The 71,427-nt window shown below is 42.0% G+C and overlaps 6 protein-coding genes across 6 annotated transcripts in view; 4 read left to right on the top strand and 2 right to left on the bottom strand.

Annotated features, from left to right (window-relative positions):
- LOC131880715 (uncharacterized) overlaps window positions 1-1,002 on the bottom strand; it is a 10,245-nt gene extending 9,243 nt beyond the window's left edge. The window contains exon 1 of the mRNA XM_059227398.1: window positions 826-1,002. The gene's annotated coding sequence lies outside the window, so the exon portion shown is untranslated. The remainder of the gene's footprint in view (window positions 1-825) is intronic.
- Window positions 1,003-8,703: 7,701 nt separating this feature from the next.
- On the top strand, window positions 8,704-15,249 carry LOC131880503 (calcium-activated chloride channel regulator 1-like). Its single transcript, XM_059227160.1, has 3 exons — window positions 8,704-9,296; window positions 11,048-11,500; window positions 11,631-15,249. Exons 1-3 carry the CDS (start codon window positions 9,129-9,131, stop codon window positions 14,700-14,702), a joined length of 3,693 nt encoding a protein of 1,230 aa, XP_059083143.1. The 5' UTR covers window positions 8,704-9,128; the 3' UTR covers window positions 14,703-15,249.
- A 27,606-nt stretch (window positions 15,250-42,855) lies between these two features.
- Window positions 42,856-45,822, top strand: LOC131880504 (putative inorganic phosphate cotransporter). The gene is made up of 3 exons (XM_059227161.1): window positions 42,856-43,360; window positions 43,432-44,486; window positions 45,392-45,822. The coding sequence occupies exons 1-3, from the start codon at window positions 43,069-43,071 to the stop codon at window positions 45,548-45,550; spliced, it is 1,506 nt and encodes a 501-aa protein (XP_059083144.1). The 5' UTR covers window positions 42,856-43,068; the 3' UTR covers window positions 45,551-45,822.
- A 6,314-nt stretch (window positions 45,823-52,136) lies between these two features.
- Window positions 52,137-54,890, top strand: LOC131881408 (protein ref(2)P-like). The gene is made up of 4 exons (XM_059228255.1): window positions 52,137-52,814; window positions 52,908-53,077; window positions 53,150-53,245; window positions 53,323-54,890. The coding sequence occupies exons 1-4, from the start codon at window positions 52,548-52,550 to the stop codon at window positions 54,794-54,796; spliced, it is 2,007 nt and encodes a 668-aa protein (XP_059084238.1). The 5' UTR covers window positions 52,137-52,547; the 3' UTR covers window positions 54,797-54,890.
- A 40-nt stretch (window positions 54,891-54,930) lies between these two features.
- LOC131881410 (ecdysone receptor-like) lies at window positions 54,931-57,420 on the bottom strand. Its single transcript, XM_059228256.1, has 2 exons — window positions 56,580-57,420; window positions 54,931-56,513 (listed from the first exon to the last, which is right to left on the bottom strand). Exons 1-2 carry the CDS (start codon window positions 56,992-56,994, stop codon window positions 55,225-55,227), a joined length of 1,704 nt encoding a protein of 567 aa, XP_059084239.1. The 5' UTR covers window positions 56,995-57,420; the 3' UTR covers window positions 54,931-55,224.
- A 12,101-nt stretch (window positions 57,421-69,521) lies between these two features.
- Window positions 69,522-71,427, top strand: part of LOC131881412 (neo-calmodulin-like) — a 20,185-nt gene continuing 18,279 nt past the window's right edge. The window contains exon 1 of the mRNA XM_059228258.1: window positions 69,522-70,476. Coding sequence (XP_059084241.1) covers window positions 70,207-70,476 — 270 coding nt within the window. The 5' untranslated portion in view covers window positions 69,522-70,206. The remainder of the gene's footprint in view (window positions 70,477-71,427) is intronic.

Genomic DNA, 71,427 nt, shown 5'->3' on the forward strand with positions numbered 1-71,427 from the left:
AAGAGACATGTCCATGAATGATAAACTAAAAGATCAAGTAAGACCACTGCATCAGTTCTTTACTGGTTTTTGTGCCTTTTCCTGACAGTGCTCGTACATGCCCCAAATTAGACGACGTTCAATGAATGCATGCTTGACCACAGAATGATTCATCATGTGCGTATCCCGTGTTCTCGGTCGCGACAAACGATCAGGTCAAAGCATTTCTGTACTGTAGTTGCTCTCTACTGTGGACGCATTTCTAATGGAAGAAGGCCGTTGCAAGTAATGATCTCAAAAAAGTAGCAACACGCCAAGCTAAGAAACATACCATATCTCACTCACATGCACGGTCTAGCAAAGCACGGGTAGACGTACATATCCATTGGGGAAATCTTTAGAATAGAAAGTCCCCATGGAGTTCGATTCTCGAAAGTCAGGGAATTGAGCCATGAACAGACGATAGATATGGTAGTGATGTTTTCGATTCATTTGTCAGAAATGAAATAACTGACATATTCTAACTGGGTGCACGGCATAGGCCAAGTTTCAAAAGCGTTCCTTTTTTTCCCCTTACAAAGAAATTCTCTTTGGAATCTGCACCAACACCATTTTTGAGTTGACAGAACATTCATTCATCTTCCTGATCAAAGTACATCAATCAAATTGATAAATTCATTTCTTTGTAACTGAAGGAAATGAACCGGTGAACTCTGGACAGAAAAGATGAATGAGTGAGCATAAGTTCATAAAAGCAAATTCTCAAATAAGTACAAAGACTCTCTTCACTATCAGTTTGTTCCCTTGTCTCTGTCTCTCTGAGATGGTAAAAGTCTGTAATGTTACCTGTGAGTTCCTCTTTTGTTCTTTCGTTGAGTGTGTGAAGTCACTGCTCAATCATGCGCATTCAGATGGAAAACCACGCGGAGCAATTATGATATGTCCAATGCCCATGATATCTCAAAATCTGAGCACACTAAACGTTCCTATTGATAGGGGTACTCTCGGTTCAATATTCTCAACTAAGGGTCCTGTCCTTCACCTTGTTAGTACGTCACGCCGCTTTCTGTCGAGTGAAACGCCGTTGAGGGAGCTCTGCGCAGGCTCGGACAGAGACACAGCGTTGTAAGAAGAGAGAGAGAGCGAAAGGCCGATCAGAGGAGAAAAAGGGATGAACCATGGTTTTGGAACACTCTTGGAAAGCGTTCCATGGCCTTCCTGCTCATCCATCCATCTTGATAAAGAAAGAGAGAGAAAGAAGGACGGGATGTTGGTATATGAATATAGGCGATCCCTTGAAGTTAGGAGTCTGGTCAACGGAAGTCACACTGTAAGTTCAAACGGAAAGGGAGTTGAAGAGAGAAAGACAGGATGAGAGGGAGAGGCCCCAGGGCAGACTTTTTCGCACTTTTGTGGAACTAGTTGTTCGCGATAATTAGCGATTATGATTTTAAAACTGCGCATGAAGTAAGTTCACACGAAACTATGACAAAGCAGCTGGATTTAAACTCATATATTTCAGCAATATTAATTGTTACTTGGTCATGTCTCTTGAATTACTCAACTGTATTTAGATAGAATAAGCTAACTAAGTGAAAATTCGTTTTTATGCATCAAAATGTGCCCTAGAACTCGCCTCAAATACTGCAGTATCTCAAGCAAATCAAAATAGCAAAAACATGTCCTGTCAAAGACACTCTGAATATCTTGGAATTATGTTTCATGTCAGAATCTTTAGTTTCCGTCCAATATCATCAGTGTCCTCAGCCACATTCAAAATCTGCGGAAGCATCCGTGGAATCAAAGGCAAGTTCAATTGGTTTTAGTTAAGGATGCGTCATTGAGTTTTCTGAGTCTTGACATTTAAAAATTGCTTCTTAGACTTGAGCCTAATTCAGAACATCGGTGGATATTTTCTAGGGTTTTGAAAGGAACAGCTGATGATATTTTTGCGTCTTATTTTCAAGGGAACAAGTATTATTTTTTACTGTAGATTTCCAAAGAGACTATTACCAAAAGATCGATAGATGGAATCAAAGAGAGGATGTTTTTTCAACTGCAGGTGTTTTTTGACGAGCCAAATACAAGGCAGCCCAATAAGAATGTGGCACACCAAGTATCAATTCAATCACAAATCGGAGCTTGCACCGTCAAATACATACAAAGAAACTTGTTCCCACTTCATAACTGTAGAAGTATGTTTAAATATTAGACCTAAGTACATGTTTCCTTAACGACCGAGTCAAGTGACTTTTGATCTCTTACAGACATTCTCTAGGCGAGTTTACCATTTTCTTTCGAAAGCAAACAGAATATTCAATGAGGCATTGAACCGTTCATCCAAACTATAAGATATCTATAAATTTCATTAGCCAAAGGCATGAAGATCAGGAGTAAGCAATCGTCAAGGTAACGAGGGAGGTTGGGGAAACATACCTTTCATGTAATGAAACGACCCTTGTAAGTCAAAATATCCCTGATTCGTTTTGGAAATTTACTTAAGCCGCTCTTGTTTGGCCGAAATTTATCCAAGTTAGCCATCGTGTTTTTGGCCAATGAAGAGATTTCAATTAAGTTAATGGTTCTAGCTTGTCCTTTATTGTTCCCCCTTCCATCCGGAACCTTCAAATAGGATTTGGACCGCAAGCTTGCCTTTGAAAAATCTTTTGGCTATGACACTCTGGGTAACAACATTGAATCAGGAGGAATTCTTTTGTCATCGACTCGTCGTTTATTTGATAAGCACTGGATGGAGCTATTGACCAACTTTATGTTAGAAGCTTGTCCGCTTTCGCTTAGGTAAAGCATTTTAATCATGTTTCATACCAAAAACTTACTTTCGAAAAGTCTTTTGGCCATGACTAGGCCTTGGACAAAATGGCGTGGAACATTGGTGAAAGGGTGATGGAAAAAAAAACTCCCTCTAAAATGACAATAGATATAGAAATGAGGTTCATGATTTTCCGAAATAGTCCAATCAGTATTATGATCCAATCTTGGAGGCGTTTGTTTTAACTGAATCCCTAATTGAAATAGTTTTGTCGACTTTAATGGCAGTGATGTGTCGAAGAGATTTTTTCCGATTTTGAAAAAAAAAATCCAATCCAAGAGTGTATCGAATAGCGGTTATAGAATGAAGCCAATTCTTATATCCGTTAGCGTATTGAAATTTTTCCCTTTCAAACGAAGTTGTATCGACCAAAACAGAAACTTACAGAAGTGTCTAATACTGATATTTGTCTTGGAAAATTTATGGGGATACCTTAATTTCAGCGTTCTATATTTTAGAGATTTCAGTTTTTTTTTTCTTAACCTGACTCTCGTTATATTTTCTGAACTTTGCCGCTCGCTAATTTAAAGCTCTTTTTGAAAGTTTTGGAACACCATGGCTGAACACTTGATGTTGACCTATCATGTTAGATTATTCCTTTCTGAACAAGCAGCCCATACTGCCATTGTCACAGAATTCACTCATAAGTTCACCAAGTGGAGAATCTTTTTCGTAAGGAACTATGTTGTTCAACCCCAATTTCGTTGTCTGTGGCCTCACACATCTATGCCTAAATGTAAAATATAACATATGTTTATAAATGTGTGGCAAATGACATGAACTCTTTTCATATCTCAAGTGGATCTCTCTTATGCCATGGTTCATGGTCAGCCTGGAGAGGTCCCCTTCAATTTTTTGTAGCCTTTAAAGGTAAAAATTCTTGCCACATTTGTGAGACAAATCTTGCAGCTTTTTGCATTGATTTTGATGATTCCATCAACATTTTGTGTGCCTTTCATTTGGATTCAGCAAGAAGAATAATTAACTTGACGACAACTAGGAACCATCAAAAAAATTCCTTAGTCAAAGACGTACGTACATGATGACGGGTAAGATTTCGACCAAGGAACTGAGACTAGATTGTGTTTTGACCAAATGGGAAATCGGGGATTTGATGACATTCAAGGCTCGTAATTTTTTTATTCTTTTGTTGTTAAGTTATCATTTAACCACAAGTTTGATAAGATTTATTTTGCACCACAACTCCCTTAATTTGCTTTAGATTGGAGTTTTCGGTACCATTCCTTCTTGGCTACCTTTAGGACCTGATTCGCTCTTGCTCTTTATTTTTCGACTTTTGTGGGAATCTTCCCTATATTTCAACTGCTTTTGGAAGCCGAGGTGAACCCTTCATATTGAAAAAGTAATTGAATTTGCAGGACGTGACCTGTCCAATTTTATTTGTGGTGTAGTTTCTAAAAATATATTACATCATTCTTCTGCTAGATGTTTTTGCCAATTCATGTTGTTGAATTGGATGAATGATGCAAGATTTGCTCAGTCAGGGAAACTGTTGGAACTTAAAACATTCGCAAAAATGAATTGCCTTTTCTTTCTCTTCATGAAACTATTGCTTAATTTGCTCCTCAAAGAATCCTGACAAACAACATAGGGTGTGTTTCACTATTAGACTTACAATGAAAGTTTCAGGTTAAAGAATGCCCCACATTAGTGAAGCGGATTTGATGAATTGGGCTTAACTAATCCTTTTTTATGAATGAAAAATAAAGCTTACTAATTAGCTTACCTGGAAATAAAGCCGGCGGTGCACCAACGCTTGCACACTACCCAATACATTGCCTCTTCAATTGAAAGCAAATGTTTTTCTCACAAAAAGCGAACTTTGCGCGAATTTAGAAATAAAGATCCAGCAGGTCTATCCTCTGCGTTTTGTTATTGTGCTTTGAAATCTTCAACGAATTTGCAACATCTTTTAGCACAATAGAGCATTAAGCCAACAACTCCGTCTCCTGAACCACTTCTGCACCTAGTACTCGTAAATAGAATTTCTTCCACATTGAGAGGTGGGGAAATAACCAATACCTTGGCAAGCAAGGTGACTATGCATGTCAGCTCTTCATTGAGTGCTGCTTCGTGGCAATCTGATCATAACTCGTTCATATTGATTCCAAAGTGAAATGAGGAATTTTGCCTACCTTCCATTCCGTTTCTCCAAGTCGGCATGCACAATTGTGATTTGCCTTTGGTCAACGTTCAAAGCCGTTTGACTTGAGAAATGCTGTGTAACGATTGCGTAAGTGGAAAATCTTAGATATTCGTGATGATAGGCTGAAAATAACGTAAGGGCTTGCTTTAGTTAAAGGTTGATAATATTTGATGAAAATGAACTTCAAGAGCCTTTGTCAGAGTAGAAATGAAATTTAGGATCCAAAAAAGTAATCCAAATAGCTCGAAATATTGGGTTCTTTAATGTCTCATTGGCATACTTTGAATGTTTTCACATCATGGTAGAGGTTTTCCCCGGGAATGAGGAGAATTTAGAAACGCATTTCGCACTCTCAACCTAGTCAAAGTTTAAATCCCAAATTGTAGTCAATTTTCTTGTTCCATCCTTTAACCACGAGGGGGGTTTTCTCCGTGGTTTAGTGCGAAGTTGTCAAGTGAAGGCTACATGAGGAGCCAAAGAGATTTTATAGGTATGGTAGCTGAGTGGGCTAATGCACCCGATAGAGGCACGACATTGTTCCCCAGAGAAACCCTTTATTGATGGGATTGAAATATAACATTGAGTAGAATAGAAATCAATGTCCTTGAATTTGGGCCAATGCTCCAAAGGGACAGTCAGGTTTTGAATCGGTTGTAGGCTCAAAAACTAATCCAAAGTCAGTCATGGCCAAACTGAGGCTCAAATTGCCTTCAGTCGATTCTCTCAGGAGTAGAATTTAACATTGTCTTTCTAAAGCCTGGGACGTGTTAAGGCAACCTGCATGAATAATTGATATTGGTTTTGAAGATGATAGGGAAGCTGAAAAGAATTTCATAGTGTATGACCTCTAAAAGCTTTTCTAACTGACACCTGATCAGGAAAGTTCTTCATACTGGATGTGATGTGAGTAGACACACATAGACCAATAAGGCATTCAGTACCTGTCCTGTCATGAGTGACTCCTCAGACGCTAAATGTGCCTACATATGTACATTACGTTCTTTTGTAAAGAAGCAAGGACTCAAATGTCTACTTCAAATTTTCCTTTCTTTCTAATTACGCAGTTGTACAGCTATACTTTCTGAGATGGAATCAACTTGGATCTAGTTCCTTACGAAAAGCGTCAACATCATTATCAAGAAACCATGGTTACAGATGAGTTTCATTGAAGTTGGTAGGGGTGATGTACTGGTTTCATTAACAAAGCTTCATGGAAAGGGAGTGATGGCCCCGGTTCGAACGTCAACCTCGATTTTTCTCCACGAAATGGTCTTAAACTTGTTAAACCGACAGGGATCGCCCAAATCCATTCATCCTGCCAATGGCGGGATAAACAATTGGGATTTCAACTTTTTGGCTTTTGTTATAGAAAGGAGAAGGTTAATTTTAATCCCAACCATGACCCTTAACCACATCCCTGCAAAGTGCTCTAAAACAGCATCACAGGAACTCAAGACGATCAAGAATAGAACTATTCTATGTAAAGTGATCTTGTGTAACGATGGCACTGATGGAGATATAAGTGAGATCAATTTGCAAATTGAACAGCAATGTGTCGATAGAGACAAAGAAGTGACGACCTGTTTAAGTAACTATTCCTATTCAGGTTAAAGGAGATTTGTACGTAATAGTACTTTCTGCATCAATTATCTTTTTTTTTGTCTTTCTTGATTTCTTACCTGACAAAGCAAAAACTCGCATAGTGTACCTAGATATCTTTTGCCAGCATTTGGGTACTAGGGTCGACGGCTTGAGTTTCATCAGCGCGGCTGGCCGAAACATGCAAATGCACTTTTTTCACCCTCCGAAATATCTTTTTTGTGGACTTCCTCAACGCTACTAAGGATGCGATTTCCGGCACTTCAAGACGAAAAAAGATATTTATTCTACTTGATCTTATATTGATACAACATTTGATCCACCAACGAATTAAAGTTGCCTAACGAACCTTTGAATGTAGGGTTGATCAGGTATTTTGATAAAAAATTAATTTCAAATATAATTGCAAAAAAAAAAAAAAATCTCAAAAAGTATGACTTTAAGGTTGCTACTAGATCAGTACCCACATATTCCCTACGAATATTTGAGGTCAGCATATTGAACTTATAATTTGCATTGTTTGCATTCGTTTGTGCTTTTGCATTATTTTAACCACTAGATTACGGACTTGACTTCTATGGTTTAAGTAAAGAAATGAAATGTTTGACTTTACTACAAAAATGCCATTCGTTAGGTAAACAATACTATCTGCTTTTCCCACCAAGAACAACTTTTAAAAAAAGTAATATTCGCAAAGTAGATGATCTAAGGACTCTTAAAGTCCTTGAAATCAAGAGAAGAGCATTTTTAAAGGAAGTTAAAATTGGAACTTAATTAATGGAACGATTTTGGTTTTATTGATTCCAATTCAACCACAAGAAGATCAAAAAGAGGTAAAAAAACGCGGCTGCAAAAAATATAACTCTGAATCCTGCAAACTTGCAAGCTTCCAGGCCTATGATTTAATTTTAGATTGTATCCTCTTCCATTATTTTCTCTCTACTGCTTTATGATTTTTTGCCCAGTTTTTTGGTGAACACAAGCCAGTGCTAATGCAGAACCTGAGAAATATATGCGCAAGAATATATATGTAAGAGGTGTATAAACTACTTGGCTTTTTGCTATTATTGCTTCAATGAAAAATATACCTGAAACAAAATCAATCAATCATATTAATTACGTTATTTGGACAGCCTTGCCCATCAGCCATAACAGCATCAGTTTACAATTTCAGTTGGTAATATCAAGTCAAGTATCAGAATGGTTCTCTGCTTTTGGAAGTTGGTGAGCATCTTGAAGTTTCCTAGAAGATCGCAAATCGAACTTGGGTCCTTATTCTTCCTTTAAAAAACCTACCATGTCTCCTTTCCACCCATCTTACGTAGGATTCTTAGATATTCCAAGGACTTCCAGAAATATTGACTGCGAACGAGCTTCCCAGCAAATCGGCCTGCTCTTGGTCATAGCCACTCTGAGCCACTTTTCGAAGTAGTAATGTAAAAAAATAAGAAACGTAGATCTCTTCAATTAACGGTAGGTCAATTTTTTATCATTTACATGCAAAGTCGATCGTTTCGAAGTTATGTTGTCAAAAGCTTATGTAGCTGACCAAGAGCAGGCCGAAAATTCAAATTTTATGTAGTGTTTACAACGAACATGTCTCCTAAGTTCCCTAAGCATAGGTTTGAGCGCAAACTTGGCTGAATTCATCTATTCAACAAGACCTTGTGGTCGAATGAAGTGCTTATTCGGAATAAGATGAGCGGTTTAGGAGATAGGATATTTTTGCTTCCGTTTGCAGTCCATATCTCTAGAAGTCCGTGGATATTCGTTCATCAAAATATGTTATTTTTGTATTCACCCTCAACATTATTGTCAAACGAAGTATTTGAATGTCATCCTCTGAGTACAAAGAGCTATCTTACAACTAACTTTGATGGAATAGGTCATGAGACATTTAACGATGTCTTAGGAGACGACAAAAATAGTCCAAACAAATGACACAGCTTTAGGTGTTGGCACACACCTCAACGAGAGTTTGCCATTCATGGCAATTAACCAGGTGCAAGAAAGGGTAAATAAAGCTCAAGCTGATCCCTCGTTGTTGCACCTTGAGTTTCTCCATTATTTACTGCACAAGGGAGATATCTTCCAAACAAGACCGCAAAACGATCGTCTCTCGCTTTCTTTCGCCCCTGGCCCCAAACATTTGCTCAGGTCATTGGGGTCAAGCACTCCGTGATTCATTCGCGTGCCACGCTCGAAAGACGGGTATGTACGCGTACTAGCAAAACCCTCGATTCGAGTTTTCCAATTCCTGGAGAAGACGAGCAAGAAGAGTTCTCCAAGGCAGCATACTCGCTCCCCCTTCTATTTGTCAAACAGAAGCCGTCTCGTTCTCGAGCCGTTTCCCGAATGACAGGATTTCAACGGAGTACGTGCTCACGACCGAGGAAAGATCGAGCGAGCGACGAACTAACCGAACGGCCGCCCGAATCAGAACGAATGAATTCAGTTTTCGTGAGACTGTCGATGAGCAAAGACGTGTACATTCTGCCGCTCATGGAAGATTCTCAAAAATATGAATCAAAATTGAATTAGCGTGGGATTATCATGGCTTTCGTTTGCAAAGTGATCTTGGCCCTAGTATTGGGAGCACTGTGTTCCCTTGGACAAAGCAGCATGATCCAAGTGCAAAATGGAATCTATAATCGAATCACAGTGAACGTCAACGACGTGGTTCCCAAACATTTGTGCAATAAGGTGCTCGATCAGTTAGAGGTAAGTGTTCCATTTTACGATTTATAGAGGCTTTTTTGATCTGATTTGTGAGCGTGTGAGTGCGAGATGATGATGATGATGATGATGATGATAAGCTGCAAAAATCGCTCGTATCATCGGGGCTTCGTTTGGAAAACCCAAGCAAGTCATATTGCTTCGAGTCACACTGATCACAATCTCGGCCAATCTGGAATTCTCATTAAGAGCTCAACTAGTCCTCCTTCAATGAAAAATCGAGCAAAAGGTGATGACGACTTGTATGGATGGTATAAGTACATTACTTCTTGCGCTTCGTCTTCATCCATTTCTAACTCATTCACTCGTTCTCAAGCACTTAGCTCCATTTCAAAGTCAAATGGGATCAAAAGGAGGTGAGAAATCGCCCATTCACTGCCAAGTAGCTTGGGCCTCTTTTGGCTGATGTTCAGGCTTCATTTAACTTCTTTCAACCGATCACCATCACTGCTCAGCCCATATCCCGAAGCTACCGACCCCCAGAAATCATGACCGAATAAGAAGGATCTTCATTGACGTGACGAGACTTAGAGAGAGAGAGAGAGACTTCAGCTTGGTGGGCATGAATCATGGCTAATGTTGGCTATTAATTCGAAGAATGCCTCTCAGGAGATTGAACTGGTCAAGTCCACAACTACTGGCACTTTATTTTCGAGAATAGAGATCGACAGAGGAACGAGAAGGAGGAAGGGGAGGAGGATCCTCTTTCCAATCACATCGTCATTGAACATTCAATTCTTCTTTTGGCTACTGACCGTACTTGTGGGGATGGAGAAAATCTGGCAATAAAAATGGATACACAGATGCTTAAGTTTCGAGCATTCGAGGAATTTGACCCAACCGTATTAGTTATCGCATAGATCTCAAGTACTCTCGCTCCTGAGTCGGGCAGACAATGGTCCCTCAGGTCCGGGGCCAATTTGTTTGACGCCTAATCTTGATATTGGAAAGGACTTGGCAATGAGACAGAATCATGATGAGTGTGTTGAGAAATTCACCTTGTTAAGTGAGCGCCGAATGGTAGGAGAGGAACTGGCTGGTTCTCTTTAAAAAAAGACAGTTGCTTGTTAGTTGCCACCACCAAAACGAGAAGAACGAAAGAAGGAATAGCAGATAGGAGCAGAGGAGGAGAAGCCCCGAGATGCTAATCTCGATTTGCGTCCTCCATCCACTGGTATACGTAAAGCAGAGGAGGAGTGAAAGTAAAAATTGGTTTTGGCTATCACGGTTTATCTTTCAAAACCGTGTGCATGTGTATATATATATATGTACGTATGTGTGTGAGTGTGTGTGTGTGTGCGTGTCTCTCTCTCCGTTTCTAGTTCTGGTTGGTAGTGAAGAAGTAGTAGAAATATTGGGTAGCGATAGAATTTTGAGGATTCCGGGGAAAATCACTAAACCACTTTTCGCCCTCCTCGCCCTTCTTGCCCGAGACAAAGTGCTTCTGGTGGTGATGGTGATTTCATTTAAGTGGGATGGATTGCCAAAATTGATTGGAAACGAGATGTTGAAACGGGCTTTTTCCTCTCCTCTGTACCATGTTGGCTGTTATCACGTAATTGAAAGCTCTCATTCATCCATCGCCGTCCATTTGGGATGGCATGGTGATCACGCCCAGTTTGATGGCCCATCTTAATGATATCTAATCGAGAGCCCAACGGCTCTCTGCACGTGTGTGGCAATGCAATTGTATTATAGTAGGCTTATCTTAATGAATGCATCTTCACCTCTTTCAGGCACTTTTGACCGAGACCTCCGCCAGCCTTCATGAGTTAACTGAAAGCAACTTGCTCTTCGGGTCCATCTCCGTGATTCTACCAAAGTCGTGGGAGTCCTTGGATTGCTTAGTGGGAAGAAACTCCCTTCACCACGACTTGGAATCTCACGTATCTCAACAAGCGGACATTCAGCTCGCCGAGCAACACCCTATTTTTGGAGCCAATCCATGGACCACCCAGTTCGGTCCATGCGGCGTGTCCGGTCGAGGCATCGATCTGCCGTACCCAAGCCTCACCCGAAACCATACTGTGGATGATGCTACATCAAGGGCCATGCTCAAAGCTTGGATCCAATATCGGTGGGGAGTGTTTGAAGAGCAGGGCTTTGAGGGCGATACACGCTATCCCTCGACCTACATGGAAGGTGAAATGGAGCTTGAAAACCGGGGATGCGACAACAAGGCTGATCAGGTAAATATTCTAGTCTGTTGAAAGATCCCCTGCTCGTTGCTCATAGGCATCAGAAAACAGGTTGGGGTGGTGGAACTTCTCCCGGGTTTTATATGAATGCGTGCTCATCATGGAGTCATATTTTTTCCAGTTGATTTGTCCGCTTGACAAGTATGACCACGACGTGACAACCAAGCAAAACATTCTTTGTAACGGCAAGAGCATTCGTGAAGTCATCCTTGCTTCCCAAGATCTGAATGAGCAAGCCAATGAACAGCCGCGGGAGACCGCCAAGACGATCTTTGTTGACAATACCGGAGAGAAGCGGCCAACCCTCGACAACGATCAAGTCACAACCATCGATATTCAAGACGACGTGAAGCCCCGACAACCAACCAAGGAAAACAATTCGACTCAAGAGGACAACAAGTATTTCCTGTCCCAAGATGATGGGGAGCGGGAGGAGCAGGAGGAGCATGAGGAAATGGTGAAGGGTGGAAAGCAACCATTCCGAGCCCCGATTTTCAACTACGTACTTCCACGACCTGAGTTGTTTGTTCTTGTGCTCGATCGCTCTTCGGCGGCTTCATCCGGCAAAATCCTGGTGGGTCAGAAGCAACAGGACGAAGAATTTGAAGAGACTCAGAGCAAGTGGGAGACTTTGCAACAGTCGCTTTTCCAGTTGATCTCCAGGCTTCCGGTTGGCGCCGAGTTGAGTATCATCACGTATGGGCAGGAGGCTCAGGTGAACCTTCCCCCAACTCTAATTACGGACACGAATAAAGAGGGATTACATGGTCGTATTCCTAGAAGACCCCTCAGCCATGACACCACCTCCTGTCTGGACTGCGCTCTCAAGACTGCCTTCAAAGTCATGCAATTGGGGAGCAAATATGAGGGTCGAATGATTGTGGCTTCCATGTCACTGTCTCAGATTTCCGCCGAAAACCTCGAGACCATCGAACAGTTTGCTGTCCCCGTGTACAGTGTGTCGCTCTCGGGTCTTCAGGGCAAGCTCGAAGTGGACCAACTGACCAAGTTCGGCGATAAGTTCGTGGTGACATCCCCCTTGTCAAATCAACCCGAATTCCTCACTCGTCTCTCTCGGACTTTTACCAGCGTGGTGAGAGCCGCCTCGGATGTGAGCATTGTCTCCTTTCACCAAGATCACCGAGTGCCCAACATCGATAACATCATCACCGGTAATTTTGTGGTCGAGGAACATTTGCGCAAGAATCTCAGGATTGTTGTCACGGCCGATGATGAGCGTGATATCGAAGTCTTTGAGGTGCTTAGTCCCACGGGCCGTAAGCATTCCTTTCCGACCTACGAGCACAGTATGGCTTACTTCAATTTGGCGGGCCTCAACGAGCCGGGCATTTGGAGCTTCAGCATTCGTTTGTACCAAACGTTGGTCAGCCACTACCCGGTTTACATTGAAGTCTTGGGAGAGCCCAACGATGACAACGCCATCACTTTGGAGACATGGGTTCACCAGAGGCAAGACGGAGCCAATCCCGAAGAGGTCTATGTCTACGCCCAAGTGAAACAAGGTGACTTGCCGGTTTTGGACGCGGAAGTTGTCGCCTCAATTCTTCGACCGGGTGACAAAGACTTTCAACCCGTTCTACTCCAACTGCGAGACATGGGCACTGGCTATCCCGATATCACCCAAGGCGATGGCATCTATTCGGCGTACTTCACCGACTTCTCCCCTCAATCCGGCTATTATCAGCTCTCTGTGAGTGCCAGTGATAACTCGGGCAATGCCCGAACGCCAAAACTAAGTGCATCCATCGATGCTGACACCAATATTTGCTGTGGCAGTGCACTTCCTTTCTCCTACACCGTGCCCACTGGCCCTTTTCAGCGTTTCGCTGTGGGATCCTCTTTCTTGATCGAGCAAACATCCAACTTCTACATCCGCCAGGGATCCCGTCTCGTCAACGATATCTTTCCACCGAATCGAATCACAGATTTTTGGGTCGACAACTACTTGGACGAGTCGCTCTTTGTGACCCTCAAGTGGACCGCCCCAGGGGGAGACTATGATCAGGGCAAGGCCTTTCGATACGAGATACGATGCTACACCAGTCGTGAGGCCTTGCGAGACTCTAATTTTGCGGATATGAGCATCCCCGTGCACGCCAGTCTCATTCCTCAACCCGAGGAGAATGGGTCGGAGCAGCGCTGCACAGTCGGGGTGCCATGGCCCAACGAGGTGTTCTACTATGCCATTGTTGCCTTCGACGAAGCCGGAAATCGGGGGAAAATCTCCAACACTATTTCTGTTTTCATCAAAGAAGACCCATCCACGCTTCCTCCTCTTCACAACCTGATTGAATCCAACGAGGTCGACCATCTCAGCCAGGAACCGTTACAATCGTTCACCGAAAATAACTCGACCCAAATCATCTACATTGTCGTCGGGAGCGTGTCGTTTGTGCTGCTCATCCTGATTATCCTATGCATTATTGCCATCAGGAAGCATTACCGCATCGTCAAGGGATTCGTGAGCAATTCCAACGAGAGTTCTAGGACGCGAAGTATCGAGGATGGCGATGAAGACTCAAGCTTGGCTGGAACTCTGAAGAAGATCATCGCCGAGCGCAGTGGCAAGCATTTCGTGGAGGCTAAACTTTGGTCAAGTGCAGCATCCTCCCCAACCAGTGACTACTCGAGTCAAAAGTCTCCACTTCCTTCCATCTCTGAGACGCTTTCGTGGAAGTATCGCAACGGCCTACAGAAAGCCACTTCACAAGAGCTCCCTGGAGTGCACAGAATTCATGATCAAAAGTTCAGCAGCATCCACACCAAGATCGAAGCCGGCGACCCCGGTGATAAGGAGATTAGTGCCAAGAGCGATTGTGGCTCTCGAAACGGCACGGATTGCTCGACATTGCTGTACGAATCTTCGGATAATGGCTCCTCATCTCTGGATATGAGTCCCAAGAAAGATGTCGACTCATTGGTTGTGTCTCAGCGGCATTCCTTTGGACAAAAAGCGTGTCAATTGCCCGGTCCACCGCCTCGAGTCTCGGTCATGGAGGATTACAGTGTGTACAGGGATCTGAGCAATCTGAGTAATAACCAAAACGATTATTTCAGTGTCAGCCAATTGCCCGCTGAGCTGCAGAATGGTGGCCATATCATTGCTGTGCCTCCCTACTACGATGTCAATGCTTTGGAGGCCCAGCGAAAGCGACACGAGTCCCTTGTTTGATATTCAAGGCTCACCCCGGAGTAGATTTGTCTTCGTCCATATTCATTCTGATGCGAGAAACCATATACACTTTATTGTTACCGACCAAGACCACGTGGATGCTGACTCCATCCCCCAGGACTGTTTTTCTTTACGACTATTTCGAATAGTATGGTCATTACGTTTGCCTTCTCCGTGCTTTAAACTCTTTTAACTCGAATGTAAAACACCGGTTGTCAATGGGATTTCCCTCTATCGAGAAATCCCCCCGTGACTTCCTCGTGATTCACTGATCCTTCACACGCACATTCACACTCACACTCACACACATACGCTCCCACCCAACCACCCTCTCTCCCTCCCTCCCTCAACCACCCCCTACCCTATTGAATGCTAGTCTTTGAATTGTTTTTATCATCTTATGTGCATGATATTCAAATATCAGTGTCTGCTTTGAGCAACAAACCAGTGCCATACCTATCTATGAATTGCCTTGAATGCTCCCAGAATCCATGTGTGAAAACATGCCGTTTGTCAGATGCACAAGGATAATGAAATAAATTTCATGACCAACATGAGCCGTTTCTTTCTTCTCGTTTCGCTCATCCGCTCCAACCATTGGGTAGATTGGCTCCATACCTTGCAATTAGCACACATTTAGTGGCGAGCTTTTCAAAACACAGGGCCATTCCGGGTCATCGGGGTTAAATTGTTTATGATAGGCCAATTCACAAGTGAGGATGGCTGAGAAACTACAACAAGCCAAGAATAAAAAGCTTATTCGTTGCTGGTTGGTTTCAAGGGTTTAGCGAAAGGTTGTTCATATTTTTAGAGTTACTTCTTGTCAAGTCATTCTCTGGGTTTGATTTTGAATTCAGCATGCCTTTTAACTTGTAACTCTCGAATAAGTCTTCTAAAGATTCATAGGCGCTTATATTGAAAACATGAAGCAGCACTTAGGCCTATGATTCCAGGTACGGTAAGTGGTCGAGTGAGATCCACCAATTTGTTTCAAGTGGTTGCTCCAGCTTCGAGCTTGATTATTAACGTGAATCGTCAACGATCTTTTGCGGGTGTTCTTCACAATCTCTCACACGCATTTGTCTTGAGGCATGAGAATCTTCCCATACCATTCATCCAAAACCAGAGCCCGGACAAAAATCACTCAAATAACACTCATTCATTGACCAAACCCTACCACAGGTAGATTATTCATGGATGGCGACTAATTCTAATGGTGCGCAAATGCTGATCAATATTACGAATATCTAATTCATCTCTTATCGGATATCGAAGTACCCATCAATCGTAAGTTTGACCAAAAAAATAAGAAAGATCTATCGCTAAAACCATTTGAACATATCCCACAAACTTTCAAATTGAAGACGAATATAATCAATTTTGCATTTTTCTGATCTTGGATCTTAGCTTTTGGTGTCTAAAAATCTGGGCTCCAATCTTTTCACTTGGCTGGCTGTGGGTAGTGGTGGTGGTAATGGTAGTGGTGGTAGAGCCAACCAAGAAGAATGTCTCAGAATGGCCATTTCCTCTCAAGTTCCGGAGAGCTTCCTCTAATGACGATCAGATTTCAAGAACATTGTAGCTCTGATTTCTAGCAATACAACTTGGACACATTTTCCACATTTCAGTGTAACTTTAACCAGAAGCGAATCAATGGCCTTTTAGCTCCATTTAAGAGAGGATAATGTGTTCCCTCATTGATCCAATGGTAGCAAGGCAAAGCCCTGGAATTTGCCACGCACGGACAGCCCTGAGAACACACATTTTCCTCGAGTTGTTCTTAAAAAGACTCAAATGTGTCTTTTTTTCTTGTGGGAACATTTTCCTTGGAGTTCCGCTTGAGCTGTCACAGTGTGGTGTTCACAGAGGAAGGATGTCGCGAGAGGCGCTCGCTGAGAGCCAACTACCAGCTTCTTCCCTATTGCTCTGTTCGCTCGTTCGCTCTGCATTTTGCTGTTCATTCAAAACGGAAGTGCTCGGCCAACAATAAGAGTCAAAATTTGAACACAAGAACACGAACAGTGAGTTGGGAGTGAGACGGATAATGAAGCTGGAAACGGACTTCTTTGGAGGGAAGGGATATATGGCAGATCGAAGGGGAGAAAGGGAGTTGGAGAGTGGAGTTTGCTATGGATCACACTGTACATTACAGAGCGTTCATCCGCTTACGTTAGGAAGCCATACGAACGACCAGTGTCAGCACAAACTGCCCACCTCGTTTACAAGCTACGTACGCTAGTCGACTAATCAACAGTTTATTTCCATGTTCTGTCAATGCTCAAAAGTCATTACCAGAGCTTGAAATGAAGGGAAGCTCCTGGTTACGAGGAGAATCAAGCAGGAATGAGCCGCGTGTTAATGCAGATTTGGTCAAGGTAACAGAATAAATCAGGGATCTGGTTGATCGCTTCCAAATCAGGCAGATCTTACACCTGTTGATAGATCCCAGCCTGTTCTTGGGCCTTCATGACCAAAGCATGAAATTAACGAGGTTCAAACAGCCGAAATTGGACGCGGGTCAAGTTGGATCCTGGTGGTAGTAAGAAGAGCGAATAAGTGGGAGCAATCCCATTCTCGGACTAATGAAATGACCTTTCAACATGCAAGACAAGAAAATGAGGATTATTTCACTTTCGAGGTCGCTTTCCAAGAACATCCCATTACTATATATGCTTGTAGGCACGTAGCACACAAGCGAACTTTCCGGAGGGAAAATCAAGTACTCAGGCTAGTCAAACGATATTACAGTGTCGTAGACGTTTTAGGGCATGTTCTTTGGACATCGGCCCTTGAGAAGCTGTGAAAGTGGGGCCTTGGCGAAGAAAGTAATAAGCGAGTGAGACGGCAAGTAATGTGTATTAATTATGTATTTGACGACCGTAATGGAACTACTTACAGTAGATGAATATTTGTATCTACATACAATGCGTCTGTTTGTATGTTGGCAAACATGGTATATTTACGGCCTCCTTAAGGCCAACAATACAGATGGCGTGCACGTTCTCTCAAAATGATGACAGAACACTATAAAACGTCATTCAAAGGTAACAAAGCAGAAGATTTACCTCTGTGAGTTGTAATGGGAAAAAGTACCATTGGCAGGTTCATCCCATTCCAGTAACAGTGGAAAGAGGTGGTTCATACGGATGCAGGAAGTCAGATATTGGTTCTGCTCAAATATTTTAGGCGGTCTCTCCTCAGAACAGATATTCTGAACAACCCCGTTTGATCACGCTCACCTCGTTAGCCCTAATGAAACTCCAAGTGATCAAAAACTGCGATAAGCTAGGATTTGGAATTGGCCAGGATTTGGGCCAGGGGGGTCGGCTAAAACCGGATGGTGGTCAGGTTTGGGTGGGAGAGAGAGGAAAAGGAGAAGGACGTAAACAATTGACCGTGAGGGAATTTCGGGCTGACAATTTCGATTCCATGATACATCCACAATCATGTTGGTGCAACTCAATGGTCAGAATATTCCTTGGATGGATCGCTATACCGTGCCCTCAATGTATAGGTACGAGCGTACTTGTGCAAGTAAGAGGGGGGAAACCTGAAAAATGCTCATTACCAAGCTATTGACACCATTGTCAATGCATAATGCACTGAACGAGGTGAAGTGCAATGGGGAACAAGGAGAAGAATGAAGATCCGGTGATCAGCGCCTTCACATGCCTCCTTAAGTCTGCTGTGTTCTCTGGAGTCTCTTCAACGCTCGAGTTCACAAAAAGACCGTTGAACGACGAGTCGAAATAATCGTAATAATAAACGAAAGACAAGACGAAAGCCACTGGGACGAAGCACCGGCCGACCCTCAGACCGACCAAGCACCAAGCGGACGGCCGAATGAACGGGTTATTGGTCCGTTTGCCACCATGGAAAACGGACCAGATGTGGGTATGAGACGTTGTCGAGTCATTACTGCAACTTCCTTTGACTCGTCTTCAGCTATCCACATTTGCCAGATCCAGAGCTTCAAAAACAGGATATGAGTTCGAATTTGGGATGAGCCGGTCTTCGACCAGTGAGAGAGAGACAGAGCGATATCTACTCATTGGCAAGGAGCTTTTCCGTCTCGGGAGAGTCTTTAAGACAGGGTACAGAGAGGTATTTTATGTATAGTAGAAGCGTATATGAACCGTTATGTCTCTTCTCAGATTCTCCCGAATCCCAGGAAGTTTTCTTGCGAATCCTGTAAATGGAACCATAACATGAGAGAGGGGTTTCCAGTCAGAAAAGAGCGAAAATTGAATAACGAGGATCAATTTTCTGCTCTGACGTTTGAAATGCTCAATTCTTTCGAATCAACTCCTTCGTGTCCCAGAAGCCTTATGTTTCTCCAAGATAAAAAGAGCGGCCTTTCGTGTTCTTGGAACACTTGTGGTGGTCTCGACAAACAAGTTCTTAGGAGGTTCCAAGTTTGCACTCCCAACCTTCGACCACTTTGGACAAGTGTTTTGTCCAGTTTTCTAAAATTCAAAAAGGGATGCTAGTGGAACTCTGAAACTCTGATTAGCCACATTGACTCGTTTTGTTTTTCCACTCTTTCATTGAACAGGATGGGTGTGTCTCCTATCGGAAGGATCTCAATAGCCCCTTATTTCGGGCACACTTCCGATCGACAACGAGTTTCACAGCCACTCAGTCAGTCAGTCAGTCAGCCAGCCAGCCACCCACTCGTTGGAAAATATTTTCCCCTTTTTGTCTTTTTCCACAATCCTTAAGCATGATAGTGGCGTGGCATGACCACAAATATCCGATATCCGCCCTTGCTGTCGCAGTGTGGATTACATTAAACTGGCTCTGAGCTTATCTACGTCGTCTATGGTCCTGTCTATTTTGTCAAATCCACACCTCGGATGGAAGGAGGCCGGAATTAGTGCCCAATCGGATCTTTGTCAGCACTTTGCCCAGATTCATTGATGGTACGTAATGCATTTGTGGAGTGGTGACAGTCGAGCCAATTGCACAGATGTTGTTGCACTATCAGGTCACATGGATCTCATTTGAAGTAGTGTGAAACTTCTCCGTTCTCACGAGAATTTCCCTTTTGTTTCCAATTTGGCTGGATGACACAATGACCGACTCCGAGTTAAGACGAGAGTCCTTGTAATTCTTTTTACAGTGCCACCATTTTGTAACAGCAGCACCAACTACAACAACAACTGAATCGATGGTAGGTAGAGCTGCTGGCTGCTCGTCCCTCTGCTAGGTTCTTTATAGTCATCCTCATCCTGATCTCATCCGGACAAATTAGGCCAAATTTCCTTTCTCTGTTGTTCACAAAAGAGGATTCCTCAAGGAATTTCAATTCATTGGATTGAAATGTACCGCTAACACTATCATTAGTACCAACAGTGCCAGCTACTGTAGCTGGTAAGCTCCTCCACAACTGCGGCTATTGAATCACAACCATCCACCACCATCCTTGAACACAGTCACTCTCACAGATGGTTAACTGGTAGGTTGGTTGGTTGGTGGCGACCCGATCCATCTGATGTCATTGATCATTCATTCATTGGAAATGTGAAGATGTGGCGGGATATCCTATTTAAAAGACCATTTTTGTAGTCCGTCCCCTGGGGATATGCACATTGTGTCTCATGTCTTAGACGTCATACTGAGATCTGGATGTGCACAAACCAAATGCGACCATCTCTGAGGCATGGGAAGACGATTATTATACGTATGTTATGTTGAATGGGTTTGCCTCATTTCCTCCGAGTCGCCTTCTTCTGAACAAACATGCAATGCGTACGTACGTATGTGACGTGTGTGAAAGCAATGCTTATAACCATGGGATGACAAATCAACTATTGCCCGATATTTCTGAAGCGTCATCCTAAGGGAGGAAGAAGAAGAAGAGGAGGAGGAGGAGGAGGAAAAACGACGTGACAAAGCCGAGAAAAACCAACAACCAACCAAGTCCCCAGACTTGTTGACAATCACTGAACAGTTGTTGATTTGTCAGAGGATGAAGCCTTCAATAGTAGGTGCGGTTCAGTCTAATTATTTGTCCTTCCCCAAAATACTCTTTCTAAAAAGCGGTGCAAAGAAACAGACATCACATGTACTAATTGAATTGGTCACCAGATCGCAAGAAGGGCTTGGATTGATGGAAACGCGTCATTCGGATTCAAAGAGACACACAACAAAGCCAGTTTGAGAGGATCCCGTTCGGTCTCTGGGACGGTTGGTTTGGGAATAGATGACTCTATGGATTTTGCTGCCATATCATCCCCTTAATTGGTGGGTGCTGGCCCCAATAATTCGTGGAATTAGACATCAACAAGCTAACGAGTTTGGATGAGATTGGACTTTTCGAGCTCTTTCAAGCCCTTGTAAATTGTGAAATATTGGATGCACGACTGGTCATTTGCATCTGCAGTGAGCCTATACGTACATACAGAGGTTACATACATACGTACGTATGTACGTATATTTGGAGAGAACCAACTACTTGATCGATTTGAAAGAGATTTATTTCATCAACTTGGCCTGTCAAAGGCAAAGAAGAGATATCGAGCATAATCCTTGAGCCTGACAATCAAGGCCAGAATTGAGAGGCTCAAATCATCGCATTGTTTGGCCCATTCTAAGACTCTGAGGGTGCGTCGGTGGGTGCTGTTGGGTTCGAACATCTCTTTTGAATGCTGAAGGGCAAATAGCTCATTAAAACCAAGTCAGGATTGGAGAAAGATCAATCATCCTCATTAAAGGAAGAAGCTACTGATCCTCATGGCCAATCGGACAGGGTGTACATATAAGATACAAGGATCATCTACCCACGTAATTGTTTGCACTGTTGTACTGAACGTACGGTAGAGTAGTGAAATTAGGCGATGTGTTTCTCGCTCTAGTTAGATCTACGTCGTACGTACATACGTATCGAGAATGCTCATCATGAATAGAGCTCGAGGCACCCGGTGGTGGCGCTGGCTCAAGTAAATGAAGAGCCGTAAAAAATTAGACTTGTGCAACAGATGCTGATCAGTGATTTGCTCCCGAGATTGGGCCAGAATCAGGCCAGTAGTCCAAGCAGAGGCATCGGGCAATCAGGCAATCCGGGCTCATGGACAGGTTTGCTCTCAAATGAATCTCTCACATCGGCAATCGCTCCAGGCACAATAATCAGCATAGACATTTAACTCCAAATTCCGTGTTACTGGTGATCCCTCGAGCGAAAGAGTAGTAAACTGCCTTAACACCGACAGATTAGCTCTCATTATACTGTATATTGGGGAGCTTGTTGCTTGAAGAACCATGCACCAACTCACAAACTCAACCAACCATCTCCAGATGTTTTTTCATGCCCAGTCGGATTTTTTGAAATTTTTTTTTAACTCTGGAAACTGTTGGGACGTTAATGAAATTTCACCCTTTTTGAAACGGTCTGAAAAAGCATGGGTCTTTTGTGGCCAAAGCCGGGAATTGTAATGTCGAACCTTTCCAAACCTTAGCGAAAAGAGTTTTTCTTTGGGCGAAACTTTTCCGAACTTTCTTGGGGCTCCCAAAATTCGTGGTCCTCATTTCCAGTGGCTACCTAACTTGTACCTTCTCCTACCGACCTCGTACAATTGTGAGATGATGGTGTTGTGGATGAGGGAAATGCAGACTCATCTAAAAATTTGTCACACCTTCCCACTCACCATTCCCATCAAGTTTTTAGTTCCAGGTCATATGATTAAAATAATGCAAATGACTACGCCCATATATCATGCATGCGCCCCACTGCACTGCGACAGTCACAAAAGAGGCACAGCCAACCTGAAAGAGAAGCGAAGAGAGAGAGAGAGAAGCATGAAATCACACCCAACGCCTATTGTGAAACGCCCTCAATCTCAGCGAGCATCACTCGTACAAATTGCTCATGAATTTGCACAGAAATTGCCACCTAATATGTGTGCCAAATCGGTCTGGAGAGGTTGCATCGTCAGCGAGATCTACTTTCCCGAGAATTTGCCAACCTCGCCAAACTACGTAGGGCCATAAATACAGATGCAAGCCTCATATGGCCGTAGATACATACATACCTGGAGCTTGTTTTTCTCACGGACATTCACTTAGCACTAGGTTTTGGCCAGGTATAGAATGATCTAGTGGCCCAGGTCGGATTCCAATCTGGATGTCCGAGAGATAATTTTTAGCAAGGTGGTCAGGCATGTTAATCTTAATAGGCCTTTTGTCTAGAAATTTTGCACAGCTGACAAGCTGTCACTGATGGTCTCAAATTCTTGAGCTGACAAATCACCTCTATCCACGAATTCTTCCTCTTCTTCCTTCTCCTGAGCCATCTCCTTGGCCCCGAAGACATCATAATATTAGATCGGACATGCATGTTCTTATTCTCCTCTGCGCTATTTGGAGACCAGAAACGAACCCATTTTCAAGGGATACATATACATGTATGTACACCTGTGCCGACTGTAGTAATGTTTGCTGCATGGAGTACCATAGTACCAGGTATACTACCCCGGAGTACCGAGTCGTCACCAGGTCCATATTGTAAGGACACTCTTGGACACTCACTCATGGAAGAAAAGCATTCCGTCTTTCCATGTGAAAGAGTTAACAACAATGTTTGTACTGTCCTATGCTGCACTGTATATGTAAATGCACACACATGCGTAGAAACGTAGATAGTACATACATACATATACAAGGTGATGCTCAAGAGGTGAAATTCCGGTCGCCCTGAAGAGTTATCGCAAGAATGGATCAAAATTTTCTCTTTTTATCCGTGCCAACGGGAATGAAATACAGTTAGTAGAAATGGGACGAGTCGAACCGAGAACCAGCTTCTAGCTGGATGATTCCTTTTCATTTTCCTTCTAGCACATATTAGAAGTAGAGAGATGTACCTGGACTTGAGATCTGAGGCCCTGATTGATCCAATAATGCACCAGACACCTCGTTACGAAACGAAAGTTTTCCATGTTGAAAGAGCTCTCAGGTAAGTACATTTTCATTGAAACATTTCTAAAACTGGTGACAATAACTTGTTTTGTGTACGTACTACTTTAATGAGGGATTGACAATTCAGGGTAACTTTCCATTTCTCAGCCCTTCGGTGCGGTTTCAAAACCACCACTTACGTACATAAAAGTACATCTGGAACTTGTTGCCGCCCTTGTACTGTAGAGGAACTTTAATCCTGGAGTCAACCAAGACTTTGTTTGGCCTCCCTTCCGCACAAACGCCCATTTGCAACAAATTAAAAGGGAAGCCCAATTTGACTGTGCACAGGGTGCGTGTGGAACTTTGTACTCGTATGTACTAGTTATGATAACGGTTGAAGATCATCGTAACGACGTGTCTTACGCGAAGAATCCCACTTAGACGAGTGATTGGCTCTAAAGCCTCTCTTTTTGCATTGTATCGTATTTAAATGGATTCACATTCATGCACTGTAATTCCCTGGCTCGTTGTCGTTTTTCGGTATGTGTGTGTGATGGCTTACCTAGAGCGTAACTAAAAGCTTTGGATTCCCGAGCGTGAATTTCCTATTCAACAACTTACAATTACTCCATATGGATTGCTCAAGATTTCACTCGTCTGGTACTGGACCTATGTATTATCTTTCTTTGGTCTACGGCTGCTGATGGCATGCTACTGTCGTGGCCTGGACATCGAATCATCCAACCAACCAACCAACCAACCACCATCCAACAACCATCCAAGTGAACAAGCGCCATCACTTTCAGGAGCTCCCAATCATCTCCTGAGAATAGGGCTTTGACACGCAAATGACGCCCTGTGAGAAGCAGCACATTTCATTAGAGGCTTTCAAGCCTAAATTGACGCCTAATATTCGACAAATCGGGTCAGGGCGTCACCATTTCGAGTGGTGTCCAGTTCCGATCTCAGGGAGTGATCATCAATTTCACATTTCTCGATCTGTCAAATGAGCAACAGAATCCCATTGCAGCCCAGAGTCAGACGGAATTAAGTAAATCCACTCACTTTTGCGGCTAACTTTCGATCTCGTTCAGCAGGATAACCAGACAGTCTTTGACGCCTTCAATGGCGTGACATCTTTGTCTCTCAAGCCTGATTGTTTTCGAACATCCATTTCCACGACCACAACCAGCTTCAAGATCTTTGGGATGTTGGTGAACAAAAAAAAATCTCGTTATTCAATTAAAATTCATGAGATCGAAAATTGAGTGGGAGATCAAAAGAATGGGAGGGAGAAGGGTGCTTAAACAAGACCTTCATAGTCAGTGTGTCTTGTTAACGAATGATGTTGGTAGGGTGACAAAGCTACTGTTGCCATATGAGCGTACTTACTTTCGTACGTACGTACACTACCATGCACCAAGTACTATGTATTTACTGCATAAGGTCTGATCATCCGTGTGCTTTGATTTGAATTCAAGATGGATTGATCCATCCTTCTACACGTTCGTTGGAGGAACCCAAGAGTACCTGAGTCATCTCATTCACATCTTTTCCTTCAACCAGGCTATTTGAACTATCAACTTTCATGGCTGTGACCGAAGCAACACCGATATCCTCGTGAGCAAAAGCCAAAACAAGAATGATCAAGGCCCTTGAATGAAATATGAAAACACTGTTAAAGCAAGGTTGTTGATTTTTATTCCGAAGCCAGTTCAACATTGAATGGTGCTTACCAAGCTAAACTTGAGAGCTGAATTGTAGCTGAACCAATCAACGGAGATTGAAGAAACGGCCATGATATTATGCACAAAGATGATTCGCCGCTAATGCATAACATTGAAGTTGAACGAACCTATCAGGTAATGGAATCCATTCCCCAAGTTCATCAGTATTTCTTCAACCGTTTCACTCGAGCTTTCTTGTTTCCACTTAGCAGAGAGAATCCTGTCAAAAACTATATTCCTTCCATAAAGTCTGCATGATCAAAAAGACCTTTTCATTTAGCTGAAAGATCCATAAATATGTTTCATTCTTGAAGAAAACGCTTAGAACTGTTTTACCAATGTGCTGACTTTGGTACAAACTGTGATATAAGGTTTATTTCATGCCTTTGGTAATCCTACACCACGATGCTCATGACGAAATCCCATATTCATTTCAAATTGTTCAATCGGCTTTTCTTGCTTTTTGATGGGCTATCAAGTGTTTTTTAGGTCAAACAAATCATGAAATTCTGGAGTGTCTTTCGAAGTGCTATCCCCAATCAGTAGCAAATTAGAAAAAAACTCATTTTCTTGGCCATTTGATGAATGGTGTTTTTGACACTAGCGCCTCACTTCACTTCTTTTACCGCGGGTTCGAACGCCTTTTGATTACCTCACAGACTCACAAATGGTGGTGCTGAGAACGAACGACGAGGAGCAGAAGAAGAAGAAGGAGGAGGAGGAGGAGGAGGTTTGGTGCCAATTTTCCCTCTGATGCAAGTTGAGCCTTTTCTTTCTCCTCCTCAAAATGGCCTGTCAAAAAGTAAGACTAATTTATTCTCTCTGCCTCTTTCCCTCTTGGGCCATTGCACTCGGGTTGTTCTCTCTCTGTTTTCCTTCATTTCCCGCCACCTTGACGATCAGATGAAAATGAGATAGAGCCACGTGAAGATCTTCTGGCCAACAGATGAGCTCTCAAGATGATGCAAAATCGGGAAATGTCTGCCATTGGTTGTCAACCACCCGATTCGATCAAAACGGGATGTCAAAAGTCAATTGATCAACCATTTCCTGCACTCACTCTTTTGTCATTGATTTATGTACTACTAATGGAAGAAGAATGAATGAGAACGAACGGCCAAGAGAGGAAAGACATTTCAGATCTCGGAACTCGAAATTGACACTCAATTGTACCCAAAACGATAAAACTGCCACAGAGACACTCCACTCCGACTGTAGCTCAACCATCTCAACTATAAAAAGTGGACCTATACTCAAAGAAAAGGCCATTTTGAGGGTCGATTAGAATTTGCGTCCGAATTGCAGTTTCCCCGTCTGACATCGTTGAACACGTGACAAACAAATTCCCATGAAACGGGTCGTAAAACGGGTGCATTTCGCGGTTGCAGTCCCAACTCAAAGGCTCATTATGAGAGCCGTATACTCATGTCAATTTCTTCATAAACGTCGACCTCATGTCCCATTATTTAACCCCAACATGCTTAGCCACTTTTTGGGTAGCCAAACTTTAAGATGGGACTCGTAGGAACTCTTAAGTACTCTTCAATAGTTGTTGTTCTCCAATCCAATCGGAGAAGAGCATGGGAGATCCCGTGGTTTAATGGGTCATCTTTTGAGTGTCCAGCCCAAGGATACAGTATTGTTCAGACTAAAGTGAGGAATCCCGTAAATGTGCTCGCCCAGTGACAAATTCCGGGGACTTGTACCCTTCGAAACAACATTCCTATGTCAAAACATGTGAAATAAGTTTCTGAATAAACAAACTACAAAGTTCACTCGGGAGAGCTTTTCATGGGCAAAAAGAATATTCTCATTCCTTTGGCTGGGTTCCTGGGTAGATTTTTTTTCCTACCCGACTCAATGGGGGTGAAATGGGAGTTGCTGGACATTTACAACCCTCTTGCATACCGTATTCTTGGGTGGTTGGTCAGTTAGTCAAAGCAACTTAGCACTTGACGTATTCCATCTTCTTTTTTAACCTATGAAAGACACTCGTCCAAGACGCCATCAAAAATCTGCCCTCACAATTGGTTTACAATCTCTCCATCACGAAGGCCAAAGAGATCGAGAAATGGGTCGGACGACGTCATACTTGTTGTATTAAGAGAGAGGATGCTGCTTTCAGACTTCGTTTTTAGAGATGGAGGAAAGCCAACTCAATTGGTTGGCTTATCCTCGGGCTCGAGACTGATTGCCATTGGGTGCTATTCACGATTCAAACGGTTCACACTGACTCAGAGGGGAAAAAGTTGTTGCTTCTTTTGTTGAGCTTTCATATTGATCATTTTTCCCTCCCTTGAGCTTTCATACTGTACATGGATGTGTGAATATTGAACGTAGTATAGATTTAACCTTTGTTAGAGAATAGAATGTGCTCCGCAATGAATGGAAATGTATAGAAATATCAGATGTTCCATACATAGTAAGAGAAATAGACAGAGAGGTACTGCCATCACATACTACAGTATTATGTACGCGTGGGTAATAAATGGAAAAATATTCTGTAGCCATTGCATTTGACCTGACCCAAGCATCACTATGAGCAATAGAGAGCCGCACGAGGAGATAGGCACAACTCGCCTGCTTTGAAATCCCCCTCTCAATCATCATAGTGTACGTACGTAGAGAGAATAATCTAATTGTTTGCTTCGCGTGTCGCCCCCTATGTACTCGTACACAAGTACACAAGCATGTAACTGAATTGAAGGGGTGCAGAGGAAGCTTGGAGCGAAATGCCATAGATGTCAATGAACAATCGTTGAGGTAATTCAAATTCCATTGTCACACTCAGAGCTTTTGGGCATTGATGAGGATCTCGCTTTAGGCTGTTGCATGGCATGCATTGACGAGGGGGGTAGAAAGATGGAGATTGGTGTTGCCAATTTGCAGCGTCTTCCAAAAACAGAGATCGGACCGTCTGATATCTCCGTAACTTGGCATTTAAAAGCAATGCCCCGACCAAATATGATCGAGCTTAAAAGTCAAGACCACTTTTGGATGTGAGCTCGGACTAGAAAGAGAGCCACTCATATGAGCCGGCTATGGTTGGCAGAAATTACTTGTGAAGCTTTGATGGGACAAAGCGATTCAATCCATCAACTCAAGTAAATCTGGCATACATTTCTAGTTGCTTTTTCTTGCGTTTTTGCGAAATCTGTCAATACTTCCGAGGTATTCAAAGCTGAGAAATGGCAGCAGCTCTCTTGATTTCACGTTAAGAATTTTTTCAAATCAGCATGTGTAACATGTATACAAAAGATTCAAGTGATCTCAAATTTTAGTGGAAAACTTGACTAAATCTCGCCTCAGTTCATTCCTATTTATTGGTGGAAAGGGCTAGAGGAGGTAAAATAAATTTGAATAAAACCAAGTTATCACAGAGTAACTTAGCGATTGCATTAAAATTCAGAATTAAATTTAAAAAAAGAGTCTCGTCGATGAGCAATTTCAGGCTGGATGTAAACCTACAGGAGCATTGGCATCCAAATTGTTAAAATTTGTAGCTCTAAACTTTAGAATCTGGCCTCATATCCGCTCCAATGCTCTTCAACAACCAGGTTCGTGGATGGGTGCAAAAGTCTGGTGGTGTTTGTTTGGACCCAACAAGTCTTAGCCAACCCCTTGAAAATGTCAATGAATGCAAAAGAAACAGAGATTACAATCAGCGTTAGAATGAGATTATTGGGGGCGCACGACATCCCCATTTCTTCCACCACCACCACCACCACCACCACTACCACCATCAACTCCATCACCATCGCTCCCAACTATCGGCTTAGATATCTATTGGCCTGGTAAAATTCTCCACATCTTCTTCCCATTTTCCAACTTCACGCGTGCCCTTGTCATCTTTAAAGTGCTTGGAAAACAGGTTCAAGGAGTTGTAAACACTCGTGGCACTCGGGCAAGTTCTTGTTCAGATGATGGAATCTTTCCGGGATCGTCCCCAAGTCTCCTCTACCCATATTTTTCGAGATGAAGAAGAAAAAAACCGCCTCGATATTGGATTGCGTGATTGCAATCCTGTACAAAATTGGATATCGAGCTTTTAATAGTCCCCACTCGAAGGCTTGGGTTTTGTGATTTAGGTGTCATGGTCCAGCCCAAAGTTTGAATATTTACTGTACCGGTACATACCTTCAAGCATATCCACCCTCAATATTTTGAGAGAATATTGTTGCGAATGGTGCCAAAATATCCACACGTCTTGTCTGATATTTATTGGCGTGATTTGCATACCTACCAACCAACGTTCCCAACTAGTTCTAGCCGACATGATCTTTGGAGTCCTCGCTTTGGATACTTGTTGAGCCCGGATTAGCCCTGCTCAATACATGAAGAGGAGTCCATATGGACTTGCTGGTTTATGCTTTCAAGTGAAAATCGGATTATCGACGTCGCCCTCCAAATAGACCCGGTCGAGTTGAGCTCAGACCAAAGGATCCTTGAAATCGATTGGAAATGCGTGAACAGTTTAAAATCATTCAACACAACAAAGAGAAATGCCCAGAAATCCCGTCATTTCCAGGTGAATTGTGTATACAAACTGAGACAAGACAATTAACCCACCGCTGCGATTCTTCATCATCCCAAATCATCCTTGAGTAGCTGCTGCTCTTTTCTCAGTTCACTAGAACTGCTCTGGGCTTGTTCAATAACCCCCGTGAAGGCCATTGTAAAGTGGAAAATGGCCAAAACGGGGGCCCTTCCATTCAAAAATGTAAGACACTTTCAAGGTCGGCCCAAAACTCTCAACAAAATGATGAGCAAGAGTTTTTTTGCGATATTTGCGGGCTCTTTGACAATCGCAACAAAAAGTAGCTCGTTGTTTGTTTGTTTGTTGGTTTGTTTGTTGGTTTGTAAGTACGTAATACGCTCGTTGCATGACACAATTAGGCATAAATCGCTGGGAATCAGTAGTTTCCTACTGTTGTTGGTTTGAATGATAGGCTCTTCCATTTGAATTATGCTAATTTCAACTTGTGTGGGGGTATTGGATTTTCGGGGAGGGCTCTTCTTGTATACAAAGCCTGACTGATTTTGGAGGCGGCTCAGAGACTTCGTATGAAAGAGCTCTCAAATGAATAAGTTAATTCTTGAGCTACTTCAAATTAGAGTTTGTGAAACGTGGGATACTTGGTATGGAAAAAAACACTAGGGTTCCTGTGAAAATCCCAGAAGGGTTTTGTTGGTCTAAGCCCTCTAATAGAAATGAAGCCATTACATATTTGTATCCTGGTATCAAAATGGCTTTCAATGTCAAGAGAAAACACATTGACTTGGGCTGGGGATCACATAATTGAATGCGGAACGGTAAAACTCGGCACAATCACGTTTTAAAAACATTTAAGAGCTCTCTCAACAAGTCTAATTGGCTCTATTCTTTCAAAACGTATCTCAAATACTTGAGATAAGATCAAGGGCCTAGTTACAGTTTCTGTGGAATTGGGTACGTTTTATGAAATGAAAAACCAAGAATTTTCCTATATCGTACAAGGGCATTCAAAGAGCACTCCAATAAAATCAATTACCTAAAAGAAAACCATGGATTATAAGCCAATCAGTACCATTCAAATTTGTTGCCTAAACAAATCTAGATCCGCCGCAAAAACAAAAATTTGTATAACAATACACAGGGATGCTCATGGTTCACATGTGTTGTTGCATTCGGCAATAATCTTATTTTCCATTCAATGGGTCATTGTCCTAGTTCTCCAATACGTATAAGATGATTCAAAATCTCCCCACACATATCCATTTCCGTGGAAGGAACCATCAAATCAAAACCAAAATATGTCCATCCTTCCTAAATGGAAGCCGGAGAAAACTAATCTACGAGCAATTCCACTTGTCAATGATATGATGATGAATCATCGAAATTAAATTCCGAAGTGTTAGACTGATCTTTTACAGAACAAATCAGAAATCCAACTAAAGCAAAAATATCATGTCTAATGTACTATTAAATGACTCTAACTTTGACAAGAACGAATGGCGATGATACGAAGGCACCTAAACTCACGCACGCACACACACAACAGACCCACTGATGGTTGGCCAGTGAGTCAGTAAGTGAGCGAGTGGTTAAGTAAAAACGCTCTGGCTAAGGAGCAAACATTATGAGGTGCATACTAAGGCATTGTTTATCATTCATGAAGTTCTTAAGGCCTTAAATGACCAAACCAAACTTCAGAAACGGGCTCACCACCCATCGGATGATGAAGGTCAAAGTGTTCAGCGCATTCGAAATTGGGCTCACCTTGGAAAGCAAAACGTGTGGTTTTGCTGAAGAGTATCTTTCCTTAAAACTCGATTCGAAATCTGACGAAAGGAGGGCCACTGTGACCGCTTCTGCTCGTGCAAATTGATAAATGAATTGACTACCAACTCATATGAGGCATCCGTCAAGGATGGCGGATTTGCATATTCATATTCATTGAGCTATTTGAACACTTGGTGCAGCAGACATTTCGTAAACTCATCTCCAATGACAACACGAGGAAATCCATTCGTCTCTACTCACTCTCCGTTCGTTCGTTCCGTTCAGTTCGTTCGTTCAGTTCGAGCCTCCAAGACGATCTTGACTTCAGTAGCTCCGTTGAAAAAGGAAACCATAGCCAAGCATCATCGGATAAGAAGAGGAAAAAATCACGACCCTGGAGGAATTGATCGCCTAAAGGAAATTGAAAATAGCTAGTCTGGTCTTGTAACCCTTTCTTAGTCTTATCTTTTTTTCTCTCTTTTGCCTAGGGTTTGATTGGTGATATGACTGTGCAGAACGCTGACCAAAAAGGATTGATTTTATGGGCCCTTAAAGTCGAGATTCTTTATTTGGAGAAACAAATTAACTCCCTCCACCAACCCCTGAGTCCGTCGCCGTCAGTACGTACAGAGATATTAATTCTTACGGGCCATTGTTCTCCCTACTTACAGGGAAGGAAATTGCGTCGTTGGAAAGTGAGCCAAAGAGATCATGATCCTCTTGCCAACCCACTTGAAACTATTCGAGGACTTGCAGTGAGGTCGTTTGTTCCCTGATTTCCCTTTATCACTCCTCCTCCTCCTCCTCCTCCCCCTACTACTACTACTTCACCACCACCACAAACAACAACAACAACAACAATAACAACACTTGTTCCATGCGAACGGAGTTCTAATAGGAAGAGTCTGACTGTGTTCTAAGAGGGTCTCCACCTCCTTATTAAAAAGAACAACACCAACACTTTTTGCATCGGAGGCCGGCCATCACTTCGCATTCCGAGGCCATAAAAACGGCCATAAATTAGAACATGTTGATAATCATACGCATGTAAAACTCATTTGAGGCATCATTATTACAAGTCTTCGTGGTCCGACGTGAAACGAAGTTAAAAATCTAGAAACACCCAACCTTGTCCAACCATTTGATGCACTGCCTAGTACATACGAGTCCAAGTCAGAACAGAGTAGATCCACGCAGATACCCCCTTGAGGCAAAGTTATAGAGCAGTTTCAGAAGACAAGGAGGGCTTTGCTTGAACCGCGTGAGGTGCATCTCGAACACAATTTAAGTTGTTGCCTATCTAAATTCACAATCTCAACTCTTTTCTCTCTCCCCACTCGTTGTTTTCAACACAGACAGAAATAGTGCTTGCTCGGTTGTTTGACCCGAGAACACCCAGTATACTCGTACGTACGCTCGTACGTTCAACGAGTCGCAACGAGGTTTTGGGTTAGAAGCGAACGGACGAGACGAACGGGTGAGAAATTACAGCAAACACATTTTCTAATTTCACGTGAAGACTTCAACAAACTCGGGGTGGTCATTGTTTTATTTATCAACGTAATCCTCCAGTCTGGCTGGCTCTTTTTCGCTGACAGAATGGAAGAAAACCAGTTCCAACTCATTAAACTTAATCACATTCATAACATAGTTCATCCTATCTGAATTGTTCAAGCAATTAAACCCAACCCGGCCAAGTCCACTTTTTGTATCCAAATTGAATTGGCTTTCGGGACCAAAAAAGGGGGGTTTAAAGACCTCTTGGGGGGTCAGTTGTGAGTTAGACGAGACGATGGATTCACCCTAAGAAGTCGACGTTTCTTGGGTGTGTTGGAACTCATTTCGATTAATCACGGTTTTATTGGCCCATGGAATTCTCATTTCTTGTCCAAGTTTTGAAACTGGCGGACAGCATCTCTGTCCATTTCGGGCATTTTGGTCAGGGTTGGCTACCTTGACTGTGCAAACAAAAGATTTCATCTGATATTGGCAAAAAAAAATTGAACCGCCTCACCTCACATCTAGTTATTTAAGCCATTAAATGAAAGCTGAAGAGAACACGTAAAACTGAATCTGGAGGAGAATACACCAAAGTCCGACAAAGGCCAATCGGAATTGGAATTCACAAACTAATTATGCGCTCAATGACCAGATGGATCATCTTATCTCATCCTCCATTTTTTCCATATTGAAGTTCTCAGCGGTCACAGAACAGCGTAGTCGTACAGACAATCCAGTTTCAAAAATTTGTCAACAACGACCTGTTGGGGTGGAGGGATTAGCGAGTGAAAATAACGCCCCCATTTTTCACCCTTTGAGTAATTTTTCCATTTAACTTCCAATATTTGTAATGTAAAGCCGCCGCAGGGATCCCCCCCAAGATCAGGGTAACGGTCATCGACCGTACAAGACCCCTAGACTCTTGGTAGTAAAGCAGTACCTGAAATGAAAAAAATATTGAAGATAGGCGATCGAGGGACCCTGGACCAAGAAGAAGCTCTTCAGTGCAGTCCAATTATTTCCAAGGAATGTACCCTCATTGAAGGATTAATTAATCACGCAGCGCCCACGGTCCAAGCGGAAAGAGTGCAGGAGAGATAGAAAATCAGAAGATTTGGACAGCACTCAATCTGTCTCCGATGAGTTGTTCCTCACAAGTAATGCCTCTTCAGGTCAGAGCAGGGGGATCGACCAATACTGAGTTAGATCAATACCATCAATATCCTGCTGCTTGGACTCACCGTGGTTCATCCGGATACTTACGCCATCAGCTGGAGCTATTGCATTTTGCGAACTGTTACCTTAATCAAGACAAGAATTTTACAAGCCTCATTTATTACCGAACCGCTTCAGTTGCACATTGGATTTCGCTCAAGAAAGGTAATGGAGAGCACTTCTTAACAAGGGAGCTTGCCCCGATCATGTTTCAAGAGAGGCCATTTTTTGCGATATCTTGTTGCTCCTCCCAATCGAGCCTTCTTGGCCAGTATGGCAAGGGGTCTCAGTGAAGAGGAGCTCATTCGGGACATTATTCTTATAAATGGCCTAACCACAGATGGTTTCCACCAGAGCAATTCTCTATTGGGTCTGTCTCTCAATAAGCCCAGCGACCCGGGACTTTTGAAAGAACGAGAACGCTCACCTCTATCTGGCTTCTTCCTTGCAGCCACCACTATTTGGCCCATCATGTTGGAAGGAGTTAAACTAAAAGGAGGCTTTTCCAAGATGGATCGAGCGTCTTCTTGATGGTGTAGCCTCATAAAACCATAATCTTGAGACGAGATCTTAGTAGCTTTTCTATCGCTCTTTGTGGCCCACACACCCATTCCCCGCGCATCCACCAAACTCATCACCCTGACTGGATCTTGTCTGGCTTGAAAGGAGGAACTCGGCCAGCTCCTTGAGATGGATCTGATTCAAGCCAGCACAACACGGTTCCCTCAGAACAACTCAAGCCAATTTCTTAAATTAGGAATGCCAACAGCAATGGAAATATTCTTAATTGGATGTGGGAGAGGGTTTGAAATTTATGAGGTGCTTTTGAGCTCAGATATCCCGATAAAGAGGAGCTGACGTCGTTCACCTTTTGATGAGAATTGTTATTATTCTGTGAGCGACCGATTTTCTCCTTTCAATTGAATCGATGGAATGATGGCCCTTTGATTTGAAAGCATACCTACTTCAAGAGTGGTTCAACTCCATTGTGCGACGTTCTACATGTCTGATTCATTTGCCGGATGGTGAGTTAATGGGCAAAAACTGCCAAGATATCGGAAACACATGTCAGACCCACAGCTGAACTTGTTACATTGGCCAAACCGCGGTGTTTTTAATAATCGCCATATTGTAAACAAGCGAGTGAGCGAGTCAGTTGCCGTCTTGGTATGCCTCACTTAAGAGTTTAATTGGCACTGTCAATGTTTTTTCATAACATCCTTATCATCAACAAGTTATCATGATTCCTTGATTGATGTGAGCCAGCAGGTGCTACCTAAATCGAACTCGAACTTGAGACAGAGAATTGGGGATCAGTTGTACTGTATTATGTGTATCGTACAACAAAATGAGCCTTGGGAGTAAATGATCCGGGTTCAGTGTCCCAATAGCAAGGGACCTTGACGAAGCGGACAATCTGTCCAAGTGGAAAATTGAAATGTGCAACTTGTCAAAAGGGATCCGAAATCCGAGAGTTTCGTTACCTTTTTGTGCTCTCGAACTCGGATGAAACATCGTTGGTTCTCAGATTTCGTGTTCGATTTGTTGCTCGCTCGGTTTTGAGATGAGTTCAGGGTGTTCGCAGATTACGTTGCAAGGCTGAATCATTAATTGTTTGGGTGTGTATTGTGCCAGTGATATGCTCATTTTCCGTATGATTACCCATGTTTTTGATTTGGGTGTGGGAATTGATTGCTTTCCCTCCAATCTGGAGAGATGGCTCAACCACCAAACGATTGTGATTGCGCAGATCACTGCGGTTCAACTTCGCCTAATACTCATGTACAGTCGGGTCGATTTAGTGTAGCCCAAAGTACCTACCCATACGAATTGAGCCGCAGGCAATTGAAGGTCTCATGTTCAGATGGCCTTGTTACTGAAGATGATGATCAAGCATAGCCTCTGGTGTCACCTCAGACACGAAAACTAGATAGGTGTCTCCAATATCAAGAGACTTGAGTAATAACCCCGAACAGCGAGCAGTTACTACAGTAGACGTTTGGGACGAAAGAGAAAAGGAAATGATGATACCCTTACGGAATTGCTACCGTCGAGCCTTTTCTTTGCGAATACGGGGCCGGATTCCTTTCTCGAAAGTGGAATGAGCCAATAAATGTAATGCAGTTGGGTAAATAATGAAACTCGTTTGGCCCCGTCATTAGCGCAATGATCTCGGCGTCTCATCTCCATTACAAGCGACAACAAAATCAGTGTTTTGAAATTGCATTCCTCCACCTCTTTTGGGCATCATCTCCTTGCTAACAAATCAATGCCGTTGTGCATTCACAGCATTGGCCAAACAACGCCCCGTGTGGTTGGAACAGAGGAAGGATATTATTTTTTTCAGTGAGTCATAAAACTGAAAAAGCATAAGCAAAAGCAAAACCATGTTATTGGGCCTGATGTCGTTCAACAGGTAGCTTCTGAGTCAGCTACTACTGTACATAGGTACACATAGGTAGAGTTGGTCATGTACCTAGTTATCAAAGTGATCATCATCATGTTCGTTCTGTGATCACCATCAACGACGACGACATAGACAAGACAACAGCAGATGATTCTTGGGCGTCAGGACTCACTGTCTCACCAGGTTCAAACAAAACTGTCTTGATTGCTCCGGAATGTCTCGTGACACATCTCGGAAAACTAATTCAAAACGCATTGAATGCCAAAGTTATTGGTTCGAAACTTCCAATCAAGATCTCCTGATGAGAGCTTCTCCATCTTTCCGTCGTACTTTAATTAAAGAAAAAGATCAGAAGGAATGCTCTTTCTTCTTTATCCGCGTCCCAAAGAAATTATCCGGCCCAATAGTCAATAGTTTCTCGAAGTGCTGCTGGATGGAGTGAGGTTGTGAGGTTGTGAGGTGGTAGCCAATTTTCAAATTCAACTGACACTCGGCGGGATTGTAATTGCATTTAAACGATACCAATCAACTTCTTGAGGTGGTGGTTGTTCTTCTTCCTCCTTCTCGTCCACCTCCTCATTCTCATCATTTTTCCCTTCAATGCCGACGGGCAAATCACTTTGCAACACGAAAAAACGCCACTTTAGCGACTAGTTTTGGCCAGAATTGAGCTAGAAAACTTTTAGTGGCATGAAACAATCAAATCGGGAAAAGTTGGAAAATGTCACAAATGAGTCGTAGTATGGGTCTTCCAATCGCAGGATCCACTTCTCCTAGCCAATGAGTATAACGTATTTTGAATGGATCATCAGTTTGCTTTTGCACATGTATTGTCAATGGAAGACAAAAAATCTCGTCCTCCTGATCATCTTGAGGCACCCTGTGAGGTCACCAAGAACCGATCGATGATGATGGTGATTATGATTGTTGGACTCACACAAGGGCTTCTAAAAATTATTGCATGTCCATCCCAGACAACAACCCTTTCCGTTGGTCGGAGGAGGTTCGGAGGTTCGGCTGGTTGGTTGGTTCGATTGGCACAATCATCATCGGCTGATGCCGTGAGCAAACTTGGGTTGGCCAATTTGTAGATCAGGGGCTCATTGAAGTGCCAAGCATGAAGAACATTCCAATCAATTTCAAATCATAATTGGATTTGCTTATTAACATGACGAAGAAGGAGAAGATGCCACTGGGATTTTCAATCACCAGCCAACGGGCCACCAAGCCAACCAACCAACCAGAGAGATTCCCCCTCTTATTTTGCTACTTTTCAAAGATAATCCTCAACCAATGGCGATTGAATTGAAGCTCTCTGAACATGAAAGACTTTCTATTCGAGCGTTTTAAAAGCAAAGTGGGATCGTAAGCGATCGGTGAGATGACCAACGGTTTCGACACAATAGTTCTGGTAATTTCTACTTCTTTATATGTTAAGCTCTTTTCGGACCATTTCCAAGAAAGGTAGACGTTTCGCTCTCGCGTGCGTCACGCAAAGCCAGTTAAGAGTACTACGTACCCTATGTATGCTGGAATTGTCCTCCGGAATCGCGAAACAGTGCTGCAGGTTTCTGGACCTCTTGGACACCTTATATCTCAAGCCTGCCTGGTAGGTACAGTAGGTAGTCCTAAACAAAAAAGTCGTGGTCAGATAGATTATTGGCTTCTGGTGAGCCAGATTACATCCTTGCCTGGCCTAACCTTATTTTGGAGCTTCGTTTCCTTTGATCTTGCGATTACGCCAATGCGAAAGACCCAAATGGGTCGTTTTCAAACATCGATCAAGAAACCATTTTAGGCCCAAATTAACAGTCATTCAAGGGCCCGTCTACCATTTGAAGACCTGTCATTTGAACTTGGATGGCCAGATATGAATGCATATAATGAGGTGCTAAATCGATTTCGGCATGCATTGCTGCCTCTCTGACGAGCTCACTCCCCACATTTTGGACGGACAATGGTTCCGAGCCACCATTCAGCTTCAAGCTCCGGGCTTAAAAAACTGTCTCAGGACCTTTATTCTTGAATCTTGATGGCTCCAACTAGAACTCCTTGAACTTCTTTGGAGAGATGAGCGTTCGACCAACTAGTGGTCGGCGGTAAAAGAGATCAAGCGCGGAGAACTCTCACGTGACGAGGAGCCATTATTGGATGGTTTTCGTTTTCAATCAAGATTATTCACACTCTTGACGCGTTTGCATGAGGCGTTGTTGTCCATTGCCAACCTCCATCTGCCAAACGAGAAGAAGCTTTTTGTAAGCAAGAGACAAGGATAGATTTCACCAACTAAATCGCAAATCGGCAGCTCGGCAGCTCGGTACAAACGACTATGTGCAACTTACAACAGGGAAGGCTTATTTTTAATAACAAGTTTTCAATCGTGGAGTGATCTTGGGAGCAATAAATCAATTTCAACTCAGAATGCAAACCATGGTGACCAATTTATTTCAAGTGCCGATGAGCCTTTGTACGGAAAAGTGCATAAAGAAATGCATAAAAGGAGTCAAGAAAAGTACATATATAGTTAATATTAGCACTTATTCGCTTCTATAAGTGCATGTATTTTGATTTGGAATGCATCTTGTGGGTACTCGTACATACGTTCCACTTGAATCTTCCAGGATGTGCGAAAGACTGCATACGACCGTTACTATTTATGATGTAACTGACCAACAAAATAATTCCAAGCCTGCCCGGTGAAAAATATGTGTGAAATGAAAATCATCAAACCAATCACAAAAATGCACCTCATGAGGTTAAGTGGCTCATTTGATCTTTTTCATCGGTGGTTTCACACCTCTCAAGTGGGGTCAATCGAAAGTATTTGACCTTGTGGGAACTTCTCAACACCGATTTCTTGGGCTATCAACTACCACGTGTTCCGTTTTCCTACCAGGAACCTTCCAACTAGGCTGCTTCAAACCATTGAACACTGAAAAGTTATCTGACGGTGGTGATTCACCAGGCTGAGCCGAAAACCAAGAAATGGCAATCCCTTGTTGCCGGAGGCCCAAGCTACCGCTAAACTACGTTGTACGCTAGGTACAGTACGACGACGACGACAATGATGATACCTCGATGAATGTTACTGAGAGACAGGAAATGAAATGGTGAGTGCAGACCTTCCATGTTCTTGTCAACTTTTCTTTAATAAAAGCACATTGAACGAAAATTTGTTTGCAAAGAGCAGGGTAGCTCAAAACAATATAATTGAGCTTTATATCTGATTTTTTTTGACCTGAGATATCGCCTTAAGTGGGTTCACAAAATCTACTTTTTCTAAGATAAATGTTTGAGCAGAATATCATTCATTGGGGTTTCTTTCCGGTTGCGTAATGTGCAACCTGTATGGAAGTCACTCTGATTTAGTAGGTGGAGTATTATTTAGGGTGTATATGTCAGTCTCAAGTTGTCTCTGGTAGTTTAGACGGACGGACGGACGGATGGATGGATGGATGGAAGGACGGGTGCCTGAGGCATGGGAATTTTTACTGGACTCACTTGAAGCTTCCAAAACTATTTGGCCAATTCCATTCGCAAGATGCACATTTTGTTTCTTGTAGCATTCATTACTACATCTGAGAAAATTGAGCTCATTCAACAAGCAAACATTACATTTAACAGTGAAGAGGTTGATAACTTGAAGCCACACAACCCCCGGTCAAGGAATGTGAACAAGCTAATAATTTAGTGAAGCTTAAAATTCAGTAGATATTTACCATCCTGATGTCAGGCTTCAGAAAGGCTCTATGTAAAAGCTGAAATGTTATAAAAAGATGTTGTAGAGCTCGACCTGAGAACTAATCAAACTGCTGCCAACATTTGAAAGCGTAAGAGCTCACCAAATTTATGTGTAACATTGTTTTGAAATTAAATTCCGATTCATCCTCTCCAACGGATACGTGGAAAACACTGTGCTGAGTGTAATATAATGGAGTTTAAGCCAATTATGTAAATCTATGTAAAACAAGCAGGATCTCAAGCCTGGAAGCTTTCCATGACCTCGCTGCTTTTAGTGTATGTACCTTGTGGATTTGGATCTGGATCGAGCATTCATTGGTTGGGCATTCGCTAGAACTGGATTTGTCAGAACCTTAAAACTTGAATCTAGTCAATACCAACACCAAAGATGAATGCTTCCCCGAAATGTTCTAATAGACTAGACACTGAGGTAAGGTTTAAATGGTTCAAAAACCTGTTCTCATGTGGTAAAGTCATGGATCAACGCTTGATAATAACCAATAGAAATGACTTGATGTTATGTCCCTGAATTCAAATTTGAAATGTTGTTTCCTGGGTCAAGTTGTATCCGTAGTAAAACCTACATTTTGTGATTAAATAGGCATATACTCATGTTTGAGCCATACTAGGGTCGCTTGGCTGTTTACACCAGGCATTCATTAAGGGTGATTCAAATATTCCTGTTCGCCAGTACTACATACAATTGAACAAGGCATTTCAAATGCCTTGATCCCGGATAAGTTCAACAACAGTCTATGAATTCATGAAACATTTCAAACTGTTTTCACTCACCTCCATGATGCTGTCGCTTAAGAGGGGATAAAACTATATAAAGGTCGATAAATGGCATGCAAGGATTGATAACATCATTATTCATTCAGTTCAGTACAAGAAATTATCATATTAGTTGTTGTTTCAACATGATGTTTAAAGATGATTGCTTCCATGGATCCACAGATTTTAAAGGCCCAGGCTCTGTTATCTACGTACATAGAACGCCGAATGAAAGAAATATTTCCTGGGCAGAAAACCTTCCCGACTATCCCAATTAAGCCCAACTTTAAGTGAGAGCTTAACTAACTAACGACATGATGTGTCTGAGCAAGATTCAGCTGCCTTGATAACATGGGGAGGCACTCTTGTTGAGCTCGTGATGAGCGGGCAACCGACATCTCTTTTGACCACCAATGACACTCTCCCTCCCGTTTCCGCCTACCCTTGAAAAAAAAATAACTTACCCCTACCAACGTAGTGGAGCCCTGATTTTGAGGTGGAAATGTATAGGTTGTGGCACCACTACGTGTAGTACGTACGTACGGACGGACGGACGATAAGAATCAGACAAATATCTTTACAACCCCACCCCATAATTTTCAATAGGAGTAAAATAGGCAGGTGTGTCGGAGCTAGAAACTGTCAAAATATAAAAGAGACATACATATCTTTTGGAATGTGGAAACTTGGCTCAAGTCTATCAACAATTTTAGGCTCGATAAAGGCAAATACAAGCGCACAAGAATTCCGTCGTGCGTGGAACGAGATTGAACACTTGCCCTTCAGGAGGATGAAGGAAATAATAATATTGGATTCGAGGCGAGCAGTCACAGTGTCTCCTTGTTCGGCGACTTGAACTTTTTCACGAATGGCATACAAGGCAAATGGGATAAATCCGTTGCTTAGGCCGGAATCTAGTATGTTTTACAGATACCTTCTCAGTTCTGATTGATAAGAAAATACTATTTTTTGCGCCCTTCAGTAACATTTCGATTTAAAAACATCAACATACCTCGATGGGAGCCTAACCTTTGACTGTAAAGGTAAACACATTTAATACGAGATTTGTCGCAGTTAAATCGACGCCCCTGAAAACGCTCTCTTTCTACACTATATGACGAAGATTATTTCTTTCACAACTTAAGGTTAAATATTTACTAGGCCTTCTGTTAGGTCGACCACATGAATTCAGATTAAATGTCTGGAATCCCAAGTTGTGTGCTTGCTCGTGTTTTCATGTTGTATTCACATTCGTGAATACAATATTCGTCATATTCGTATTCCCAGTCTCATCTTATCATATCAAAAACACTCACCTTCTTACAGAAAACTCCCTCCGTTCCGGTACATTTTTCAGCAGTAGTGTAGCAGTTGGTTGTTGGCGTTCAGGAGGACACATAGCCCTCTCAAAAAGGCTCCACAATCCACATACAGGACTGGTTCTGGGAGAGGGCCCCTACTTCTGGCACAGGGTAGCACTCACCAGTTAGCCCACGTGTTGGGACTCCCGTTACATGGCCCATTGGCCCATGGCCGTGTGATGTAAATAGAGGATACACATCAGCTGACTGTTTCCTTCATTGTTCGCAAAATCAAAATACCACGAGGAATGTTCAAATTTAACTCAAATTGTTGTGTTGTTGTGTTGTACTGGATTTACCTACAGCCCTCTGCTGATTTGAAGACACGCAAGTGATGTTGCAACGATCAAAGAGGCGTCTTCCTTGTGTCTGATGGGTCTGCTGACACCACAACGCCAGTAATGATAACAGTCTGGGATTGATCTGTCCCATTTTAGAACTCGTCAATGTGACAGTTCTAGTGTTGTTATACAAGTTGGTCAATATGGATCAATCTCCTTTGTCCTCCAATGAAGAGGAGGATACCCAACGGTTGGTGGATCAAAGTGCCCGCTCCAAAGAGACCAAATGGTACACGAGTGCGCGGTATGTGCTGGTATTCATGGCGTGTTTGGGCTTTGCCAATGTGTACGCCATGAGGGTCAACCTTTCGGTGGCTATTGTCTCTATGGTGAACCAAACGGCAATTAACCAGAATAACACGAATGACGACAACAGCACGGATGTCTGTCCAGTACCTGTCATCCAAAATACAACCATAATCACGCCCACCGATGGTAAGTCAGCTTAAGATTATTAATCAAATCTTGGATGGAGTTTAAATGTTAATAAACCTATTTATGCCTAGGCCCATTTGATTGGGATGAAGCCAAACAAGGCTTGGTTCTGGGATCATTTTTCTACGGATACGTAGTGACTCAATATCCCGGAGGCCGTTTGGCTGAGCACTTTGGTGCCAAGTGGATTTTTGGCATAGGAATTCTGGTGACCTCCGTTTTCACGATCCTAACTCCAATAGCGGCCAAGACCAACTTTGCTCTACTCATCACAGTTCGGATCATTGAAGGTTTAGGGGAAGGCGTGACCTTTCCGGTGATGCTTGCTCTCCTATCCAAATGGGCTCCACCCAACGAGAGAAGTATTATGACAAGTCTCTCGTACGGAGGAGCCGCGTTGGGGACAATTTTGGCCATGCCATTGACAGGGATCGTCTGTGAATATCTGGGTTGGGAGGCGGTGTTTTACATCTTCGGGGCTGTAGGCGTGCTGTGGTTTGTGTTTTGGTGTTTTCTGGTTTATGACTCGCCGGAAGGCCACCCCAGGATCAATGAAGACGAAAAGATCTACATCTTGAGCTCCCTTGACCAGGACCCCACAGTTGGTTCTGGTGAAAGAAATACGACAACTCCATCTGTGCCCTGGAAAGAGCTTCTAACTAGTGGTCCATTCTACGCGATTCTTGTGACTCATGTGTGTCAAAGCTTTGGCTACTACGTACTTCTGACCGAACTACCTACCTACATGAGCAACATCCTCCGATTCGACATCAAATCTAATGCCTTACTTTCGGCCGTTCCGTACATTTTTGCATGGTTAATTTCCATTGCTTGCCCTATTTTGGCAGATATTTTGATCCGCAGGGAAATTCTAACACGAACCGCGGCCAGAAAAGTATTTAACACTATCGCGACTGTTGGCCCTGGCTTGTCGTTGATTGGGGCTGCGTACTCTGGTTGTAACTACATCTTGACAATTGCATTGTTGACTTTGGCGGTGGGTTCAAATGGAGCCATTTACACTGGTGAACAATCCAACATTCTTGACATCGCACCAAATTTCGCTGGAACTATCATGGGCATCACTAACACCATCTCGAACTTTACAGGATTTCTTGCACCCCAGGTAAGCACTCTGTTATGTATAAGATCAAAGTGACATTCAAGGGGCCCTTTGGCACTCGATTTCACTTCCTCGTACTCGTAGTGAATACTAGTGGTCAATCAAAAGTATTGAGAATGAGTTTGGACATTTCAAAATATTTTCCTTTCGGCGGTATTTCAACGTCCAAAGAAAAAGGTGCGGTAAATATTTTCCATTCCGATTCCTCGGACCGTATCGAAACCAAATGGCCACCTTGTTGGTTGCTCCTTGATATGACGGTATTTATGAGCTAGATTCTTTCCATCGATTGTGGAGATTGCCGGGGGCTTTCCCCGATTCCGCTGAGTTTAGATCCTTATCCATCAAAATAATCTGTCAAATGAGGATTAATGAATCGTTCATGAATTCATTAGAGTGAGGAAGTGCACCATGGGTCACCATTCGCTCAATTGGAGATCAATTAGACACGATTGTGGCGTTTCTCAGATTTATTTCGAGGTTTGTGCCACGGGTTTGGATACCTATTCAAGCTACAGCCTTTCTACTCTGTTGATATTTATTGAAAGGACAATAACTTCTGAATACAACACTTGCCCAAGGGGCACAAAAGCTTCCAATTTATGCAAATTTTTACGTTGTTGGTGGATAAAAAACGATGCTTTTGAAAGCCTAGCATTGAACTTGCCAAATTCTCATTCCCGCTTTTCCTAGTGTTCGAAAGATTTGATCTAATGGCGCGATGGGCATAGGCTTTTTTTTTCTCCTAAAAGCCTCGTAATGTATTCATGTGCAGATTTTAATGTTGCCCTCTCTTTGATTCCAATTTGGTAAACCACCTCTAGTATGCAAATATACTTGCAAGTTCCGTTGTGCTCTCTTGGACTCCCTTTTAAACCATTTTTTTCTCTCCCATCTCATTTCCATAGCTGACTGGTCTCATAATCAACCACAATGAAACCCTATCCTCATGGAGACTGGTCTTTTTCCTAGCCGCAGGGATCAACATTCTTGGCGATGTGATTTACGTCGTTTTTGGAAGTGCTAACGAGCAGCCCTGGAACAACCCAAGACAACTTCTCTCGTGATGCTGAAAATGATGATTGTCGTTCAAGAATAATGTGTCACCAACGTCACCGTCCCAACTTCGTCCCCTAGCTATCAAATCATGTTTTCTTCGACTCAAGACCATCCACAAGGGCTCAAAAAGAAGTGTTATTTCTGCCTGCTGTGATATTTACTCCCAACTTGTTCAAGTTCGAATGCATTGTACTTCTTTCTTCTTTTACCACCTCCCCACACGATAGAACGTAAACGGCAATAAAGATTAAACATATGAATATTTGAATACAATCACCAACGCTCGCCTCATCCTTTCCAACAGGGTTCCAAAAGGCCGTTGGTATTTCACCTTTTCGATCATATGAATACCACTTAGCAGCCCTGATCCTAGCGTTGACATTCTAATGCTGATTTTAACGTTGGTCATAATTTGCTTTGGAGCTTTATGGCCTGTCATCAGGGGGTTGAAGAGCGTTCTTGGGAGGAATATTGCATAAAAACTTGACAACAACAACGTATAAATCTGATATGATTCATCTTAAGCATGAAAGTATCTGCAGTCGTATATTTTCAGGCTACTAGCGATCATATCATAGGTCCATGTTGACGTGAATGTCTCATTGCTTTTTTACAAGTATAATGTCATCATCTAAACGGTCAATCCTTTGGTTCAACGACCTCGCTTTCAATTGGTCAAGAACTCTCCTCGCCCTAGCGAGTGTTCTTTAGCTTTTATTTTTCTTACATCAAAATATGCCATGTATGATGAAATGAAAGAGGAAGAAACGAAAGGTTCTTAGTTGTGAGCATTTGACTTCCCTTCATTGAGCCTCCTTGACGTTTAACTGCATTTGCTTTTCATCGGCGAAGAGAATATGGCATTCGTCGAAGAGACATCGTAAATTAAGAAATTACACCGCTAGTTTGACATCTTGCTTTCACGTTCTTTCAGAAACAACCCCCATTGTCTCAAAAAACTGTACCTTCTTGCCCATTTCCTTGGAGAGAGTCTTGTTCTCCTGATTCGTGGTTTTTGGAGGTGTAGCACAAGGTGTCATTGTGGCACCCTCCAAATTTTCGTGTCGGTCTTCAGATCTAAACTTTGTGAGTGGAGACAACCCAGGATTAGTGGGGGATGGAATTTTCTGGCTCTACCTTTGTTACGGAGCTTTTCAAAAAGAGTATGGATTGTGGTTTTTGGGTGGTTGGTCAGTTCCAATTGCTATTAACCAAGATTTGGGACACAAAAAAATTTTGAAAAAAAAAACCAAAAATCATTCAATTGAAAAGTAAATTCAGACGCGATGTTCCTAGTCATATTTTGCTCCTTTTAGTGGCTTAAAAGCCCACGGAAGCAGAAATACTGATTGATAAATCGAAGTTGTTCGTGGGAATTGGGAGCTGCCATCTTCATACAAGGGGGTGAAAAACTTGATGTTGAAGAGACATCATTATCGCCCCTGCAACATTGACATATAAGAGGAAAAGAAATTATGAGATTCCGTGTCCAGCTGCATCAAGATGAAACCTCGTGCCAAGCCTATGGAATAATAGATACCACGTTTCGACAAGAGTAGGGTTTTTTTTCGAACGCCTCAAGATTTTGGGGCTGATAATAATCACGGTCATCAATCTCTGCCCACAAGCACCATGTTCGAAAAGTCCAAGGTATTGGGACAATTTCTAACCTACAATTCCACACACATTTACTAGTGCCATTAAACAAGTAGGAGATTTTGTGTGGAAAAAGACTTTTTTGAGTTCTTGCCCTCACACAAATCTGAGTCGTTGTGTTTCCAAAGTGGAAAGCAATTTAAAGTAAGTGGTCTTTTTTGTAACTACGAGAACAATATGCCCATCCTATTAATTCGATTGATTGTGGAGACATGAAATTATCGGTCATCAATGAGATGTTGGATTTTCTCGCTTGAAAGCGAGTAATTGAATCTTGTTTCAAGCAAATCGAAAATATGAGGAGGACAGACGACTTCCTGTCCATGTTGCCTGGGCTTCAGAAGTGCTTACGTATCAATTCTATCCTGTTATTGTCTTCATTTAGACCATGAGCTTCCGGACACACGTTTTGATGTCAATTACTTTAATTGGGCGAATGGTTTTCTGTGGTGCTTAACGTAATTATTACCATGTTGTATATTTGAGTACAACCGTTGATAATGGAAAGAGAGGGTCATCTGGTACTTTTGTTTGACGTGCAAGACCTTCGTCTGCAGGTGTTACTGTTTCTGGTTACTTCTCAAATACGAGGATTTCTTCGAAGACATTTGGCAGCACCATCTGCGTGTGTCAAAAGGTCCTCTTGAATATGATTTTCCCCTTCTTCCTCGGACGAATCGCGCCATTAAGGAGAACTCATAATAATTGAGTGCAACAATATTGCTCACTGTGATATCGTTATGTGCGGAAACAAATACGAGGGAAATGACTCCCTTTGGAAGACTTTCTCACCAACAAGTCAAGCTATGGTTTTGGTCTAATCAACTGGCACCTAAAGTATTGCTTCCTCCGTCCACAGATTTTTGCTTCTCCTACTTCTTCTTGTGGGAGGTTTTCCGCGCTTCAATTGATGCTCACTGAAGCTCGTCCAAGAAAATGGCGGCGAGATCTAATCAAAATATCACAGAACGTCATGGTGTCCAATTGGGTGCTTGCATTTCATAAGAAAGTCGCCTACTCAAGAAGCTGACTTAGTAGAGAATAGGTCAAATAACAATTACTTACTAGATAAAAGGCAATAGCATGGTTTTGTCAAAGAAACACGAGTGTAATCCAGCCGGTTCCATTCACTCGACGTAGTCACTATCAATTGAACATTCAGACGAACGTCTCAAGTACATTCGCAATAAAAACTGCGTGGTTTTTATAATTAAGTAAAGATATAGGATTTCAGTACTGACAGCTAATAAAAAATGCCATATTCTTCAAAAACATACCCCTTGTCAGAAAATTGAAGCCACGACATTTTAAAAGTTGTTTGGGCCACCCTGGTTGCGTGATTAGGGTCTTGACGAGAGTTCTCAGGAAAATTGGAAGAGCGGAACAACGATAAATATCTCGAAAGCCTCAACACTTGAGGAATAACGGAAGTGGAGTTGAATTCTTTTAAATCTTCTCTTGTGAGCAAATAACATCACAAGATTCTAGACGTGGACACATTCAATGGCAAAGAATACAAATCCTGGCTGGACTTTTCCAATTAATAGTCTGAAGTATTGACAGCACTGTCAATAACCCAGACTGACCCGAATAAATGAGCCACCAGAAGGTTCGGGCTCTCTTGGAGCTCGTTCAAAATGGCTCGTTTAAAGTCTAAATTCAATTGTGGTGTTCACAATTTTTCACAGAAATGACAATTGGTCTAGGCCCCTTTCTATCTAACCTCACCAACATCGCCTACTCTTCACTGTTAACTGCATAAACTAATGATGATGGTCTGAGTGTTGTGTCTTGGATGGACATTGGACGTGGTCGACTTTATCGTCAATCGTCATGTTCTTTGCACAAATTGGCGTGGTCCTTATTAGCTGTAGGCATGGGAATCTTCTCATTCAGCCGAGCATAACTTCATGCCTTATATCCGGACCGAGCAAAACCATTGAAAATTAATCCACGGATAACTTTACACTGGAGCACAAATCACAAAGATGCTATGGAAGATCATATATACCCTGGTTTGAACTATGCAACTTTGATAAAATCTTTGATGAATTACACGCGCGCTTTTTTTCAGCTTTTGTACGCTTGTCTGTGGGTTGGACCAAAAGAAGCATTTCCATGGAGCATTGTCATCCATTTGGGCATCCCCGTACATTCCCACGAAACTTCCAAAAATTTCTTCAAGTTCCTCCGTTTTTCGACGTCTACCTACTCCTAAACTGAACTTGAATGGCGACTGGGCTTGGTTTGCCACCACGACAAAGATGATCGTCATGAAGATAGTTTCACAAGCGTGTGCACTAGGTAAATACGGGCACGGCTGCTAGTCGAATGACTGACGTTTGTTCGCCATTGTCCAAATATGCACTGCTTTGGGCATAAGTACCTTGATAATTTTTTCATTGTACTTATAATCCTCACTCTTAAGGAACTTTTAGAAAGTATGCTAGCGCGACTTTAGAACAATAATGGCATTATGGCTCAATTCGAATGCCCTCAATAAAGGCGTAACAATGACCATGGCAATAATTTGCATGAGAAATAGAAATTTGCTCGTGGTAAATTGTTTGGAGTGAAGAAAAAAAAAGCCAAATTCTCAGTCGCTTCCGGCCAATAAAAGAAAAAAGATTTCACTGAATGGAAATCTAATTGCCCACATGCCAAGGAATCTTGTCACAGGAAGCAAGTTCGAACGTGCCACACCAAAAGACCTGGCTTTTCAAAGATACTCCTTCATTCAATTTTGTACCTTCTGTACCTTCTGCATTTAATACTGTACATGTGCTGCAAGTTCGAGCCTCATGTGTATAGGACAAGTACGTTTGACTTTTCCTCGCTCCGAATGCATGAAAACAGACATGGATGTTTTTTGGAGCCGCATCCTGTAACGATTGTAATCCGTATCTTGGATCGTAGATCATGCAAATAAAAGGTGCGGAAAATGTGACAGAAGTCGCGATAAAAACTAAGAAATCCCCAAGCCTAGCTATATGCTCCAACCTAAAAAAAATGCTGCACTACTTCTAAGATAACAGAAAATATCTTGAAGACTTTCAAACAAATTTGCCGGATTGTGTGCGCTCTAGAGTCCAATTGGATATTTTTTGTCAACAAAAGCTACTTAAAACCTCATTGACATACTTGAGGGACATGGACCCCCCTCGGTAAAATACTCCAAACGTGACAGGAACTTGTTTAAAAATCTGTCCTACGGTGCCAAGGTTAAAAGTTGTTCTAGATATCTGCTCAACCTAATTGCAATTAGAGAATTATACTTTCCTGTAATAAACAACGGGTAGGGGCATGGAATAAATGAGATAAAGTAGATCTGGCAATTTTGGGGCATATTAATTGAACAGATGATCAGGCTTAATGACAAATTAATTATTGATGCTGGCGTGAGTTTCATAGTATTATTTTAAGATAACCCAAAACTTCCATTAAGAAGACATCTCAGTAAGGAACAATCGTCATCATGTAAACCTATGAATCTACCAATAGTCCAAAAGTAAATCCGTACCAATAAAGAATAATAAGATATATGCTAGTGATAACATTCCAATGAGTAGTTGATAAGTCGGAAAAATAGATCGTGGCTCTTTTTCTGAGGAATTTTTAAGTGCTACGGGGAATGTAATCCCGTACATTTGTTGTCTTTGAAGGTTCAATTCAAATCTGATCCAATACATAGGACAAACATTCCCGTGTGCTATTTATGATTGGGGGTTAATTCTAAGATCCGGAGAGGAAATTCAATCTATTGTTTTCATGGAAGAGGATTTGCTAAATCCGAGGTCTCCATATCTTGCCAGTTCTTCGAGAGACGGTTTTTATCAAAGTTGGGTGAGCTCAAATATTATGTTCCGTTGTGAGGTTGAAGTAGGCTGGGAAATCATTTCATTTTTTGTACGGATGAACTTCTCAATTTTGGAAGCCCCTTTTTAAAAAAAAAAAAAATGAAGCTAAAAATGGGGCCTCTGAGTCTTAAGCAAAAACAGCTGAGAAAAGCTTGCAGGTCGTCTCAGGTTTCATCCCTATAATCTAACAGACTTTTACAAGCTAAGAGGCATGGGACTCAAAAATAAATGCTCAAAAAAAAGGACTAAGTTAATTACGGATGTTGTGTTATTTTCGTTTATTGATGTCTAGTTTCTAGAATGAATGAACAGATTACAGATAGTATAATAGATGCACTTTTGCTTAGGAATTCGCCTCATTCGAATGATCAGACCGATCTTTTTCTGGCATCGGAAAAAAGGCCAAGATGCAGATGATGGAAAACGTTCGTGGCAGAGAATGTGCGCATTTTGCAAATTTTTGAGTCTTAGTGGACATTGCGTATCATTTGCAGCCTCAGTGAAGAAGCAGAACGACTTATGATCGTGATTTGTTAACATTGATGACGAAGTCCAGGAGTTAGCAATTGTTTTTGGACATTGTCGCACCAAGATATAATTTATGTAGCTTAAATCTTTTCAACCAGGGTGTGACATCCATACAGAACCAAAATTTCGGCACCTGCTTGTGCAACTGCCCATCGGTTTGGAGGTCCACACTCTATCTTCTATGTTATTGAATTTCAATGGTTTTCTCGAATTCATCGGAAACGGTTGAAGTAGTAAAGTGTTTGCACTTTTGTCTGACATCTACGTTTATCTCACCGTAAGTGTAAGCTTCATTAGGTCCCGGGAGATTTTTGTTGTTTGTGCCGTACGTAATTCAGGCGATTCAGGCACTCATTTTTTTTCAAACTCAAACGTGTCCAAAGCTAGAGTACAGTACACGTACTTGCCCCTCTTGTTTTTTGGCAAGACATCCCGCTTCCTTGTTTATACAGGGCTTTTCGTGGCTAAAAAGATGAACGACGACGAGGAACGACGAAAGCAAATCAAGGACAGAGCTGAAGTTGCGAGATTTTCAGGATATGGGGAAAGGACATGGCACTTTATCCTTCGCCGAAATGCATGAAATGAAAGTCGAAGACCGTGCTGTAGCATTTTACAATTTAATGTCCGATTCGTCATCCCGCAAAAGTGCTTAATCTGTTGAAGACTGAAATATGGCGAGCCCAAATATGAGCTCCGATTACCCTCAATCGTTTTCTTTCAAGCTCCCAGCAGCCATTGACGGCCAGGATGTGTGTGTGTGTGTGAGCTACGATTCTTTTGGGTCTGGGAGTTCTTGTGTTCTCGCCCACATCTCGTACATTGTCCTGGAGAGGGTGTTAGGCCTCTAAGGCCAGTTGAATCGGTGTTGTGAAGTGAATGTTTGTGTGCGGCCATCCCACCGTTTCTCGGGAACTGTAAGCACACAGAATTTCATTGAACAGTCTCCATCACTACATATAACATGATGATCGCGGGGGAGGATCACGAACCTAGAAGGCCCGATCAATATGGACAACAGCAAGCGTTTAAGATCTACTTTGATCCCTCCGTCATCCGACGGTTCTGCTTGTCGATTCCAGTGCACTTCCAAGATTTGGAACAAGCCGTTTTCAATCGGGAGAACACCTCCAGTGCAGTGAGTGAAGGAATGCTGAAGTACGAGGACTCAGATGGAGATCGGATTTGTCTCACGAACGATACGGATCTAGTGGAAATGATGCGGGAACCAGTGAGAATTATGATGAATTTGATTCCAATCTGAATCATTAATTTTTGCTTTTTCACTTGCGTCTGAAAGCTAGAGCTTTTCTTTCTTTTCTAGAACCATGTTTACAAGATCTATGTCGATGAGCCCAAGGAAGGCAATGCCGTGGAGGTTCAAAATGCATTGGGCGGCCTCCATGCCAATGTTGTGTGCATGTGCTGTCACGGTCTAGTGGCAGGCTTCCGATATAAGTGCATGGTCTGTCCAGATTTTGACATATGTGGAAGGTGAGTTAATCATTACTCAATGGATCAAATTTTGCTAAGATCAAAGTGCCTCATGGCTGTATTTACTAATAGATGTGAGAGCAGAGCCAGCCATCCTGGTCACGATATGATCCGAATATGCAATCCAATCTTCCAATATCCGCCCCATTTTTTTGTCAGGATACACAGGTATTGATTGATTTATGCTTCGGTTAATCAAGATCGAAGACGCGTGTCGATGTACTGAAGATTTCTGTTTTCTTCAGATTTTATGAGCGATTAAATCTGGGCTCCCCATCAAAGATTAGATCACCCACAACTTCCGCCCCAGGTTTGGAACCAATGGCCAAAGATCTTCTTGACGAGGAACTAGACAGTCCTGACATTCAATCCTTGGTCATAAACGAGTCGTTTCCACAGGAGACCAATCTCCTACCGTCAATTGAAGAACTCACCAAACACATGCAGATATTGGCCGAACAAGACGTTCCAAAACAGCTTGAAATGGCCGAGCTTGACCACAAAATTCAGTCAGAACCATTAACCCCAAAGCCCGAAAATGCCCCAGACCAGTCAGAGAAATGTGATAGTTATACTGAGGAGCCCTTGAGGATGTCAAGAACGGTTTCAGTGGATCCAATTAACTTGGAATCCAAAGTTCAATGCCAAACGATGTCAGATCCAACGGAATGTAAGGCGGAAGATACAAACCTGAAATCAGAGGAACCCATGGAATACGAGTCAATTCAAACTCTTCAAGAAGAGATTGACAAACTCTTGGAACCTCTCTCCAAGGAGCCCATCAAGAGTTTGGACTCTCGTAGAGCCTCATTCTCAAAGTCGACCAGTAGCAGCGTTTCCTCCAGTCCATTTGAGTTGTGCGAAATCCCACAACGAGACATCATAATTGAGAAGGCCATCGTTGAGGATACGGGCAAACGAGAACGTGAGACGGGCTATTCGTCTGAGGAAGAGTTTAAGGCCACTCCATCCAAATCGGCCAGAAAAACGTCCAACGAAAGTACCAAAGCCCAGCAAGTTCTGTTCGATGAAATCACCGTGGCTGAAGTCACGGAGGAAGTTTGTGAGGAGAATCTCGAGGAGGATGCGGAGGAGGTGGAAGAGGATGAATATGAATATGAATATGAGTATGAAGATGAGGAGGGAGAGGACGCAGAGTACGAAGAGGAAGGGGAGGAAGAAGAAGAAGAAGAGGAAAATGATCCTCAGCAAAGGCAACCAAGTTGGCATGGAACGTCCAGCGAGTTGGAAAAGGAAGCACCTAGAGAGGTGAAGATTAGATTGGAATCTCCGACAAAGCCATCAAAAACCAGACCGACATCATCGATTGCCAATGAGGTCGACAAATACGTATTCTCTTCGTCGAAGATGGAATTAAGACGAGCCCTCCATCGGGCCGGCATTGATTCCTCCATCTTCAACGAGTCTGAAGCGCTGAAACAGAAAGAACCGGCCAAAAGCTACTCCAAACCGGGATACGAACCAATTTGGAAAGGCTCTTCAGGAAGTGAGAGCATTTCCAATCCTTACTCATCATATAGTAGCTATGGTCTGTATAAGCCGGGGATGGGCGTTTCAAGCAAGATTTCCGACGCCCGAGATCAAATGCTAGCCATGGGATTTTCCGACGACGACGGTTGGCTGACCCAATTGATCACAATGAAGAGAGGGAACATCGACGAGGTCTTGGACGTACTCGCCCCAGTCTCCAAATCTTAACATCAAGTTCATCGAGGTGTCCATATTTATTTTGAATCACTGTTCTTAATATTGATTAACCTTCTATACTACACAGATAACTCTTGCCATAGAACACCCCCCCTAACGAGTAATGTACAGTACGTACACACATGTATTCCAAGGGAAGCTTCCCCTTTACAATCTCCATATATTTCAACTGCTCCAATTGGAAATCGATGAGATTAGGGCACACTTGTAGTTAATCCTTACGAGTATTCTAAGGGGCGTGATAGCCGCAACGCCATGACTTTGTTTTCCAAAATGCATGCAAAATTACCAGGTTTGTTACCCAATAGATATTATTGACCAGACACGCAACCTCTTTCGCCGATGATCGTTGTCCGATGTCGTGACAGGCAAAATCCAAATTTCCTTGTCTTTGACAGCTACTTTGATCGTCCTTCTCCTCAGCATCCTGTGACAATACCTTGGGCCTCTCTAGCATAGGTTGACATCATGAGACCGCTAGCCAGCCTTGTGGTGGCTGCTTTGGCTCCATAGCGGAATGTTAAGTATCTGTGCAGCATTCCAACATACTTCATTTGGATTGATTCCACCACGGCTCTTTGCTCGAGATCCAGAAAATCCGGAGTGAAGGCGATGATCATCTTGGCGAGCGTCATTTGGATATCATCCACGGGGCTGGTGATGTTATCTCGGGGCCAAGCTTTCATTTTGATCATGAGGTTGAAGTAACGGCCTTCGGCTTCTTTGGATGAGGCCCATGGGGAGGCGTAGAATTGGTTGTAGGCTAAAATGGGTTTGCGATCACTCATGTTGAGCATTTCGAGTTTGTGGGCAATATCATTGAGATAGGGGAATTCTCCGGATTTCGTGGCTTGTTCGATGCCATTGACCAAGCATGAATTTGTCTCTTGAATGGTTACTGAGCACTTGAATCGGTTCAGAAGCGGACCGTTGACCTCGACCAATTGGCGTCTATCGCCAAAAGATAGCATTTTGAACTCATCCGAGGTGGTCATGACAAAATGGGCAAACTTGTCACACATTAACTGGAACCTCTGAATGAATGCCATGTCGGGTTGTCCTCCGAAGTAACTGAAATTGGCCAACTTTTTCATAAAGTCAGGTTGGGTTAGGATGAACTCTCTCAAACTTTTGGCTCCCAAGTTATCAACTTTTAAATGAACCCCTCGGATCATGTCAATTTCGCCCGGCAAGACGCCCCGGACTTGCAGGGGCATTTTAGATTTTTCCGCTGCCGCTTTCTTCTCTGCTTCCATTTGGGTTTTGTTCTTTTGAACAGATTTTCGAAGCTTGTTGAACCGCCGGTTTCTCTCGCCATCCGGCAACACCCAAGCCACCCGCATCCCAGAGTCCAAGCACTTCTTGAAGCGACAAAACTGGCAAGATCGCCGGGTTTTGAGATTAATTTCACATTTTTCTCCTTTGTTGCAGAAGAAGATTTCGTAGTATTTACTTTGGACTGCTCTTCGGAAGAATGCCCGACAGCTCGGACAAGCCTTGCCCCCGTAATAGTTATGTTTTCCAGCCTTTTCTTGGCATATGTAGCATTTCTCGGGATCCCAATCCGAGGGTGGCATTGATGATTGGGGAAAATTATCCTCGGACTCTGTAGGATCTGTGGATTTCTCAGGCACAGCGTTGACTTGCAATATGGCTTCCGTGGGAAGATTGTCCGGATCTTCCGGACTTCCCAAACTGGAACTGAAATCTGGAAAGAAAACACATGTGAGTCAAGAAAACCTTTAGACTTGTTAATTTATGCACCAGATCTTACTTGTCGATTCGGGCGATAGTGAGATCCCTTCATCGGATGACCTGGAAAACTTGCGGTTGTGGGAGTAAGTCGTACTTTGGGGCGAAAATGAGGATTCAGATCCATGCTGATAGGTGGGAAAGCCATTTGTAGACGATACGTTCAACGTCCAATCCTCTTCATTGATAAACGACTCCAATTCCTTAAGGTCGACCTCAAAATCTTGCGGCTCTGGTAACTGAGTAGTGAAGAGATCAGGGAAGTCAAATACGCCCTCATCCATAGGATGATTGGATTCCAATGTCCCTTCGCGATGAAAGCCGTCCGTTTGACCTTGATTCAAGGAACTAGAGAGCAACACCTCCAAGGTCTCATCACTATACTGATCAATGTCAAACACTCGAGTTTCCACATTGCTCAGTGGATTGTTCATCATGAATCCCGTCACTTTAGCGGCTTGAGCAAAATGAATGACTATATTTCATCACTCATTTGGCTAGAACATTCTATTGACACTGTTTAAGCTCGACAGCGTTCGTCTCCTTGCACAAGAAGATTGCCTTAGTACGACTCGTACGTCCGTGAATGCCATGGAAGCTGGATGCGGACTCCGTGTACACATTCACCCCACTTTCAACTTCCAAGTTTGCTCCTCGATCCCCATGAACATTTGAGTGTCTACAAAACCCAGGTAGAAGTAGAGAATGAAGCGCCAAATCTGGGAGAACTCACTTAGGTGAAGTACGGGATCTTTGAAACGTGAAACGAGCCCAAATTTTGTGCAATGCTGGAACACGAATCTCGAATGGCAAGTCATCGAAACGCCAACAAGTTGGTCGCATTAGCTGATATGATGATTAGATAATGGCCAAATTCACACATAGTGATAGCAAATCCTGTCAAAAGATTGTTGTATGTGCTCTGTTGAACTGGATCTTGCTTAGTTCAATTGAGGGCTAGTGCTTGCTTTGTACGTACATACACATTTGTACGAAACATGTTCACCATGCTTTTCTCAAAAAATGAATGAAGATATTTGTTCCGAAAAACATTGCAATCGAAAGTGGATCCAGGGTTTGATTATACATATCCCAATCCAATCCTTTATAAAGCAATCAGGATATTGATTATTATGCATATTATGAAATAATCTGTAGTCCTCTCCAAAAAATATAAGGGCGGCCAATTTCAGGAATCGTGTTTTGACTGAAATGTAAGTCATCGAAGAGTCAAAATCCAAAATTGGATATACGTAGAGCCCTTTTTGAATGTACGATACACGTTTTTGTTACTAAGGCTTTATTCTGTCCTCCCTGTAGGCTAAATTGTGCTAAAATGAGCATCAATGGTGAGTGCTAATCTTGATTAGATTTTACTAAAGCGCCCATAAGTCCCAAATTGTAAGTACTCTTTTAAACACGAGGAACAATCTAGAATCGTTTGCTCTCAGGGATGTCCTAATTGGAACAATTGCTTCAACAAGTACCTGTATTATTGATTCATACATTGAGCTCAGACATGCGTGCATGGACATGATTATATTGTGCTCATGCTTAGGGACTGCTGATATTCAATTCATGTAACGGTTAAAATCGATTTCATTTTTTTTTTTGCATCAGGAAAATGTGTATACAGAGAGTGCAAAGTCAAATGATTAGAAAAGCTAAGCAATGCTAGTGCAAACAGCTTAGATTGCATTCAAACCGTTTATTGACTTCCTTCTTTTTCTTTTACCCAAGTGCACATTTGCCAATTTCTTGCAGATTTATGAGTATATAATGATAAACTGAATCAAATGACTCAAAAAGATGTTGGTAATTTTGGGCTACAAAGCCAAAATATAATAAGACCAAGCTAAAGACTGTTTCATGGCTTCCAGTGTGTCAAATATCTTGAACTTAATGGGTTTTTTTTTTATTTAATGGGTGCTGAGGTCGAATAAGACTTTCAGCCAAATTCGATCTACAAAATGTTCGCTTTTTCCATCAAAAAGTTGTTAAAAAAGAATAACAAATGAAAGTAGTCATTGTTTAAAGCTGAACACAACGTGGACGTCAGCGATGAAATTGAGAGCTCACATGACGCATTGTTCGGAGAATTAAAATCATATCGCAAGGGAATGATTAATAATTGTGAACCCTGAAGATATTAGAGCTCCCGCCGTTTGACGTTCAACAAGAGAACTTGACGTATTGTCGTCATGTCAGACTTGTCAGACTTGGCTCGGGATAGAATGTTCAGCAGAGTAATTACTCTGTACGTGAAAAACGAGGTGAAGTTCACGATAAAAGTTGCATTAGTGAATGACACATATTCTTTGACTTGCATCATTTTTTGAACATATAAATGTACGAGTAGGACAGTAAAACTATTCACCAGAACAGAAAGCTCTTAGACAAATGGTGGACAAATTTATCTTTGTTCTGTCATAGGTAAACATGTGTAGTGTTCATAATGGAAAAACTTTGTCTGCTAGACTTCTGATGATTCCTTTAGGGGTGCAATGACTTTTTTCTGGTGGAAGGAACAGCCTGAGACCATTATCCCTGATAATAAATGACCCCCATCATTTGGTCCATGTTCAATCGTTTCTTAAAGGGATTGGGGATTCGAAAACAAGTCTGTTGACGAATCTTTACTTAAAACCAATCCTTTGATTGCAAGGAGCCTTGTCCTAATTGCAATCTTCTTAGCAATATTTTCAGGTTGATCTTTTTAACAGGAAATTCATTGTTCGAGACGTCCGTCAAATGAAACGGAGAATGATTTTAGATTTCTATTCTGATTTTTGCTTTCTTTCGGGCAAAGGGCCACTAAATTGATGGTCAGGCTCAGTAATTGATACGGAAATCAAAAAGCCCTATCAAGTTGCCAGAGAACAACTTGGTTTTATTGTCGAGTCGAAGTCTAGCCCACGTAAAAAACTTACATGCCACAAAAACATTCTAAAACCGAAAATTTTAAGAACCTATTCTAAGAAAATTGAGAGCACAATTAGTGTAAACAATAAATGCCACGGTTATATCTTAATTTATATTCCCCGAAAAATAAAATCCGGATTTTCAATATCACACAAGTGAAAAAATACGTTTCATTTGACAAAGTGGTTACTAGTATAGATCACATCTAAGTTTCTAGACAAGCACTAAGTGTGATCCCAATTTTCTTTGTAGAGGTTCTTCAATTTTTTTGTTTGTAGAATGATTTAGGCATGTCAGTTTTTTATGTGGGCTATAACTCCATAAAGCAAAAAACTAAATCTGTTGTGATGATTTTGCGAGTTAAAAAAAATGCCGAGATGTGTTTGGGTGCTTATGTCAATCTTTCAAGGGCATTTTAACCATTGTGTTGAGGCCTTTAAGTTAACAAAGTAGAAGAATGAAAAGTGTGACATGAAAGTCTTGGGGACTATTGAGGTAACCACAATTTATTCATATCTATCGATTTTATTCCAAACCATTGGGGACTCCACTCAATTCAAAATATTTCCTGACTCTGTGGGACATCCTTGATCACCAAATCACTCTTCCTTGACACAGTAGCCTTTGTTTAAGTTATTATTTAATTGTAACGCAGACAACATAAATGGGGCCCAAAACTCTCGTGTCATATTTTGCTTTGCATAGAGCCTTATAAACCCCGGCATCCATCTGTTAGTCGCCTAATTGATAGGCGCTTTTAATCGATGAAATGGTTCAGAGCTCTTGCACCTAAGGGAAAAACGTCATGATATGACATTCTCAACATTATGCAAGCTAATAAATGTCTAAATAAATTATGAACAATGATGTTACGCGCAAAACAATGACTTGGTCAATGTTTGATAAAAGAGTTGCACAAATCATTGGACCTAAAACAAGTCGTCTTTCTAGCCGAATTTTTTAAGGTTGAAAAAATGCGAGAAAGTCGAGAAAATGTGTAAAGTGGTGTAAATATGCCAAAAGGTTGCATTATTGCATAAAAAATTACAATAAGGAAAAGGCCATTTTNAAAACTTTGTCTGCTAGACTTCTGATGATTCCTTTAGGGGTGCAATGACTTTTTTCTGGTGGAAGGAACAGCCTGAGACCATTATCCCTGATAATAAATGACCCCCATCATTTGGTCCATGTTCAATCGTTTCTTAAAGGGATTGGGGATTCGAAAACAAGTCTGTTGACGAATCTTTACTTAAAACCAATCCTTTGATTGCAAGGAGCCTTGTCCTAATTGCAATCTTCTTAGCAATATTTTCAGGTTGATCTTTTTAACAGGAAATTCATTGTTCGAGACGTCCGTCAAATGAAACGGAGAATGATTTTAGATTTCTATTCTGATTTTTGCTTTCTTTCGGGCAAAGGGCCACTAAATTGATGGTCAGGCTCAGTAATTGATACGGAAATCAAAAAGCCCTATCAAGTTGCCAGAGAACAACTTGGTTTTATTGTCGAGTCGAAGTCTAGCCCACGTAAAAAACTTACATGCCACAAAAACATTCTAAAACCGAAAATTTTAAGAACCTATTCAAAGAAAATTGAGAGCACAATTAGTGTAAACAATAAATGCCACGGTTATATCTTAATTTATATTCCCCGAAAAATAAAATCCGGATTTTCAATATCACACAAGTGAAAAAATACGTTTCATTTGACAAAGTGGTTACTAGTATAGATCACATCTAAGTTTCTAGACAAGCACTAAGTGTGATCCCAATTTTCTTTGTAGAGGTTCTTCAATTTTTTTGTTTGTAGAATGATTTAGGCATGTCAGTTTTTTATGTGGGCTATAACTCCATAAAGCAAAAAACTAAATCTGTTGTGATGATTTTGCGAGTTAAAAAAAATGCCGAGATGTGTTTGGGTGCTTATGTCAATCTTTCAAGGGCATTTTAACCATTGTGTTGAGGCCTTTAAGTTAACAAAGTAGAAGAATGAAAAGTGTGACATGAAAGTCTTGGGGACTATTGAGGTAACCACAATTTATTCATATCTATCGATTTTATTCCAAACCATTGGGGACTCCACTCAATTCAAAATATTTCCTGACTCTGTGGGACATCCTTGATCACCAAATCACTCTTCCTTGACACAGTAGCCTTTGTTTAAGTTATTATTTAATTGTAACGCAGACAACATAAATGGGGCCCAAAACTCTCGTGTCATATTTTGCTTTGCATAGAGCCTTATAAACCCCGGCATCCATCTGTTAGTCGCCTAATTGATAGGCGCTTTTAATCGATGAAATGGTTCAGAGCTCTTGCACCTAAGGGAAAAACGTCATGATATGACATTCTCAACATTATGCAAGCTAATAAATGTCTAAATAAATTATGAACAATGATGTTACGCGCAAAACAATGACTTGGTCAATGTTTGATAAAAGAGTTGCACAAATCATTGGACCTAAAACAAGTCGTCTTTCTAGCCGAATTTTTTAAGGTTGAAAAAATGCGAGAAAGTCGAGAAAATGTGTAAAGTGGTGTAAATATGCCAAAAGGTTGCATTATTGCATAAAAAATTACAATAAGGAAAAGGCCATTTTTAGTAGGCTATCCGTTGAGATTGCAAGGAAATTATCATTTTTTTTCTTTTGAGCAATGTTCGACATTAGGATCCGTTTTCAATTGATACAGACGTCGTGGTAAACAATTGACTCTCTTCTGGAGCTTACTGTTTTTGCTGCTGAGGGTGCTTTTGTTCACAAAACAATTTTGGGTCGGATCAAATCCATTACTACAGATGTAGCTCATCTGCGAACCCTCTTTTTTTGCAGACTTTCTCAAACCGAAAACAGGAATTGATATTCACATTCGTTTGTAGATCAAATATTGTATAAAGTTTAAGTTGCAATTACTAGACAAATCATAATTTTTCACTTTAATCATACCGGGGATTACATTCTTTGCAACGGCAAATAAAGCCAGTGAAAACCCAAAATAAAACAATCGATAAAAGGTTCTGGCTGAGAATTTTATCCTTCATCTGATCATACCCTTGATGCTTCACAGAAGTAAATAAGAAGTTCCCAAACGAGGAATGAAAGAAGCGGATAAGGATCCAAATGACAATAAGGGGGCAAAAAAGGTGCTAAAACGTGAAAAATAAAAAGTAAAAAGGTCGGAAAAGAGTCGAGAAAGTAGGAACATGGCTAAAAAAGTGAAAAAATTGGAAGGTTGGATCAGCAATTTTTTTCCAGCCAAAAGGCCAAAAGAAGTTAAAAAGTTTATTTCAGGCTTTAACTTTGTTTTTTCGAGGTCTATAAATGAAAATAGACGTTATCATGTTTGCCTCATCAATTTCCAAAGCTATCGGTATCTACCGTTCAAAGGCCGGTCTTGAAAAGTCGCTCGTTTAAAATTACAATTTTGGCATTACTTCGAACCATAGATTTCTAGACACTGGAAGTCGGACGACCGACCACTCGGCTGGTAAAACAGTACAATGGATGGTCTCCTGGGAATTGATTACAAACCGGTTTATTGTACTGTTTATCCAACCGAGTGGTCGGTCGTCCGACATTCAGCGTCTAGAAATCTATGTTCGAACGAATGTGCCCCCTTACGCTTCACGAAATATGTTTTACGTTCTGTACTTCAGAGGGCGCTTTGTCACTCAGCCTCTACCAAAAGAGGGCCAATTGAGCCAATTCCTTTTTATTGAATTATATTGTGTTTGTGTTGTTTTTGGCTAATTCTATCAAAATCTTATTCATGATTAGTGCCCCGGGTCATATAATGTCCGGAAAAAATATTGCGTTCGAGGCAAGGCAAGAGCACTTTATTTAGCAATCTACCGTGCCTCTTCCCGTTTTCTTTGGGCCGTGTGCCGTTGCAGATGATTTTTGCACAAATTTATGGATTTTTTCCTGGATTTATGCACTGATTCAGACATGAGGGTCCTCAAGGGGGAGATAACCTAAAGAAAAAGGGAGATCAGACGCCCTGAACTTTTTGGGCTTTCTCCCTCTTTGAACGCCCTGCCTGGCTTGTCTTAAAGGATTTAACCAGCCAGTCGCGGGATACGTTATTCTCCACCGATCAGTTGGCGGTGGTACTTTTTTAAACTTAACCTAACCTTACCTAACCTTACCTTACCTAACCCAATCTAACCCAATCTAACCCAACGTAACCCGATATTAATCACCCTTAAAGTCTCTATCTAAACCTTTTAACATTTTGTGACAATATTGAAAATGAGCAACGCCAACTAATCGGGGGAGAATGACGTTTATCGCCAGTCGCCAGTTTCTATTGCCCAGAGCTTGACTCTTAGATGGCGGGGCAATGTCACAAACAGAAAACGTCATCGCGTTTAGAATATCGTGATTTATTTTCACCTTGAAGCCATATATTCATTGACATGTTCTTTCATGTAGCCGAAAACAAAGAATGAATTCTCCAGTTTTAGAGCTCTTGTTTTTTTTTTACTGAAGCTGTAAAGGGCACTGTCATCTACGTTGGGTAACAATTGAACCAGTGTGTGGCATTTTAATGCAGGTGACAGTGCCTTCTAAATATTGTACACCAAAAGAGCCAATTACCTGTAACCCGTGTTCTAAACCTGGTGTGCCTTGCATGCTTGCCTGGCATACTCCTGGTTATTTTCCAGGGTGCTATCAAGAGCACTAACTTGTTGCTCCAAAAGATGATATGAGGAAAANATCCTTCATCTGATCATACCCTTGATGCTTCACAGAAGTAAATAAGAAGTTCCCAAACGAGGAATGAAAGAAGCGGATAAGGATCCAAATGACAATAAGGGGGCAAAAAAGGTGCTAAAACGTGAAAAATAAAAAGTAAAAAGGTCGGAAAAGAGTCGAGAAAGTGGGAACATGGCTAAAAAAGTGAAAAAATTGGAAGTTTGGATCAACATTTTTTTCCAGCCAAAAGGCCAAAAGAAGTTAAAAAGTTTATTTCAGGCTTTAACTTTGTTTTTTCGAGGTCTATAAATGAAAATAGACGTCATCATGTTTGCCTCATCAATTTCCAAAGCTATCGGTATCTACCGTTCAAAGGCCGGTCTTGAAAAGTGACTCGTTTAAAATTACAATTTTGGCATTACTTCGAACCATAGATTTCTAGACACTGGAAGTCGGACGACCGACCACTCGGCTGGTAAAACAGTACAATGGATGGTCTCCTGGGAATTGATTACAAACCGGTTTATTGTACTGTTTATCCAACCGAGTGGTCGGTCGTCCGACATTCAGCGTCTAGAAATCTATGTTCGAACGAATGTGCCCCCTTACGCTTCACGAAATATGTTTTACGTTCTGTACTTCAGAGGGCGCTTTGTCACTCAGCCTCTACCAAAAGAGGGCCAATTGAGCCAATTCCTTTTTATTGAATTATATTGTGTTTGTGTTGTTTTTGGCTAATTCTATCAAAATCTTATTCATGATTAGTGCCCCGGGTCATATAATGTCCGGAAAAAATATTGCGTTCGAGGCAAGGCAAGAGCACTTTATTTAGCAATCTACCGTGCCTCTTCCCGTTTTCTTTGGGCCGTGTGCCGTTGCAGATGATTTTTGCACAAATTTATGGATTTTTTCCTGGATTTATGCACTGATTCAGACATGAGGGTCCTCAAGGGGGAGATAACCTAAAGAAAAAGGGAGATCAGACGCCCTGAACTTTTTGGGCTTTCTCCCTCTTTGAACGCCCTGCCTGGCTTGTCTTAAAGGATTTAACCAGCCAGTCGCGGGATACGTTATTCTCCACCGATCAGTTGGCGGTGGTACTTTTTTAAACTTAACCTAACCTTACCTAACCTTACCTTACCTAACCCAATCTAACCCAACCTAACCCGATATTAATCACCCTCAAAGTCTCTATCTAAACCTTTTAACATTTTGTGACAATATTGAAAATGAGCAACGCCAACTAATCGGGGGAGAATGACGTTTATCGCCAGTCGCCAGTTTCTATTGCCCAGAGCTTAACTCTTAGATGGTGGGGCAATGTCACCAACAGAAAAGCGTCATCGCGTTCAGAATATCGTGATTTATTTTCACCTTGAAGCCATATATTCATTGACATGTTCTTTCATGTAGCCGAAAACAAAGAATGAATTCTCCAGTTTTAGAGCTCTTGTTTTTTTTTTACTGAAGCTGTAAAGGGCACTGTCATCTACGTTGGGTAACAATTGAACCAGTGTGTGGCATTTTAATGCAGGTGACAGTGCCTTCTAAATATTGTACACCAAAAGAGCCAATTACCTGTAACCCGTGTTCTAAACCTGGTGTGCCTTGCATGCTTGCCTGGCATACTCCTGGTTATTTTCCAGGGTGCTATCAAGAGCACTAACTTGTTGCTCCAAAAGATGATATGAGGAAAATAAAAACCGAAACAACCATAATAGTGAATAGTATATGTAATTCATGCTTTTGAAATCCATCTCTAAACGGAGCCCTAACAAGGGAAGCAGTGGTAAGAATAAAGAATAAATAAGTTTCATCATACTTTCACGTTAAAAATTTGATCATTAAACCATCAACTGATGTCGAGACGGCTGGTTAGTAAAAAAATGATGTCATTGGCTCAGCAAAAATTAAATGATTTTTTTTGCCGTTGGGTACCTATGCTAGTGGGTAAAATGCATAAAGATATTAGGACCAGTCATTAACAGTGCTTTAGTAACGGCTTTACTGTAACGCGTTACTTTTCTGCAAAAGTAACGGAACGGTTCTCTAGCACTCCCGTTAACTTTACTTTCTTCTTTTTAATGCAGAAGAGAAAAAATGCACAAAGGTTTCCACCAAGATTTTTTTAAAGCTCCGTCTCAAAAGCAATGACTTTTTGTTACTGATGGAATCAAAGTAAAGGGCTTATAATCACGGGAGGCTGTGACTAGAGTTATCAATTTACAATTCTGTGACGTATGAGATTACTAGTTGCATGACGAAAACCAGTAGGTCAGTCTCAAAATGTAACCCTGATTTTTCTCTTGTCAAACCAGTGAAATACTTGCGTTGTGCTAACATTTATTCAAACCATTCAAAGAAAGATGAAAAAAATACTTGTAAAAATGCATAGTAAAAGTGAAAAAAGATTAAAACCGTTAACAACCCTTAATCCTCGAACCCTTGTATCCTTTTACCCTTCTACCCTCGTATATTCGTAATTTGTTTCACGTCATATTTACTAAACGCGTTACTTTTTGTAAAAAGTAACGTTAACGCGTTACCTTTTTTTTAGTAACGGTTCAAGCTCTGGTTATGAGTGATACAGAAATTAGAGTTTGTTGGTTTATTAGCATAGTGTGTGGTGACCCTTAGCAAATGCATGTAGCGCCATTTACATTGTAATTCGTTACGAACCTTGTGTTGTTTTACAACTTTCATGCGATAAGTTTAAAATATAAACAAAATGAATTAGGAAGATAGTGGAGTAAAGGGAACTCTTTTGTATAATAATTTGGTCATTTTTACTTCAAACAAATTCAAGAAGGTACCCTTATTAGTCAAGAAAGGCGCCTATTCGCACAAAACTCAAGCATCAAAATGGAAAACTGGTTTCTTCCTAGCGTATAAATTTTGGGCCCTAGCGATTAAGAGAACTTTTTTAAAGAAAACCTCATCATGGTGACTTCGCACCACGTGGATGCACCATCTAGATGATGAAATCTAGATCGTCCACAAATGAATAAATGGTCGATTCGATGGGTTTTCTTCTCCCCATGGCAATTGCTTGGTTCCACCTCATTCCAAGTTGGATAATGCATCAAGAAGGTACCGGGCAAAGCCATCCGTCTTCTTTATCGTCGCGTAAGAAAGGGAAAAGCCGAGAGCAATTTCAAAAAAGTGCGAAAGGTTTCGCAAACAACGGGAGCAGCCCCCTTCCATTCAGTTTTCCAAACAAAAAAAAAGTGAAAAATGACCCTAGATATGGAAGCCTTTCGAGTCTTCATTCTGGAACCGCAGACAACTTGGCGAAACGTTCTCGTTTGGTACGCAACGTGGCGAAGCACGCCATCTCCATTCCTTGTTTGTCACGGTCAAATGGTGGAAATGTGTGTCCTCCACATTCGGCAACTCCTACGATTTTGCTTGGATCTTTACGTCAAATTTAGATTTTTCCCTGACATATCCCAGTCGACGAGTCGGTCTGAGCGGTTCGGAAAGATGACATGAACACTGCTTGTCTAAGCTGCTCAAGATGGGTAATACTATACGTACTCTGAACGCATTACGTGCCCTTTAAGTGAACCCTTACCTGAATGAATCCGTTCCAAGTGGACCTTAACGAAAGGAACATCCATTCAATGACGTCGAACGTGTGCGCACTTACTTCTGCGATTCTGAAACGATTCTCTCGAGCAGAAGTCAGGCGACTTTTTAGGCAGTATGGTGCTATATTTCTTGTAAAGAACCAATCGACATTATCAGGTGATCCATTATTCATTCTCAATGAACCATAGAAATCAGTAACACTTCTTCCTCCCCTTGTTGTACGTACGTGGATACCCTTGTTCGATCGACCTCTATCTATCTTAGTTGTCAGATCTCCGACTTAGTCTTCACGCTCTTTCTTCTGTATTGTAAGTGACAGAAACAATAGTATGAGTGGTCCACTTCCTGAGAGCCTGCATTGATGATGGCGATGATTGGAAATGGAAAGAAAGGCATGTCTCATTTTGAGCGCATCTGGCAAGGTTCCCTTCAACGTCTTGAGAAATGACGAGGTGTCTTGCTGTTCTTCAGTACTACTACGTACACGATCATGTGGTTGGAAGAGCGAAAACGTGGACATGTCGAGTCTCCCAGCATCCCTCCTTCTTCTTTCTTTCTCTCTCGTATGTTTAGGTATTATCAATACAACCGCCCTGCTCGAATAGTGGCACAGGAGGAGCTGGCAACTTGTCATGAATCCCTTGTTCCATTGAGTTCCGAAAATGCACTTCAAGCTTGAATTGTCCTAGACTGGTTTGCAACTGAGCATGAAGATTTTCAGGAGATTGGCTCCTTCATGCAGGTGGGTAAACGTGCAGATTCAAACGAGCTTTTTGACAAGTTAATGAAAACTTGGGCCACAAAAGCGTTCCTCATCTTGGAACGGTTGAACAATTTCGGAACGGGTCTCCAGGAGTGCCGAGCGATGACAAATGGGTCAGATTTTTGCATCAAGGTTCCACGTGGGTGCTTCCAAGTCCATGCATGCGTGATGGTTCAGAGTATATTGATTCAATGTTGACCATAAATCTTGGATGGGAACAACATGGTTGTCTCAACTAGTGACATCAACTTGAAGCGGAACATGGTTGTTTACAAAGGCTATGAATAATCCATGACATGAAAATGGAAAATCTCTCAAGATCATTCAGTAGGCACTAAATGTGTGGATAAAGTCCCTTCCTTGTTGCAGATCGGCTTTCTTCGCGAAAAAGGCTGTTAAATGCAAATATTTTGCATTTTTTTTGCTCATAATTGGACTGGAGTATTATACTTTTGGCATCTTGAAATGGAAGCTCGAGTTTTGATGTTGTTACGCCGTGGAGGGCAAGTCCAAAGTGTCAGAAAAGCAGAATTGTTTTCGATAACTTCAAACCCATGGCTCTCTGCTCTGGCTTAGGATAAATGATTCATCAAAGTTTTCAGGCTTGGGAAGTAAGTGATTGGATCGGTTACTACAGTAGGTCGTCATTTTCTATAAAGTATTAAACCATCTTCAAAATAGATTACCGTCGAGTCGTCTCCAAGGAGAACCAATGTTTGGTGCTGGTAAAAAAGAAAACCTTGGTACTATCAGTAAAAGTAATTTGCCTTTGTGCTGAAGAAGGATTGAGTCCATCAGAAAGAAATATTTGAACTCCCACCATTGTTCCATATATGTACAGTTTCTACGCAATACAAAGCTGAAGTGGATCTATTCATGGGGTCTATTCATCCGCAATCAAATGAACCCAGACAACCAAGCATTGAGAATATTTCCACAATATTCTCCCTCTAACTCAATTCAGTTCCTCATTGGATTATCCCAAGCAAGAACATTCGTCTTTCGACCGTAAAGTCTCATGAGATCCCTTACCTTCCGCTGATCGTGGAGGCGATTGCAAATTTGGCTGTCCCTGGAAAGTGAGCATACATCAGATCTGTCCACCCAAAAGCACACGATCGAGACGGATGAGCAAGGAACTAAAAAAGGCCGGTTTGTTCCTCGTCCATTTCACGAGAGATCCTCTTTCTCGGACGTCGTCATCGGCGTGCGCTCAAGACACAGACAGTATAGCAGTATTCTTTCTCGATCTCCCGAGGTCTGGATCGACGTGCCTACCGGTTTGGCGGATGATGGAGAAGAGGAAGGCAGAATGAAAACAAACTCCATCATTGAACAACGAGAACGCTTGGAGGCTCAAGCTCGCTTCTCACTCCTCTTTGAATTCGTGTTGTATGCTTCCAAAGAATATCCGTTTTCGTGTTGAAAAAAAGAGTGAGTAAATCGCAAGATTAGACTCGACGAGCTTCTTATGTTCACAACAGTGCAATAATACGTGTTGGTGCGTGAGAGTCCATTCTCTGAGCAAACTTTGGCCATTTCTTATATCCGCAGCTTGTCTGGATGGCTTCACCCTTGAGCTGTTTCTTGTTGAGTCAGTGCGGTTACAGCTTGGTCTAAACTCCGTGGTCCAAGAAGACTACCCAGTTGCAGTAGATTTATTAGGTGTCAAAAATCATGCCTCCCATCACGGCCAGATTGAGGAAGGCTCCTTCCAGACTTTTAGAGAGGGTTTCACATTGGACGAGGCGGGCCCGATCCGCCTCTAGAACCCGAAAAGGAAGTGAATCCTCTGGGGGTGGAACAAAAGACGAAGAGAGTGTATCCGTCCCAGATGAGCCCCTCTTGACGGAGGAGGATCACAAGGAACTCTTAAGCCTTTTGAAGCAAAATATTTCTATGGACTTCATTCTAGAAATGAAGGAAGCATTCCAACTCTTCGACAAGGTAAGGTGAACGGAACAATTGCCCCGTCATATGCCAAATGTGGTCGCGGTGAATCATCCACCCTTTAGTTGGTGGGCATTGATCATACCACTCAATAGTTCAAGGGATGAGGATCAAATGATCACATGGTGAACCACTTCCATGCTTGGGTGTTTGCTTATCCTTGAAATCGTTCAAATTGACCCTTGGATTGTTTTCTTTTCCTCTTGATGGGCTTGTTTTGGCTCCATAACTCATTGGAAGGGTGAGATTAAACTTGTGTTTACATTGGAGGGAAATGGGAAAAGCTTGGAAAAAAATGAAGGGAGGATAATTCGAGACACACCTCGAATGGCAAATTCCAGACTCACTTCACTCAAATATGTATCCTCTTGGGGTCCTAAACCCAGTCTCATATCTTCGGGGACTGTACTCTTCGTATGTGTGGAAGTTACTATTCGGTGAATTTCGAACGAACTCGACGAATGCACATGTTTAGTATTTGTAGCGCGTTTTATGGACTTTTCCCGGGGTTAACGTTGTCTTTGCGTTCCACAATGAGATTTGCAGAGAGTTAAAATCGCTGCAAAGCACTTCCAGGCCTGCATTCAGTCAGCTCTGAAACATTTAACCCGGGGTTTAAATTGATTTGGGTTCCATGTCTTCAGCCGGAGGCCCTTGCCGTGAGTGTCGATTTTGAAAATTGGAGTTTGCTCGGCTTAAGAAAAGAGGCCTGAGAAGAGGGAATGATTGAACTCCTCCTGCAATGGGATGGGCTCATTATGCCATCCAATCAATCTGCCTATGCTCTTTTGAGGTCAGGGTATCTATCCAAGGAGTAGAAAGAAGTTCTGTGGTTGTTGGAAGTTGTTGGACAAAGGATGCTCTTTTGTAATCGAAGTATCACGATGGCGAGAAGCTTCTTGTACACAACCACCCCAACCAATACCACTACGAGCATCTTCGGTTTGC

The sequence above is a fragment of the Tigriopus californicus genome, chromosome 5 (assembly GCF_007210705.1).
Source record: "Tigriopus californicus strain San Diego chromosome 5, Tcal_SD_v2.1, whole genome shotgun sequence".
NCBI classification, from domain to species: Eukaryota; Metazoa; Arthropoda; class Copepoda; order Harpacticoida; family Harpacticidae; genus Tigriopus; species Tigriopus californicus.

Bases quoted from the DNA above. Each gene is read 5' to 3' on its own strand.
- LOC131881408 (XM_059228255.1), top strand. From the start codon at position 52,548: ATGATGATCGCGGGGGAGGATCACGAACCTAGAAGGCCCGATCAATAT. The intron at 52,815-52,907 runs GTGAGAATTATG...TTTCTTTTCTAG, and splicing joins TGGAAATGATGCGGGAACCA to AACCATGTTTACAAGATCTA. The intron at 53,078-53,149 runs GTGAGTTAATCA...ATTTACTAATAG, and splicing joins GATTTTGACATATGTGGAAG to ATGTGAGAGCAGAGCCAGCC.
- LOC131880503 (XM_059227160.1), top strand. From the start codon at position 9,129: ATGGCTTTCGTTTGCAAAGTGATCTTGGCCCTAGTATTGGGAGCACTG. The intron at 9,297-11,047 runs GTAAGTGTTCCA...CACCTCTTTCAG, and splicing joins AGGTGCTCGATCAGTTAGAG to GCACTTTTGACCGAGACCTC. The intron at 11,501-11,630 runs GTAAATATTCTA...TATTTTTTCCAG, and splicing joins GCGACAACAAGGCTGATCAG to TTGATTTGTCCGCTTGACAA.
- LOC131880504 (XM_059227161.1), top strand. From the start codon at position 43,069: ATGGATCAATCTCCTTTGTCCTCCAATGAAGAGGAGGATACCCAACGG. The intron at 43,361-43,431 runs GTAAGTCAGCTT...ATTTATGCCTAG, and splicing joins CATAATCACGCCCACCGATG to GCCCATTTGATTGGGATGAA. The intron at 44,487-45,391 runs GTAAGCACTCTG...TCATTTCCATAG, and splicing joins CAGGATTTCTTGCACCCCAG to CTGACTGGTCTCATAATCAA.
- LOC131881410 (XM_059228256.1), bottom strand. From the start codon at position 56,994: ATGATGAACAATCCACTGAGCAATGTGGAAACTCGAGTGTTTGACATT. The intron at 56,514-56,579 runs GTAAGATCTGGT...TTTTCTTTCCAG, and splicing joins ACTATCGCCCGAATCGACAA to ATTTCAGTTCCAGTTTGGGA.